This window comes from Zootermopsis nevadensis, unplaced genomic scaffold, assembly GCF_977971745.1.
Source record: "Zootermopsis nevadensis isolate Lab colony 2312 unplaced genomic scaffold, Znev_1.0 Znev_ptg000019l, whole genome shotgun sequence".
Taxonomy (NCBI): Eukaryota; Metazoa; Arthropoda; class Insecta; order Blattodea; family Termopsidae; genus Zootermopsis; species Zootermopsis nevadensis.
The window spans coordinates 2,185,341-2,257,429 of record NW_028259151.1 but is presented as its reverse complement, the minus strand read 5'-3'; the positions used below and the strand labels follow the sequence as shown (position 1 = coordinate 2,257,429).

At 38.0% G+C, this 72,089-nt stretch overlaps 1 protein-coding gene across 2 annotated transcripts; it reads left to right on the top strand.

Annotated features, from left to right (window-relative positions):
* Nucleotides 1–15,917: 15,917 nt before the first annotated feature.
* Nucleotides 15,918–41,464, top strand: LOC110831284 (gustatory and odorant receptor 24). Of its 2 annotated transcripts, XR_015535844.1 has the most exons (9): nucleotides 15,918–16,565; nucleotides 19,521–19,866; nucleotides 20,793–21,046; nucleotides 21,423–21,686; nucleotides 24,996–25,277; nucleotides 27,151–27,222; nucleotides 28,864–28,953; nucleotides 35,773–35,937; nucleotides 40,479–41,464. XR_015535844.1 is itself a non-coding variant. In XM_087351409.1 (8 exons), exons 2-8 carry the CDS (start codon nucleotides 19,632–19,634, stop codon nucleotides 35,839–35,841), a joined length of 1,266 nt encoding a protein of 421 aa, XP_087207535.1. In that variant the 5' UTR covers nucleotides 15,918–16,565; nucleotides 19,521–19,631; the 3' UTR covers nucleotides 35,842–37,013. The 2 variants fall into 2 exon arrangements, 1 of the variants encoding a protein (XP_087207535.1); XM_087351409.1 differs by lacking the exon at nucleotides 40,479–41,464 and having other exon boundaries at nucleotides 35,773–37,013.
* The last annotated feature ends 30,625 nt before the right edge of the window (nucleotides 41,465–72,089 follow it).

Here is a 72,089-nt window from a genome sequence, read left to right as displayed (position 1 = left end):
CCTATATACAGGTTAGTACAGAAACGTAATTCCTGGAGTTATCAATTCATAAGAATAATGAATACATGCAGTCACATTTTGCAAACCTGAAAGTAGCTTTGATGCGTTTAAAAACATTACATTTTTTCCCTTTTAAATGCGAGCATGCTTACTTTGGTGTAGACTATAGAGTTTGAGAAGCAAACGAGAGACATGAATAGATTACAGGGAAACACACGTTAATCGATAAATCACCATATACAAAACGAACAAGGCACAACGTACTATCACCTGCTTCTTGCACCCGTATTACATTATAATAAATAAATAAAGTTAACAATTAAGACAATTTCATAATCTCACATTGAATGTTCAGCTCCTTGACATACGTTTTGTTCCATGAATTAAATAAAGATTGAAATAACTCTTCCATTCTCTTAGGAAATGACGTAAATTAACAGTGCTGTAACACGTAGTATATAGGTTATCAAACAAATATTATCATGTGGATCTATTTCTAATTATACTTAAAAAAATTGTTTTGTGGCACGCAGTTTACATATGTTAATAGTTCCAAGACCACCCTCTTTCACCCTTCTTATGGTCTAAATATTCGTGACTTTTTTCCTGAAAGGTATTATGTACGGAGGAAAATGTATTATGCCCCTCTTTTTACGACATAGACACCAGAAACTGGCATAAATATTTGTAGCTGACATCCAGTAAAAATGTTCTTGACCTTGTATATGGTAATAAGATATAAAGCCACAGAAAATACCACACATTGAGAATAAAATATTCCTTTGGGGAATACTTAATTACATACCTAATAAACATGAAGAGCATTAGTAATTAATCTGCGTAATTTTATGCCTCATTCTTAATCGAGTTTCGCTCCTTAGCGTATTCATCAAGAAGCCTCTTGCTATCTCTTTGTTTACTTTTTGTGGTGGGGATAATTTGCCCACAACGAAGCTTGAAGCCTTCGATACTAAGCCTTCCTACGCCCACTTTACCTGAGCGTCTAGAAATTAATAATGAAGAGAAAATTTCCTAAATTTTGTAAAGTTATGGACCTAAATGATTCCAAAGCGATGATAATTTATGACGTTACCATCCCCTCAAAAATGTGTATTTTCTTACTCGCCCTGTTAGTATTCAATATAGGAATTAAAATGCCTCTCTTGCTTTAATTAAAAGCCTTTCCTCTCCACAAGTTATTAAGGTGAAGACACAAACAGAACTAGGACTACAGAATATATTTTTGTGATTTTTTGACGTGAAAACGTCTTTAAAATCGATGCCGGGTGTGGGGAGGCAATCGAGCCCAAATGAGCGACAGTTTCTGTCGAAGTAATTTCAAACTTCAATAACACGGCTACAAATAGACATAGGGCCTCCATCTTAGTCTCGTTTTAAAGAGGACGGATGCATGTTTGTGTCAGTACCGCTCCGATATTAGTGGCGGCCGGACGTCGCGAACTGCTCACGCGCAAACTGAGCCCACGATTTTCGACTTTCCGGATTCGACACGTGTCCATAAACGGGATCATATCTCAGAGACTAATTATCCGATCCGAGTGAACCAAGTGTTGTTTTGAAGAGGAGTGTATATGTCACAACTCATCCTGGCCTCTAAGTGTGTATCTCAAAAACTCAAAAAGAAACGAGGCTGTGAATTTGAAAAAGTTTGAAAATTTCCCGAAATGTCGCGATATATGATGGCAAAGTAAAACCGGAATTACAAAAATCGGGCACGAATGCGTAGAGCACAAAATTCCAAAGAGAATGACACCGAAAACGGCGGGCCTGACCCAACACCAACGAGCAGTACTGCCGCGAATATAGGCAACGTAAGCGCGCTCGGACAACTCAGGCGGCATCTGACGAGCCTGGGTCAAGTATGGATGTATACCAATTAATAAATAATCATTTATAAAAATGATTATATTTACAATATCCCTAAGTTAAACTATTAATTATTAACTAATATTTTCGTTAAGAAAAAATAATATAAAAGAACATTTATGAATTTTGTTTAATTTCAATATACTATACACGATTGATGTTTTCACGAAAATAACTGCGGCAGTGTCCGCAATGCCTATCAATTTTTTTTTTCGGAAAGAGCCAATAGAATTAGCACACCCTTGGCTTCTTAGACTCTCGAATCATCCTGAACAGTGACGTAGTATAGCACATAAAAAATGTTCGGCCGATAAATACATCTGGCGGTTTGTATCACAGAATTAAGTTATTCCTCCAATATATTATTCCTTTTTATAGTTTTATCAGCACTACTTGTCTTTAGTTTCATTTCGGAACTAAAAATTCCCCGCAATAATAATTACAAGGGCAGATTGCTAATACAGACAGCTAGTATCATATATCTGATATTGTCGTAATTAAAGTAAGCCCTATATTGACTGTGTTAAAATACTGTAATAATCTATCAGTGCTGGATTCCTGACAGCAACCGTGATGTGTTGCTCCTGTCGAAACTCTAGGTAGTTAATTATTACTTTCATTTGTTTCCATTAGAGTAAAGGCTTTGGGTTTCCATGCCACTCTTTTTTCCTAAGTTGGATTACTAGTACTTAATTATTCGGTTAAGACGTGTTAAGCCTTAGTACATTAATACTGTTACAGCGGTACTATACCTCTCTTAATTTAGTTCTGTAATTTCAGTTTCATTTTAATCCAAACATTGTTTCATGTGAAGCTGTCGAGTCACAGAAGGTGTATATGTATAGAAAACTTAAAGTTAACTACAAAATTAATTTTAACACACTTCTTTCATTAACAAGCTGCTATATTCTAAAATTTTGACGTTAAAAAACTTTGGTGAAAACAGAGATTACATTAACTCCATAATATTACTACACAGTCATCGGCGGTTGTGGTGACGACAACGAACAAGTCATCTAGAGAACGGTATTATTTTATTAAAAAGTCGCTGCTCTTATGATGAATTAGTAAAACAATTTATAGACAGGTATTCAAATAAAACAGCAAAATTGTTAAAATGCTGTACGTTTCATAATAATGAAAACAGTTATAATGATGATCATTTAAATATTTAAAATAATAAAAGTGTATAGTTAAACAGGTCTCCAGTTATACTAGGTGCGAATTGGCTGTAATACCACATATTTATTTTATTTTATATAAAAATCAACAGTAATAATTCGGTTCCGAAATACAGAATTAGGTCCTAGACATAAAAGGACAAGCCTAAGTCAGACACAAGAACAGTACAAATACTTTCACGAAAACAAATGTAGTAGGTCTATTTTTAAATAATTTAATTCAATATTAAAATTATAGCAGTTATGATAATAATTAATCCCTATTTCCTTTCGAGGAATGTAATTTCGTAAAAGATTTAAGAGCTACAGAAGCACATAAGACTTGTTTCAATCATGGTTAAATAAAAGTATCTTGCTATCTTAAAAATCAGTATCAACAGTTCTTGTTGATGAGTTTTGTATTGATTCAGCTGCTTGTAATGTCCACAGTTCTTCAAATTCATCTACCGTATGCTGTCAGTGGTTGAATATAACCTCTACAAATATTAATGAGTATAACAGCACACAATGCATATCATAAAACACATACCTCATAAACGACGGCCCAGGTTTGGATTAAATTGGAGGAGACACGGAAGACGAGTGTCGACGGAGAAATATCCCGAGGTATTTCAGGTCAAGGAAACTATGGACACAGTTGATAACCTGCAGGATGGAATGCAACCAATTTTATACAGTGTTAAAACGCCTGAAGTTAACCAATTCTACAACCAGTCATCCTACAGCTCTACGCCCAATCTGTGTTATGATACACTGAAGCCATTCGTGTTGATCATGCGAGCATTGGGGGTGTTACCTGTGTCATCCACGGCTGGAGGTAAATGTCTACTTGGTGTGGAGCTGGGCACAAGCTTGTGAAACATGAAGAAGGCTGTCTTGTGGGTGGCTGTTCTCTGTGATCTGATAGAAGTTTACCGACATTTTAGAGATGTTTACTGCCTCCACCATAAGGACGATGTGGAAGCACCTCTGAAACGTCGGTTCAATAACGCAGAAGATATCCATCTTCATATACGCCGTCGTAAGAACCTCAAATCTCACTTGTTGAAAGGGAAAGGTTATTTACATAAAATACTTAAAATGAACGTATTAATGTAGAGACAATAACTATCTGTATTTATTATCTTCAAAATTACAGAATGTATTTAGAGGAAACTGGGTGTTTTGGGAGGGGTGTATAACGAACCTACGGGTTCCATAAAAACCGGGAAAATTCTTCTCAAGAATATCTCTGCTCCAACTTCCGGGGGGAGAGAAGAGATTTTTATATATATATATATAAACTTATCAAGTTACGCAGATAATTTTAGTATTCTGCGTCTGCATGCAGACTAAAGCCAAGGAACACAAATCTTCATAAAATCTTGAGAATGAACGACTTCAGTGCAAGTAGTGCATAATTAAAAACTGTATGTCGTTCTACAGCTATGGCGTTTTCGTGGGCGTCTCTTGCGATGTTGTACTCGGCGTGTCTCTACCTGTTGCTGTGCATTGCCGTCTGGATCACCAACGAAAATCGAATGCAGGTCACCAGGAGCGCTAAGGGTCGCTTCGAAGACTCTGTTGACGCGTATATGATGTTTGCGTATCTGTTTCCGCTCGCTTACATCCCTTTGACTCACTGGATAGAAGCCTCCAAAGTTGCAAAGTACTTTAACGACTGGAACTTGTTCCAGGTTAGAATATCAGTCCTCTTGAATATGAAACTTAGTTGAAAGTTAAAATATGGTATGGTAAGATGTTGCAATTTGAGGTATTCTCTTTAAGCCTCACAGAAATGGCTAGATGTCAGAATTATAGTTTTAGAAGAGAGGTTGCCATTCGGCAATTTTTATAATTACGTCTGAAAGAGAGAACGATAAGAAACGGATAAAGGAATAGAAAGGAAGGGAAACAAGCGAGGGAGGGCCAAGAAAATACGTAAGAAATCATTTTCCGTTAAATGAAGTTACCGCCAGACAACATGAATGGTGTAGCACGTAACACAGCACAAATATCTAGCTTTTTAATTCAATCAGTTGAATATGCGGGTTTTTAAAATTAATCTTAATTTTCCTGACTTTAGAAATTCAGTATTTCATGGCCCCTACAAAATAAAAATTTGCTTTCTGTATCCCGTCAAAGTGGCTGCTGCGAAATATTTCGGAGATATCCAAAACTCTATTCATATATTTATGGAATAATGTATTGGAGAGTTATTTATATTACTAAGAATAATTGTATATTTATTTATTTGGTGAGGAAACAGGCAACAACGTTCTTCTATCTTACATCAGGTTACATTCCTAGAAAAACTGCCACGAGGCGAGACCAAAATTTTGCACAGAAACTATGATGTCACGGCAACTTAGTTTCTGACCTGGTGCCCGATATGAAACTCTCTGCAGATACAAGTGTTAAAGAAACATTTCTTAAGTTATGATCGTGGAAAACCCAAAGGGAAGATATCACTCCTAAGGTCTATGGGTAGGTGGAATGATAATATTAGAATACGCCCCGAAAAGGATTAGGGTGTGAGAGTGCCAACTGGATATATCTGGCTCAGGGCACGATTCACTGTCCGGTTTTTGTAAAAACTTAACGAGTCGTCGGGCACCATAAAATAATCTGAAGATGTATTGTGACCCATGGAACGTGTGTTGAATGTTAGCGCCTACACAGACATAAGTTGCTGTTGGGATTTCATATAGAACAATGCAAAGTCTGCTAAAAAAGTTAGTATAGTAGCAATATACATTTATTCCCTTTTTGTGCTATTTTTTTTCAGAATCGTTATCGCCAGGTTACGGGAAAGAGTTTGATGATCCCTCTCAAGTGTTGCTGCCTTACGGTCGCTCTGCTTACTGTAGGTCTGTCCCACGTCACCATCCTGGCAAGCTACAGCTTCGTTACTTTTACGGTCGACAAAATTCCAGAAGTACTACTGTACTCTTATCTCATCACTCTTAGGAACCTCATTGGTCTTTATTGGTACTTCAACTATGCTGTCTTAAGTTCCATTGCCGTCAGACTTGAGGACAGTCTATCTAAGGTATGAAAGATTTTTTAAATCAGGCCATTGTAGAAAATGCATGATTTTTCTTACCAGATAACCCTTTAGAGCACAAGTATTACTTCAGGCCAATTTACCCGATGGTTTGTCGTCTGTTGCAGACTCTGGACGGAAGCCTCGTGCAGGCTACAGTACTGGCAAATTTCAGATTGCTCTGGCTCGACCTGAGCCACTTAGCAACGCAGACAGGGACCGTCAATTGTTACACGTGTGGTTGCTACCTGGTGCACCAGTTCTTCTTGGTCGCACTTTCAGCATATGCCACATTGTCTGACGTAATTAGCGGGAATTTTGACAGCAGCATGTTGGTGGTGAATTGCACCCTATTCTCTGTCTTCATGATATTCGCCATTTGTGAGGGGGCCCACAACGTCACACTTAAAGTAAGTAGGTCTATTTTGGTACTCATTCAGGCTTTAATACCTTGCTGTATGTCGACCCCTCTTCCCGAGTGCGTTCTTAACTAGCCCAAATTGAGGTTAAAAGACTGTTCAGGAATCTATGATGTTTATTTGATTTAAGATTAAAACTTGGCATACTGTGTAGTGTATTACAATATAAAAATAAGCAAACAAACAAACGTTTAACACTATAAATGACACTAGTGCCAAACGCGTTTCGACCTCAAGAGGTCATCATCAGTGGCTAAAGAGGAATGTGTTTGTTGTATGATTGTGTTATTTATTACTATCGTGGATCTGATGGGATCTTGTCCTTTGAATGCCATGGTTTTGGTCTTCTCTGTAGACAACTTGTTGTCATATTTCGAAACCACCGTTACTAATTTATGTACCGATTTCTGTAGTGAATTGTCTGAGTAAGTTATCAGGACTTGGTCATCGGCAAAAAAAGATAGTTTTGACATCTACGAGGTGCGATCGGAAAGTTTCAAGACTGCGCATATAAAAACCCGTACACTTATCTCAGGTATTAAATTCATCCATCACCCTCGAAGTAGTTCCCCTGGGAGTGAACACAACGATCCCAGCGCCGCTGCCAAGCCTGGAAGCATCCCTGGAAATCTTTCTTTGTCAGCCTGTCAAGCACCATCTGCGATTCTGCCTGAATCTCTTCTATCGTCTCAAATCTCCTTCCCTTTAGCTGAATTTTCATCTTTGGGAAGAGGAAGAAGTCACACGGCGAATAAGGAGGGTGCGGGATGACGGCCATGTTGTTTGAGGCCAAAAACTGCCGAACTTTGAGGGCGGTGTGCGCTGGCGCGTTTTCATGATGCGTAGCATGTGGAGTTCTTCCTTTAGAATCAGCTGACAGGTCCCATAGCCTATCCCAACAATGTCGCACAAGTCGTTGATGGTACGACGTCGATCTTCGTGAATGGCCTGCCGAATCTTCGTAACATTTTCGGACGTTGTGCTCGAAGATGGTCGTCCAGAACGCTCGTCATCATCGACAGAGGTTCGGCCATTTTTAAAACGTGAATGCCACACAAAAGTTTGTGCACGACCCATTGCGGACTCCCCAAATGCTTGCTTTAGCATTTCATAGGTTTCCGTAGCCGTTTTGGCGAGTCTTTGGCAAAATTTGATGCACACTCTTTGTTCATGAAAATCCGCCATTCCGAAATCGCAGGAGGGTCGGTGTTGCACTACCAAAACGCCCGTAACTAAGAAACAAATGCTAATTCGATGATGCCGGCTGGCACACTGATTCACTATGAATGTAGGCCGCACCCCCTAGCGGCAGAAGCTCGTACTACATCCGGTTCGCCCTCTATTGACACAGTCTTTAAACTTTCCGATCGCACTTCGTATATTTTTGGAAAGTTTTAATCCATTTATGTGGTCATCATTCCACTCAGAGATAATTTTATTCATACATATGTTAAATAGTGTTGGTGAGAGAGGGCAGCCTTGTCTTACACCTCTATTTATACTCATTGATTTTGTTAATTTCGAGTTCAATTTAATTTTTATTTTCATTGTGTTCGTATATCTTATATATTGCTTGTAATAATGGGTCAGGTATATTTCTCTTACACAGAATTTCAAATAACATGGATCTATCAACTTGATAAAAAGTCTTTTATAAATACAGGAAAAGTAGGTGTGTTTCTAAATTAAATTCCCTCCTCTTTTCAATTAATAATTTTAAGCTGAACACAGCGCCTGTGCATGAACTGCCTTTCCGAAATCCACACTGGGGCTCTCCTAGAAATGTCAAGATAGCCAAATAACTATTTTGTGGAAGCAACAAGTCAAAACAGATAGAACCATTCCAAATAATAAAGCAGATATTATAATCCGAAACAAAAATCGAACTTGCCTCTTAATTGACATAGCAATACCGACTGACAGGAATGCGATTAAGAAGGAAGCGGAGAAGATTTTAAAATACAAGGACCTTCTTATTGAAAGTAATCCCAATAATTAAAGGAGCAACTGGAACTGTCTCCAGGTTACTCAGAAAATATTTGGCCAACATTCCGGGCCAACGCGACATCAGGGAACTGCATAAAACTGCCATTTTGGGATCTTCATACATCATTCGAAAGACGCTGTTGTAAAATATATAGTCATCTCTAACAATAAAACTATATAATACATGTAGCAGGTATTAAAAACAAAATGTATTTCGGAAATAGCTGCTGCACTATATACGTACCTTAGGGATAAGGTCTGTCTCGGGTACATGAAAGTAAATACCCTATAAAGTGATAAATAGATGGGATAATAATAATAATATGTAAAATATATAATGCCTCACGCGAAATCTGTTTAATTCATGTAACACGTATTAAAAAACAAAATGTTTTTTTCAGAAATAGCTGCTGCACTGTGTACCTCAGGAGCAAGGTTTGTCTCAGGTACACAGAAGTAAATATCCTGTAAAATGGTGAATAGATGGATTAAAAATAAGATTTTTTTTAAAATTACTTGATTATCCTAAAACATAGATCTTTATAATATCGTGATGACATGATCCGATATTATTAACAACAATAGTTAGTAGCATATTTGGTCTATATGCAACTGTTTATGCCGCAAACATGAGATCATCTTTTTTTGCAGGTGGAAGTTGCATTCCAGAAAATATTACTTCGGCTTCAGACGGCTTCCGACAATAAGATCACATATCAAGTGAGTAGGCCTACAACAGGAAAGCTTTAATATTCATACCATGGATCAGAGTTCTCCTTGAGAAGCTGATAGTTGTTCAGCTAGTCAAGAAATCCCTCGCTTTTTGTATGCCGTGGAAGTTTTTAACTATGTGCACAAGAGCTCGCCACTAGAACTCACCCTGAGCCATATCAAAAAATCTAGAATCTGACCCCATACTTGCCCGTACTTAAAAATCATATTAACATTGTCCTGCTATCTGCGTCTAGGTCTCCTTAATGGTCCCTTTCCTTTAGGTTTTATATTTACAAATTTATACGTGTATCCCATTTTATCCACATATTTAACTGCCTTTGGTGAATTATATGAAGCATGAACACCTCATTATGAAATTTTCCCCTGGCTCCCTTACTTCCCCATATTAGTTCAAAATCTTCTTCTCAATACACTTTTCTTATGAATCCTAATTTTATAAGATCTTAGGTTTTCACAGCGGTGAATACGTACAGCAGTAACAACTTACTACACAACATGGCGTCATAACTCAAACGACCACAATCCGCCATCAATGTTATTCCTTAAGGGTAAGAGACGTCGCCAGTTACTTAAGAACGCTTTTTGCAGGTGAACGCATTCTTGCAGACGATTACCGCGCAGCCGCCGTTCATATCGCTTGGAGGATACGTAAGAATCGACCGACAGCTGCTCATAGGGGTAAGTACACGTTTGCTAGTACTGTATTAGAATTCTGCGAATAAGAGAGGTATTCTGTAGGTGTTTCTGAATGAAACTCAGCTTTTAGTTCACTATATGGGGAAACAAAATTGTCAAAATTACACCCATCAATGCAGTAATTTTAAAGTCTGACGATGGTAGGTCAATGAACATTTTTATTTCATAAAGGAAGTGGAATTTCGTGATCAGATCAGTGATTTTAAACTTCTCAGGGATTCTTCTCAATGGAAATAGTTAAACGTAATATACTTTTCATCGAAATCTCCGCTGTGTTGTGTTTGTAACATGGTGTCTTCCTTCTGGCAGTTTGGTTCTACACTGGTGACGTACCTCATAGTGCTCCTGCAGTTGAAGTTCTCTGTGTCTGGCTCTTCACAGCAGCCCAACGTTATGCGCAGTACAACTGAGAATGCTTCTGTTGTGGACCGGAAGGAGTGATCAATGCTTAGGAGAAAACTGGTGTCAAGAAAATAAGCACTTTGGTACAAGCAAGGATAACGTTCAGCCGGTCAAAGCAACCATGCGGTTTGAGGTGTGGCCTCGGTTCGCTCAAACATTGGCATTGATTTCGAGTCCGCTCAAGACATGGCTGTTTGTCCGCGTTTTTCTTTATTGTGCTCTCGGCCTTACCAGAGATGATTTGAGGCTCTTACGGCGGTGATTACGAAGATGGATGCTTTCTGAGTTGTAGCGCAGAAGAATTTTACCAACATTTCAGAGGCCCTTGTTGCCTCCATCATCAGGACCATTATCATCGCCCTGAAGATGAAGGCAGCAGGGTCCTCAGAAATGCTGGTAAATTTCTACCTGACTACACGGCGCTACAACCCAGAAGGCAGCCATCTTCGCCTTACTGAATATTTAAATCACTTTTTAAAAAAACGCTCATATGTGAGGTGCCCAAGGTCTTTTAATATGGAAGACTGCACAGCCAAGAAGCATGTAAGGATTTTCAGCTGTGGATTTTCTAATAATTCTGACTTGGATGTTACTTGGTAGGCATTGGTATGTTTTTTCCATAACAATTATGTTTTACGTGTGAATTGCTGCCTCACTCCTTATCCCTTTGAAATACAGTTTAACGGTATGTACTAACTGTGCTAACACTCACTAACTCTGAAATTAGACTACAGAATGTATTTATGGATTTCCTATAATTCTCAGAATAAACTATTATATTCATACACAACTAGGTGACTGTAATAGAAACGCGCTACGTCTTGTTTGATATGAAATTTTGAATGAGATAAGATTCAAGCTTCGAAGAATTAAACAGATTTCAGACTCCGAGTCCAGATGTTCTAGCGGGAGCCACCATTATTATCCTCTGCTCAGAATGTAGAATTTTAGAGCTACAATTTTGTAACGCAGAATATTTTGCGGCAAAGTTTTTGAAGCTTTAAGCGCAATCTGCAGCTTGTAGTCCACTTCTTGTCGACTGCCTGTGTCTGATTTCTCGATATCGTCACATTACTTCCACACGATGTGTTCATCTCTTTTATACGCACCCAATAGCCGCGCCATACTGTGGTGGTAAGAGACGCACTTATCAACGCAAATTTGGAACAAACAGCTGAACTGTAGTTGTCTGTAATAAACGTTATATTGTCGGAAGAAAAGTAACCTAAAGCAACAGCTTTTCTCAGAGTTCAATAGGGTGTGAGTGACGTCGTTGAAACAAATACCCCATTACCATTTAAACAGTATTTTCATAAATTCATATGAACCATGAATTTATAGTAAAAAGAAACTAATTTTGCTTTAATAGTATTAATAAGGATCCGGAAGTGACTGGTTGCTTAAATTTACTAAACTCACGGTTATGACAGTTCCGAAGGTGCTGTGGCTATATTTACAGTGTCGTTCATTATGTCATAACATCATGACGATGCGACATTTATATTCGTATTTAAGTGGCATAATAAATGGGTTTTGTTTACGCTTGAACCGGTCCTGTTCTAATCATAAATGTAATGAGTTGTAAATCAAGTGGACGTCTCAGAGTTGGTAAAGCGATAGCAAAAACAAAACAACTCCTAGTCAGAGTAACTGCTTAGGACGTTGCTCAAAATCCATGGCTGTTGAAACCAGGAATACTCTAATGTTTCATGCACAAGGTCAATAATCATAACGAAGGCGGAGAGAAAACACAGGGCAAACATACAATCAGTAATTACTGTCGTGCTAGCTTACTATAAACATGCCTGCAATTATATCTAGCAGCCTCATGTTGAACAGGAATGGAGGAAATTGTTGTAGCCTAAGCGCGTAATGAAAGGCAACCGTTTTCAGCAGAAGAGCGACACACGTTCATATATTGCGATAAACAGGAATAAACAATAAAATAGCTATATTCAAGAATGAATTTTCAAGTCACAAGGCTGATCGGAGAGCGGCTAAAATACAAAAATGAGTAAGACGATCTAAAACAATGGACTGTGGGGTCCGCAGTGGCCGCGCGGTTTGAGGCGTGGGCCTTGTGCCGCTTGGTCACTGGGACCGTGGGTTCGAATCCCAATCAAGGCACGGACGTTTGTCCGCGTTTTTCTGTGTTGTGCTGTCCTGTGTACAGGTAGAGGCCTTGGGACGAGCCGATCCCTCGTCCAAGGAGCCCTATAAATCAAACTAACGAAAAAGTTGGAACTCGCAGTGCAGACCGGCTCTGGGGCCCACCCAGCCTCCTCCCGGGGGCAAAGCGCGTCCGGGGCGTGACGTCTAGTGCCGAGGTCAAGAATGAGTAGGAGCTATACACCCCCCCCCCCCCAAGCGCTGACAATGCGTACGAGGTGCGATCGACAGGTTTCCAGACTGCGCGTATAAAAACCCGTACACTTATCTCAGGTATTAAATTCATCCATCACCCTCGAAGTAGTTCCCCTGGGAGTGAACACAACGATCCCAGCGCCACTGCCAAGCCTGGAAGCATCCCTGGAAATCTTTCTTTGTCAGCCTGTCAAGCACCATCTGCGATTCTGCCTGAATCTATTCTGTCGTCTCAAATCTCCTTCCCTTTAGCTGAATTTTCATCTTTGGGAAGAGGAAGAAGTCACACGGCGAATAAGGAGGGTGCGGGATGACGGCCATGGTGTTTGAGGCCAAAACTGCCGAACTTTGAGGGCGGTGTGCGCTGGCGCGTTATCATGATGCGTCGCATGTGGAGTTCTTCCTTTAGAATCAGCTGACAGGTCCCATAGCCTATCCCAACAAAGTCGCACAAGTCGTTGATGGTATGACGTCGATCTTCGTGAATGGCCTGCCGAATCTTCGTAACATTTTCGGGCGTTGTGCTCGAAGATGGTCGTCCAGAACGCTCGTCATCATCGACAGAGGTTCGGCCATTTTTAAAACGTGTATGCCACACAAAAGTTTGTGCACGACCCATTGCGGACTCCCCAAATGCTTGCTTTAGCATTTTATAGGTTTCCGTAGACGTTTTGGCGAGTCTTTGGCAAAATTTGATGCACACGCCATTCCGAAATCGCAGGAGGGTCGGTGTAATGCACTACCAAAACGCCCGTAACTAAGAAACAAATGCTAATTCGATGATGCCGGCTGGCACACTGATTCACTATGAATGTAGGCCGCACCCCCTAGCGGCAGAAGCTCGTACTACATCCGGTTCACCCTCTATTGACACAGTCTTGAAACTTTCCGATCGCACCTCGTATAGTGGGACAGCATTACTTTATTTAGGGTCGATCCATAACTCATGTACCGTATTTAGATTATTTAAAAATGTGTATTACCTGAATAACGGCTCTCCCACAAGCATCAAACTACGCCAGTAAGTTAATAACCGCTAGTAAGTAACAAATGTTTTCGGATGAGGAAAGTGGCATGAGGCATTATGGCTATTTAAAATTAATTCTGCAACAAAAACAATTGACGGTACTTTAGCTATGATGAGGTCTACATAACACAGAAAAATGATTATATCATTGGGTAGAAATAGGAGACATCATTAAACGACATGTTCTCACACAATTGCGTGTTTGTCATTAATTGACTTGTCTTTGAGGATTATCGCACTTGTCTTAATTAATTACTTTAGGGACATACTACTGTCTATATTTTGTTACTGATAATTATGCCATACGTCGAAAATAGAATGGAAAGGAAATAGTGATAAAGATGTAAATGACTTATGGTAACAGAAGAACAAAGAATATATAGGTCAATACATTACATGCAACGCCTGGAGGTGTAGGCCTATACAAGGTGATTAAAAATTGCCTTTCATAAATTTGAGTATATTTTTATGACCATAAACAAGTAATAAACATGGATACAAATTGGTCGTAGCGAAGGGTAGGGGGTTACTCAACTATGCGAAGAATCTAAAACAAAAACAATAGTCGTTGTACATAATATGAGTCTGCAAAATGAATCACTGTTATCTGCTACAAGTAATAACTTCTACAGAATCACAACATGTTTTTGAATTTTATATCATTGTAACGTCTACATTTTATACTTGAAACCTTTGAAATTTTAAGAACATGGGGTATTGCACAAAGTAAAAGATGAAGAAAACGTAATATATTTGATATGGAAAAAAGCAAATACACATACAAACGTTCAACACCACGGCTGGTGTTTAAAGTGACGCAGTGTGTCCGGCGTTTGGGGAACATTTCAACTTCTTCGGATCATGCGTATTTCCTTCCTTGTAGTTGATAAACCTCTCAGCACCATAAATAGTAACAAACCGTGCCTGATTAGAACACTAAAACACCAAGAGGTACCATACCGAGCAAGAAATTTCCAGCCGTGATTATTTCAACATAAGCTACACATAAAACTGACGTTCCAGTGGATACCTGCCATTGGTTGGGCAATCTCGAATGTGATGTTTAACTTCAATCAGGATTTAACCAGAGCTACCATTAAAATTGTGATATAAATTACCCTGGTGATTATAATGATAATAATAATGACATAACGTAGTTTACCAGTAAGATTCAGTAGTAGGAATTCTGTTTCTTCAAAATTTAGATCTTTCCTGGTCTGCGGTCATAGTACATGTCTAATATTTTCCCAGGATACCCCTAAAGGTGAAAATGAAGTATACAGATTGTCTTACAAAATAGCCAAATTTTGAGCTGTTATTCATTGCCTTATTTTGATTGAAGAATGTAGAAACAGCATGGGTAGAAATCTCAACCGTTGCGTAGTTATGATTGATAAAAATAGAGGAAACTCAATGAAACGCGCAGATTGAACAAAATTATTTTAATTGGAGAGAATAATCTTGTACAAAGGAATAGTCCCTACTCACGTTTGAGAAGACTTTATTAATATCAAGAACTGTTTATACTAGTGATGGTGTCCACTGCAGAAACTTTTCCATATATTGTACGGGATCATACACGCATTAAATTGGCCCTAACAAACTGAAACATATGTTATTCATTGTAACATAATGTACGTACTTAGACAGGTGACTGTTCGACCAATCGAACGATTTCTATAACACCGATACTTGTACTGTGTGACTTGTAGGCCAGAATGAATGGAGCGCCTACGCGTTGCAGCTTGTGGAGGATCGTCTTAAAAAGGTTGTAGCTCTTCCTGTGGGAAGTGCAGGTTGTCATTAGCTCTTCAAAGTCCTTCAAGAACGAATGGTCCAAATAATTGGTTATCAATTTGATGTCACCACACGTGTAAGTGCACTAAAGCAATAATTCGAGAAGCAATGATAATGAAATCGATTTGTGAGAAAACTACGTAACTTGAGATTTATATATTCATGCTGAAAAAAATTTTAATTTAAAATGAGCCTTCCGTAGTAGGTAGGCGTTTTGTGGGACACACTGTATGAGACTGGAAATGATCTTATCGTCTCACGCAATTCATATGGATTCAGAAGAATTGCGTGCCTCGTTCTGTCTTTTCGTATCACAAATACATGACATACCCGGTCTTGAGATGTCTGATGTATGTTATCTGCAAAGTGTATTAATTAACAGCCGCAGAGTCCCCGAAGGAGGTCATCAATGGTAAGTCAGTGTCATCAGAACACATTATACAGCACAACATACATTTTCGCAACATACATTTTCATCTTATGTAGGCCATCATAAAAGTAGTGCGTCTTATGAACGTAAAGATTATCCACTTTTCTAAATAAACTCGTTATTATGTTATTTCACAGTATTAAATCCAAAAGTGGAAGTTTAGATATTTTGATGAGTGGCATAGTATGTCAACAGTTACGTTTGACGATACTTGGTCTCAGGGAAATTACAAGATCGGGAATAATTAATTGGTCATGTTAATTTGGATTTGATTTTTGTCCCCACAAATAATGGGCAAGTGTCTAATTTTTATACAGTTGTAGTTCATTAATATTTTTTTCACCTACGGTTATATGATAAAGTTATTTTTGGATCGAACTGTTTCACAAGTAGGGGTACCGGGGAAAGGGAAGGGCCTCGGGGCACAACAGGATACCGGATTTATTTCGTCTTCAATGGGTTGCGAGCTATCGGGACCTGGTGAAATACCATTAGCATAGAGCACAGGGACATGTGATGTCAGTCAGCACCATTTTGTGGTTACACTTTCTGAAATAATCACCCATGCTGGATTTTGCTTCTACATTTTACAAATGTTTCTCAACTTTCAGTGAAGGTAAGACCTATTCATTATTCATATCCACTTTCTTGAATGATGCATGTTACAAGGTGTTTTCTTGATAGTCTTAAATACAAATTTTTTATTAATCTTCATGACGTCATTTTTGGTGGGACAATCCTAATTTGAAAGAGAATACTCGGGGCAGGAAGGGGTAGGGCAGAATGGGGTACCCAGTTTTGCCCCGAGTGAAAGTAGAGAAGAGGATCAAGATGTCGAGGGCCAGTATTTTGGCGATGTCTATTTGCAGTCTATTGAAGGGAGGATCCGGTTTTCGCCTTGCTTGAAATGGGCCCATAACTCATGTGCATGTGTTGGTAGTCACGATGATGAAGATTTGCACATGTGTGTCGTCTGTGTTAGGCAGAAGTAGATTTCAAATGTGTAAAGTTTCGAAATTTTACATTGTATACTTTATCATTTTTATATCCTACGTCATAATTACTACATAATCTGCGTTTTCACACAACTTTTTCAAACATATATCAACCATACCCCGTCTTGCCCTGGGCACGGTGCAAAATGATGCAAGTTACATTTTTGTAAAGAAATTAATATTTAAAAAACTGTAAATCTTACAACTAAACTAATAACTCATTTTAAATTTCAAATAGACAATAAATCCACACAATATTCCACCATGTGTTTGTCTTTGTTTTTGTCCCTTCCACATGCCTCCAAAAATTAAGTTCCCCGTTCTGCCCAGGGCTCCCCTACTCATAAAACATTACAGGATTCACGTAGATATTTGTATTTTTCACTCTCGTTGTGACCAATTGATGTCGCTGTGGCTTTTTTGGTTTGTCATCAGTCTTTCGACTGGTTTCATGTGGTCCTCCATTTTCGCCTATCTTGTGCCAATCTCTTCATTTCCACATGTTTTTTGCAGCCCACATCCTCAGAAATCTGCGTCACATATTCCAATCTTTGTCTCCCCCTACAATTCTTCCCTTCAACTGTTCCTTCCATTATCAAATTAACCAATCCCGGGTGCCTCAGAATGTGTCCCAACATCCTATCTCTTCTTCTCGTAAGATTTTTCCAGAGACTTCTTCCTTCGCCTATCCTGTCTAAGACCAGTTCATTTCGTACTTTATCAGTCCACTTAATTTTCAAAATCCTTCTATAGCACCACATTTTAAATGCTTCTATCCTTCTTCTTTTTGGTTTTCCCCCTGACCATGTTTTCCTTCCGTATAGCGCTGTGCTCCAAACATATAACATCAGAAAAATCTTTCTTAATTCCAGGTCAATGTTTGACACTAGTAGACTTCTCTTTTAGAAGATGACTTTTTTTGCTTGTGTTAATCTGTTTTTAATGTCTTCCTTGCTTCGTCCATCTTTTGTGATTTTGCTTCCTAAATGACATAATACCTTCACTTATTTTACTGTGTCTTTCCCAATTTTGATATTTAATGGATCATTATTCTCATTTCTGCTGCTCCTCATACATAACATAACATGCATCCAGGAGTCATCATTTTAGGAAACAGACGACAGATAAGGCTGCACAAGTCAAAGAATTATGCCATTTTGATTAGAAAATGATTATACATAAGACTGCCCACACACAGTAAAGGCTTTGAAGAATGTAATTCTTTCGGGAAACTATTCATTTACCCCTGGTGTTTGCCATGGTACCAATAGCCCAATTCTCTCAAAACTTAAACTCATTTGGGTTTGCAATCGGAAAATAAACATGCCGTCTCCAGCTTTAGGACTGCATCTCTGAAGATGAAGGCAACGATTCCTGTACGTTGCTTGTTCTATGTATTAAAAAGAATTCGTGCTTCCACGTCCAAATAAAAATAATATTATATCAGTTTACTGATTGACCAGTTCACTTATTCTTTAGGCCTATTTGCAATTGTGATTATTTTTCGTTCTTCCATGTTTGCGCAATAATTATCACTTTCTTGGTAACAACAAATTTTAAAACAAGCATGCACCAATTGCAACATAATTTATGTACAGGTTTGAATGAGGGTAAATAAACAGATAAGTTATATTCTCAAAATATATGTTGATCAGATAATATAAAACAACAAATATATGATTTGAGGTTTTCACAGCGGTGAGTATGAAGATTTCTGTCTTCTGGGTTGTTGCGCCTCGCCGTGTAGTATGGTAGACATTCATCGCCCTGATGACGAAGGCAGTATGACCTCCGAAACGTTGGTAAACATCTACCAGATACACGGCGCAACAACCCAGAAGACAGAAATCTCCATAAAACAAGAAAGTTTAAAAAGGAAAATTCTTACAGCAATCTGTGCGGGATGAACAGAAACAACTAAACGTGTGCTATAGAACATTACGGGTCCGCAGTGGCCGCGCGGTCTGAGGCGTTGGCTTTGTGTCGCTTGGTCGCTGGGACCGTGGGTTCGAATCCCACTCAAACGTTTTTCTGTGTTGTGCTGTCCTGTGTACAGCGACGGGCCGATCCATCGTCCAAGGAATCCTACCAAATGTCTATAGATCGAGCCAACGAAAAGTTTGTACCCCCAGTGCTCAGGCACTTGAAGAACGGGTCGTTTCCAGTATCCCAGTATAGAACATGAAGTCATCAAGTTATTGTGTAATCATATGTACTGTAAAAGTAAAAGTTAAGTTTGTCCCACTATACGCCATGTAGGCGTTTGGGGTGAGTGGAGGTATAGCTCCTCCCTTTCTTGACCTCGGCACTAGATGGGGGTGAGTGGTCAGCATCACGCCCCGGCCGACTTTTCCCCCGGGAAAGTACCCCGGTACCTATTGTAGAGTAGGCTGGGTGGGCCCCAGAGCCGGTCTGGACGCAGAGGCTAGAGGAAAAATCCTCTGCCTCCGTCGGGGATCGAACCCCGGTCGTCCAGCCCGTAGCTAGTCACTATACTGACTGAGCTATCCTGGCTCATTCATATCTACTGTAGTGTATGATAAATTAAAATGAAAATATACCTTGTGTCTTTCCAGTATGGTTTCTCCAATTGTTATTACGTCTACACTGCTTGTACTTGAAGATTAAAGTGTCTGTGATCATTTTTGACCCCTGAAGTGCAAACTATATTTAAAATAAAAGGGAAAATGAATGCAGTACGAATGTTAACTAGCAACATTCCTGGTCTGTTCAAACACGAGAAGTCAATCTCGGCGGTAAGAAATCAGGAAAACAGAACGCTGCCAGGTGTCTTCACAGTTCAGGCAACCGACACCCAACGACACTTCAGAATCGAGTTAAACCCCTTCGTTGACAATCTGAAGCCCTTTATTTTTGTTATGCGTGCGATGGGCGTCTGCCCCGTACGTGTCACAAACAAAGGTAACGATATTTACAGTAGTCTTACTGTCTAACCTGAGATAATATAAATAGGACTTATCTTTATATCTTATTCTGGCGAAATGAAAACCAGTACCCTCCATGTCCCTCATCTGAGTCCTCTCGCCTGAATCAGTGACCTTCAAAATCATAGCAGTTTCCTCCCCTCTACACCATGGTCTTCCAAGTATACATCCTATAAGCAAAAGTGTGTTAACTTTATTTTCGCGTACGTCAGCGTTATCGAACTGGTCACCTGCTGGACACTTCAGATCAGGTTCTAGAAATTATTTAATGTGTTACTAATTACTATAAATTTCTTCAATTCATTTATTTGGAAGAGTTTAAAAAAGGTGGATTTTAATTTCGTCTGCCGCATTACGTGCAATTACTACATGGGCTATTGACTTTAAAACCCTACTGTAAAACGTGATTAATCCAGGTATAAAGTGTGCCAGCTGCTGGAAGAGCAAATTTAAAATGGTACGTAACACTATAGTACAATTCAATAATCCTGTATTTGAGCAAATACTGTGGTAATTAGTCATTTATGAACGAGTATTATTGAATATAACTAAAATTGGCTACTAGTATTAGACAAAAGTTAAAAGAGGTTTATTGGACCGAGGGAAGAAGGAAGTTGAACCACCATCGTCTAAATATCATGTTCTTTAATCTATGGAGCACAGTGTTTCTTGATAACGTATTCAATATGTTATCTCATAAAGAAATTTCCCGCTTTTTAAAAAAGTCGAAAACTCCACCGTGTTCGCAAGACACCAAAACCAGTACGTTTTTATATAAAATTGTGTAATGTACGCGTATCTACCTCATTTCTGAATAGTTTAGGTATGTGGGTGTATGCCAACGCATGAGTAAGATACTACACTTAATCTGTATTACCCAGCCAAGTGCCTCTTGTCTTTCAGGTATCGTGGTTTTCTCATGGCTGTCCCTTGAGATACTGTACTCGGTGTGCGTCTACTTGTTGCTGTGTTTCGCCGTCTGGTTCACCAACGACAATCGAATGCAGGCTATCAGGAAAGCTAACGGCCGTTTCGAGGATTCCGTTGACGCTTATATGTTATTTGTATATCTTGTGCCCCTCGCCTATTTACCATTCACTCACTGGAGGAAAGCTAACAGGATGGCCAATTACATGAACAACTGGATTCACTTCCAGGTTAAAACATTTAGAACATTTGTTTATTTATGATTTATTTAACGACGCTGCAAGTCGCTTAGACTTTATAGCATCGAGTCCATTGAAGGAGAAAAATTAGTAAAAGTACTTATTACATAACATTACTATGCACGCATGTCATTGAAAATAACAGAAAATTCATATTATTTACAAATGACTTATAAATATTTACTGTCCGAATTATTGAGAATTTCAAAATAAATCATATTCTTGCCGATTAAGTTCCATTTCAAGTGTTATTTTTTTTTAACATGCGTACATTAAATAATGTAGAAGAACATTCAAAAATATTTGAGCACTCGATTGAAGTACTAAGAAGCATGTAGGCAACTATTGTTCTCTTTTCTTCTTCCAGAATCTTTATCTTCAGGGTACTGGAGGAAGCTTGGTTATCCCACTGAAGTTCCATTGTCTCGTGATAGTCTTCTTTGCCGTGGCTCTGTCTCCAGTCAGCATTCTGGTTAGCTACTTCTTCACAACATCGTCAAACAACACTGTGCCTGAAGTATTCCTCTACTCGTATCTCGCTACTTTCAGTAACCTCACTGGTCTCTTCTGGTATTTCATATGCGTTGCTTTGAGATCCACTGCCATCAGACTCGAGAAAAGCCTATTTAAGGTGAGGCATAAATAATGCAACGAACATAACCTTAGTCATATTCTGGTCTAGGATGTTGGTGATAATTGGTGGGACGGAAACAAGAATTACTTAAAATAGAAGAAACTGTATTAAACGCTACGTAGTCTGGTGTGTTGGTAATTCGTCGCCAAAATGCTGGACAGTGATTACAAAAAGACCAATTATAAATACTTCAAGTGGGATTTGACATTCTCACGATGATGACAATTTTGTGGGTTATAGCGCCATGTAGTCTGGTAGAAGTTTACCACTGTTTCAGACGTTATTTCTGCCTCCATTATCAGGATGATGAACTAGACTACGCTACAACTCAGAAAACAGCAGTCTTCATAAATACTTCATAAATGTTGGGGGTTTCAAGAATTTTGTAACGACTGTGATTACAACGAAAGTTAAAAATATGTTAGAAACAGATTAAAGTTTGGCAGTACATTCTAAAATTCAGCTAAAAGTCTCTTATTTTTCAGACTCTTATTTAAAAATTAAAATATCAAAGTGACTGTCTTACAGTGCACGGCCTCTCATTCTAAGTGTTGGGCACAGTTTAAGGATTATTGAAAACAAAATGCTGAGAATAATATATAATTACAAGAGACGGAAAGTAACAGTAAAATGGAGAAATTTCAAAACAAAATTTGTAATTTTTAGTGAATAATATCAGTATGAAAATTTCACTCACTTAGACGAAAGGAAATTAAAAGAAAAATATATGTAACTGCGTACAGACTTGATTATTCTGCCTCAGAATAGGGTCAAATGGCAGGGTCTTGAAAATGTGGTAATTAACATTCATGTTAAATAAAATAAAGATAATTTCTTAAGCAGATGAGCGACTATTAGATCCTCAGCAATAATTCTGCCCTGTAGGATTTAGGGTTTTCACGGCGGTGAGTCTAAAGACGGCTGTCTTCTCGGTTATTTGCAGCATACAGTCTGGTAGAAGTTTACCGACGTTTCTGCCTCCATCAGAGGCCTGAAGAGGGAGATAGATTACAATCTCCGAAACGTTGTATTTTATTAAATATGGGACTATGGATAGTATTCAGAAATTAGTTTGCTTCAACTGGATGCAAGAATTGAAAAGTCCCCTTATCACATACTAACAAACAATTGTTACGCGTGTAAATTTGGTGATAATTCATCGGTTACACGGTAAAGTCCAAAAATTGCAAACGAAATTATTGCTACTTTATACACGTGTGAATTGTACGATCTCACACACACACATACAAATATATATATATATATGAAACAAATAAACAAAATTTGTTACAATTTTCCGAAAATTATTTTTATTTCCTGGACTGTTAGGACTTATTCCTTGTCACTGGGACTTGGCAAATTACTTGTTAATAAATGTGTCTGGCTTTAGTAAGTGTTACTGTTGTTTCTAATAATGTGTTGACTAATTCAATAACACTGCAACCGGCCAGCAGTAAGATAGTTTATTATTAGTATTAGTGTTCTGTCTGACGACAGGTCCATATATTATGAACAGGATCCTTCCATCCTCTTCAGGCTGTCAGGGACCTGTTAATACATATATACATTCTTGCCATTGCCTTCTTCTGTGTGAGTATGAGTGGAGTAATTGTTGGGATGCCACGGAGAAACCGGGGAAGCCCCGGGAGGAAAACTCCGTGATGCCTAGACCACGGCCTTGCCCAACACAAGTTATAAATCTGAACACCAACGGGAATTGAACCCGGGACCCCAGGATTACAAGGCTAGCGTTCTGACCGCTAGATAACCGTGGAAGCAGTAGTAAGCTAGTATTGATATTTAAACTGGAGCCCCTGTGTTTTCTTGTTCAGAAACGGAATTATGAGCTGTGAGGTCGATATCTTGGAATACTGAACAGCGCAAGTACCAACACATTATATTATTCTCGCACTCTAAATTCCATTGATCATTTTTGATGTCTATATGTTATAAGATGCTCTCCGTAAGCATTGTAGGTTATGTGAAGGTGAGACACTGCGATACGATGTAGGCTTGCATATTTATTTACCTCTAATGCTCATAGTGTTAACTTTTTGAAGACCGAAGATTATACGAATAATACTTAGGAATAAATTTCGTGTCTGCTAAAAGACAGCGCTTATGCATTACAAAGATTAGTTAATGCTGTTTAGGAAAACTAGAATCCTCGTGGGTGTAATGCAGAGCTAGAAATTGTTAAAACCTGTTATGCATATAGGCAACATTGGGTTTTGAAATGTTGAGGTGTGTGACAAATTCTTGATGGCAATGCTGGATTTTAGGCTGTGGTACAGTATGTATAACGTTGACATTCTAGATTTGTCGTTAAAATTCCTAAGAACAAATCAGACTCTGGACAGTACTCCGAAACAGGCAACGAAATCTGTATATTAACCCTCTGAAGCCTGAATAAAAGAGTGAGAGAAGTAAAAATAGCGACAGGCATCGCTGTTTTACCTGGGGGGGGGGATCATAAATTTTGTTTTTCTGCCGTAAAGTCCCCGGGCAGTGCCCTCTCGTCCTTCTTGTAGAGGCAGGTTTAGTAAAGGTAAGGCATTTCGAATTAGCAGGAGTGGGATGAAAAATGGAGCAATAAGAGAAGTTGAGCGGGTTCTTACTGCGTCCGAGCGCAAAATAACATTTAAAAAGTTAGTTCGTACAGCAAAGAAGACACAGCACGCCTCTATTACAAACGTCAATGATGAATTTGAATTGGATTAAGAAAATGATCATAGGACGCATATACGTAAATGCATTCTGTGGGCAAAATGCAGAGTTATTAGATTGTTAAAGAGATGGTACATATAGTTACAATTAGTCTGTGAAAGGTTAAAACATTTTTACCTTTGTGTCCGTTCAATGTGACCCAAGCATGCCCGCAACATCCAATAACTGAAAGGACAAGCAACAATTAATACGCTGTTCGGTCTCGAGAACGCGGTAAAGTTAGGCCATTAGTCACTTCAACTACGACAGAGAGGCGTTCGTTGTGAAGCCTACGTGTTTTGACAAATATGTGAATGTGGGTTGTGCTATTCAGGAAATAGATCGAACCGAAACGTTGGCAACCATCTAAAAGATTATACAGCGTCACAACCCAGAATAAGGTAAACAGTGTTTCTTCAGTATTTTAGGCAATGTAATAGAATGCAGTCCTGTCGGAAGTGGCTGGCAATGAAGCTGTTGACTTGTATATAAGTGTAGCACACTTCATGAGCACACAATTATTAAATAGCACCAACTCTTGTGTTCAGTGTAGAGCTTGCCAATGAGTGTGTTTACTAATTACATTTTCTGCGTTTTCAGACTCTGGACAAGAGTTCCACGAAAGCCGCAGTGCTGGAAACTTATAGAACGCTATGGCTCGAACTCAGTCACCTAGCCACTGACGCTGGAGTCGCCTTCTGTTATACGTACGGTTTTTATCTGCTACATCTCTTCTTTATGCTAACTCTCTCAACGTACGCCACTCTGTCAGATATCATCGTTGGGACCTTCGGGAACAATATACTGGTGGCGACCTGTGTCTTCATTTCAGGATTCATGATCTTCACCATGTGTGAGGGAGCCAATGAAGTGGTGCTTAAAGTTAGTGCAGACGTAATTTATAACAGTGTAGACTGTTTTAAATCATGTAAGAATTTAAAGTTACTTTGAAATGCAACATCCATTTCTGCATGTAGTATACTCAACATAACTAAAGAATGATTACAGTACATGTAATATGTCTGTGAATAATTGATCTTAAAATATTCGTAACTTTGTACTTAACGAAGTTGACTTTCTTTTCCACACCGCATCCAAAAGAGCCCGGGACCCACCCCTTCAACTGTATAATGGGAACTCCAAATTTTCCGGTGATAAAGCCCTCGGAGCGTGCAGCTGACAACCCAGTCCCATTTGCTACCGATCTTAAGGATGCGTGAAACTTTATCTCCACTTATTCGTGTATGTTCAGGGCTTGGTGCTTAAGCACGGAAAGAGATTTTACTTGCATAAATTATGTTAAATTTTGGGAACGTTTCTCGTTAACTTGCAGACATGTAATTTTATGCATGTAGTTGTCAAAGACACGCGTCAATTGAATTCAAGGGATAGTTTCAGTAAAATATTAAACTTTTTGTGATAATTGTCTTTGTGTTCCGTACTTTCGTTGTTCCCCAGAGATGAAAACCAGGTGAGGTTTGGTGATCTAGGTGGCCATTTATTCTTATATTACTGTCTCACCGTACACATCGATGAATAATATGGATACTAGAGATTTGTGTGTGTGTGTTAGCAGTAATGCGTTCCTGTTGGGCATAGGCATAGACCAATTCGTTCTCATTAAACTGACCAATAAACGAATACATTAATACGGATTTCCACGTTTGTAAATGTAATGATGATCGAATTCAACGAACGTGAGCAATTTATACTAAAAAGTGCGCACTTTACCTTTAGATGTATGGGGTAACATTGCCATTAATTACTGTAATGGAAATATAAAAAGTGTCTGATGATTTTCAAGATTAGTAACGGTGTTCCCCCAGATAATGCGAATTTAAAACATTTTAAATAAGATTAACTGTAATAATTTGTTTTAAACTGCTTGATAATAATAAAAAGTATGCATCAAATTTGTATCGTATTCAGGTTTACATAAGCTTCATTATACATTTTGTTGGCTTACGACGGCAGATTCCAACAAATAAACACATGATTCTTTTGTACACAAACATACACTCTCTAATTGCCATTACTGTAGATGAATCATAAAGAAATATGCTTAACCACTTTTAATTTGAAAATTTTCCTGAATTTTTATTTTGGGTATGAATATGGATCTTCTTCCTTGCTTGAAGTTCCTAATAATATTAAGTAGAAAAAATAACTTGTTTGGTTTACCAATATTTAATTTTCGCCATACCAGTTACATCCAAAGATTTCTTTAAACATGTTGTTTTATAATTGCATTTCCAACTTCCAATTTCAATTCCCCTTCTGTATAGCAAATGACCATAAGAAATAGGCCATAATTATGAATTGTGTGTACAAATTTGTGGAAACGCATTAATGCATGCCTGAAATATAAGTGTCGATTATGATCAATTCAATTATTTATTTATTTGTGTGACAACTTAACAGACCAAAGGCCAAATAATAATGACAATAATAACTGTACTTTATATATTAAAAGATTTATTATATCTATTCCTTTGAACGTTGTCCCTTTAACATTTAGTATCGTGCATATATAGGAATTGTATATGTTTATATTAAGATTTTCCTTTATGTCTGCTACAGGATGTACTCGTGTTTTACTTATGACTAATTTTTACAACACTCTTGTAACGAGAGCCAGAGAACCTAGCGTTATATACTCACTGCCCAAATGATAATGTTTCTTCCTCTTACAGAAATATATAAATCTGTTCCTTGGAAACTTATGTTTAATATATTTGTTCATTGTACTTCGCAGACACAAGTGGAGTTCCAGCAGAAGTTGCTGAGATATCAAATTGGCACAGATCACAATGATGTTCATCGCGAGGTTTGTAGAAGTTTTCAGACAATTATATCACGTAGGAAAAAATCATGCAGTGCTGCCAAAATCGACTAATAAAAGTCCATGTTGAATTTTTCTTCATTGTATTTTGAGTTATTTTACATTGTAATTTATTCCAAAACAATTTATTTCAGGCAAAAAACAGAATGACAGCCATTTTCAATTCTTTATTTTGTGTTCCATCGCAGTCATTTGGAAGTATGTCTCGTCCCGTTTGAATGGTATTCACTTATTGCATTTGGGCGAAAGGATGTCTTGCTGAACGTAAACTTCGATAACATTTTATCAAACTGAAAGAAATGTTATGTTAAATTTAAAACGACGACATGGTTAAAGATTAGGGCACTTATAAAGCTTTGAAGTATACTAGAAACAGGTATTGATTTTGAAGCAATATGCAACAAAGTAAGTACCGCTCTTTGTGTTCACACTTGTACAAGTTCAGTCTTTATAAAAATAAACGTTTCTAACTAGTTAATGAAAACTTCGGGCAACTGGCGTCAGCAGTAGCCTAGGAACCAAAGCGGCCTTGACTGTAGTAACATGGGGGAGTTTTAGTTAGTCTATCAACACGGCGGTACATTTGTTTCTGATTTAAAATTTATAACAAAGCAGTTAATTGTTGTTTCGTTGCCTTTTACATGTTATATTCTGTATATAACTTTGATTTAACTTCTGAATGTTGCGTATATTTCTTGAACTTCATAATGAATTCAGGTCATTAATAGTTTATTTTGTGTTTTACTGATTATGACAAAAATCTTAAAACGTATAAAAGTTTTTAGTGTGTATCTTGGTAAAGTTGAAGCGAAACAGATAATTAAAAAATGTCTTATTTAAATTACGGGTTTACGTTTTGAAATTTGTAAGCGAAGTAAGCACGAATTCAGACCCTTTCGAGAGCCGAGAAAAGACAGTAAAATAAAAAAGTAAGGACATACAAAATAACTACGTATAACCTTAGAAATAAAAATTATTATGAATTTTTGTAATGGTTTATATCCCTCTAGATTTTTTGCCAGAATTTTTATAACGAAATACCTCATTGCGTGTGGTCTGTGCTAGCCCTACATCATACTAGTTTCATCGCTCGAAACATTGCACAAATTGTTTGTTATAAAATAGGCCCCGAAGTCCTTAAGATATTTAGGCCCTACTAGACACAAAACGCTCATTACATTTTTTCTCCAATAAGGTGGCATGAGTACCTGATATTTAAAAATGTAATTTTGTCTGACATTATGTGCAGTAATGACAAAGTTAATGCTAATGTAGCTTGAAGTATCTCAAATTAGGATATTTGATAAATCAGAAGTGGGATTCAAACGACCGTTTAAGTGCCTCAATTAACTGCTCTAGTTTATAAAAAGAACACTACTTTTCGAAAGCTCGATTTGCTTCCATCTTCACGTTAAAAGGTGGGGAGGTGCACTTACTCAGTTGGGCCAGATAGAAAGAATTTACTTCAGTCCAGTGATTGATTTTATGTGAGATTTTACAAAAGAAAATGATTTCGAAAAGTTGCAATGAATGCAATCCATTTATTAAGTACATAAGTTAACATCTTGTAACTCTAAGCTATATCAAGGTTGCGATTGTAGATGTCACGATAAACGCTTTTTGCAGGTAAATGCCTTTCTGCAGACGATTACTGCGCAGCCGCCAATCATATCACTTGGAGGATACGTTAGGATCGACCGACAACTACTCATAGGGGTGAGTAGCAACGGCCTTTATATAACTCCATGAAGCACAGACCGTCTTGAGTAGACAAAGTTCGCTCAGACAATCGAGCACGCTAAATTTACTTGAGAAACGTTTTTAACATTATCCTCCAGTCTACGATTAGGTGTTCTAAGAGGTCTTCACTCCAAATTTTTGGAGGCTAGTATTCCGTATACATTTCGCGTGTCCCATACCACTGTCCTTGATACGATCGATATCATAATACTATTTGGCTAAGGATACAAATTAGACCCTATCACAGTGGCCGACGGGTCTAAGGCGTGGGTTTTAACTGGTCGGGACACGAATCGTGAATTCGGATGCAGCTCGAGACAGAAGCATTCCAGCGAGCTTGTTAACGATCAAGGAGTCCTAGAAAACATCTAACAGAACTGGGAAACGAGGAATTCTGGATGCTTACAAAGGTCCTCGTTAAGAAATTTTCTTCAATGTCCTCGTACATTCTGTCTTGCAGTTCCAGACAGACTTCTTCTTCTATGATTTGATGTTTTCACAGCGGTGAGTATGAAGATTTCTGTATTCTGGGTTGTTGCACTGTGTAGTCCGGTCGATGTTTACCAACGTTTCAGAGGTCATACTGCCTCCGTCATCAGGGCGATGAATATGCCAATAGGGTGGGTGGGGCTAGGTTTATAGGAGCATATTCATCTCCCTGATGACGGAGGCAGTATGACCTCTGAAACGTTGGTAAACATCGACCGGACTACACAGTGCAACAACCCAGAAGACAGAAATCTTCAGACTTCTTCTTACTACATTGCTGTTGGACATTTTCACACTTCGGTGAGAGACCAAAATCTAAATCCATACAAAACAATTAATGTAGGTAATATATTGCTAATAAATTTGGTATTTGTCTGAAATATATAAAATCATGCATACAAACAAAACTGTTTACACTTTAAAAACACTTAGTGCCAAATGTGTTTCAACCTCAATAGGTCGTCATCAGTGGAAAAACATTAATCCATTAAAAACATACAATTCATAAAACGATGATTTGTTATAAAACACTAAACATAAAATGTCGCACTTTATTAAACAATACTTCATGTAATACCACACTGAACGTTTAATTGCACATGAATTTGCGTATTATCCAAATTGAGCAACTTAGCTCAGTGTCCAGTGGCCTAAGTTTAGGTTTTCGTTGTTGGTCTACGGTGAGCCGTGGTTGCGTTGTCTGTGCCTGAATTGTGAACAGTGTAAACAGTTTTGTTTGAATGCATGACTTTATATATTTGAAATAAATATTCAACGCTGCACTGAATGCAAGATTTTAAGTTTAATAAATTTGGTGTAAACTGTGAAAACTATAGGCGTAAGAGACATGAGAATTAGCAAATTGTTTTAAGTTAGCGAGGCTATTATTATGAAGATCTTAAAAAGAGTCGGTATGATTCTGACTGGAACGTCGTTGAGCATTGTTGTCTTCTGAGAAGTTGTGTGGCGTTCTCTGATGGATATTTACCGGAAATGATCTGGTTGATATCTACCAGCGCAACATCCCACGGCACATAGGGGAGGATGGGGGAATGGTGGTCAGTGGGTAATGCCGGTCAGGCACTTTTCCGACGAACGGTACCAGATAGAAGCTTCAAGCTGATGCTAACATCCAGAGCTTGATTCAGTGACGCTCTACAGCGAATTCCGCCATTTGTTTCTGGTGCAGTTACCGAGATAGTTGCATTTGTCTGTTTTGTGCTCCTGAGATCTAATACTTTACATTGAAATATCTGAGTTTTTCTTGTGGGTGTACATAACATGTGAGAGTTGGATGTTATAACTGCGTAGATGTGCTATTTCATGGCAATGCGCCTTACGTTTGAGGTTACGCGTTTGGGGTAATGGCGGTCAAGGATCTCCATTACCTACGGTGGGTCCACGGACAAATTGCAGAAAAAGCAGAGGCAAGCAGCACTCGGAGATTCTGACAGGGACACCCAAGAAGGGTCCTTTAGAAAGCTAGGCATTAAAGAGAAATGCAAGTAAAAGTAGGCAAACATCAATATTTCCAAAGAAAATGCAAAATAAGGAAACAAGCCTCCAAGAGAGAAAGAAACGCTGCAGGAAGAATCTGAAGGAAAGGTAGACTTCACTTCATCAGAAGAGGACACCGACATAAACGATCAAAATATTCTTGACGAAAATGAAGAGGATGACATAGAAATAGATTGTGAAAAATGTTTCATTTGTGAAGAATTTGAGAAAGACGGAGAACTCTGGTGTAGATGCACAGGCTGTGGTATCTGAGCACATGCAGAATACAGTGGCTGGGAATTTACGGATGGATATCTTTGTGATCTGTGTTTGAGAAGAAGAAACAAAATTTGACAGTGGAACCATGGTTCCGGAGAATTTGACGTAAATACGGAAAGGGAGTTTATATATTAGCTTTATTCTAAATATTTCCTTTATACATGCTTTACAACTGAGTAAAGTTTGATTAAGATATTGCTTATTTAACTTGAATTAGTTACGCTTAAGATGGGTCTGTGGTAGCTGAATGTAATGTAATGAAATGTAAACACGACGTTTCCTAGGTAACCAGGTTACACTTTTTAGTTTTCCTTTTTCGTTCCCATTTTTTGCCGAATGACCCTTCCTTATAGACATATTTACGTCAAAAAGTGAAAAAGGTTATTGAAGACATCTATCTTAACATTCCGTTAGAATTTGTACGTTCAAATGATTCTGGTGTTCGTTTTATCTAGTTGTTCTCTTAACCGCCACGGTGGTCTAGCGGTTAGAACGCTGGTCCCGGGTTCGATTCCCGGCAGTGCCCCAATTTATAACTTGTGTTGGGCAAGGCCGTGGTCTAGGCTACACGGAATTTTCCTCCGGGGCTTCCCCGGTTTCTCCGTGGCATCCCAACAATTACTCCATTCACACACAGAAGAAGGGAATGGCAAACCACTTCTGTATCACCAGCCCAGTCTGAGAAAAGGATGGACGGATCCTGTTCATAATATTTCGCCAACCTCCTGTAAAGAAGACGGCGTAATAAAGAAGGAAGTAGCTTTTCTCTTAAGTGCCCACCATTTGCTCATTCTCCCCTATTAATCGATGCGTGAACCTGCAACCTTACTAGAAGTGGTGGTGATAATTACGATTATAATATTTCACACTGTCTATATATCCCCTGCATTTTCTAATAGCAGAAGTGTCTACATTCATTATATGAACGAACTTATAATGCAAACGACTGATGGACTGCGTTTGTCTTCACTGGATACAAAGTTCGCAGTGACGTTGGCGATTATTTTCTAGAGCAGAAACATTAAATTGTTACATTTAATATGTTTGGGGAAGAGGATAATTTTTGGGCGTTGCTAGGTGTTATGGGATGTTTGGGCGATGAGTACTCATCGTCCTGATGTTGGAGGCAGCATGGACCTCTGAAACGTCGGTAAACTTCTACCAGACTACAAGGCGCAACAACCCAGAAGACAGCTATCTTCACTATTATAGAGGTTTTAAAGAAGGATACCTTTTCGGAGGCCTGGAATAAGATGGACCGATCAGTTTTCAAACTCTGAACAGGCCCTGGAGAGGCTGAACCAAAGAGAATACGCGAGTAAGTTACGGCTTTGCCTAGATGGATCGGCAACTTCTTCTGTTCTGTTGTTCTGCGAAAAGTCGAATTGGTTTCCTGCAGGCGTTATGACACTAGAAGCTAGTCCATTGGAGCTACACATTTATGTAACATTAATTTAAAAACCGTTCCTTTTGCTAATTTAAAGTTTGCAGTATCAAAACTCAGTACAGAAACATATCATGGTATGTTATAAACTTTAAATGCTAACATGACATATTTATCGCATGCCTAAAATATCAAACACTGAAAAATGCTCTATTATTATTTGATCCCTCATGTCTGATGTAAGTTCGAACGTACTGAAATTTTATGCATTAATATACTATTTAGACCTAACTGCTGGATGGTGTCAATGTTCAGACCGAAACAGGCCAACCCCTGGCCTAAATTCGTGATTTGATGTTGTTGTTGATGATGATGATGAATATACTAATTCTGTTCGCTTTGCATTGATTAAAGAATTCGATGCAATGTCTTCTGGGATGTTTCGACCGACAGCTCAGAGGTTCTTGTGCCTCCATTTTCAGGGCGATGAGTCTTACAGACTACGCGGCGCAACATTCCAGAAGACAGCTACATTCATACTTTCCACCATAAGAACCTGAAGTGTCACAATTTAATGTTAGCCTTTCGTACATCGTGCTTTTTCCAGAATATCATTCACATTATCGAAATTCTGCTGAAATTAGAACATTTGAAGAAAATCAATAATCACTAATGTGTGAGGCCTTGTAGTCAACATGACAGACGCGAGTACATATCGGCTACTGTTTACCGGTTGGCAAAGAATTAAATAGCGAATTACTTATTTTTTTGTAAAGAACATCAAATAGTAAGGCGGTCAAATAGAGAAGGATGAGATGAAAAGGTCACGTAGCACACAAGTTAAGATGAGAAATTCATACGTAATTTTGGTTCGATGACATCAAGGAAAGAAAAGAGGATAACACCGAAGTCGATTGTGGAGTGAATGGGTGTGGACAGAATTCACTCATTTAAGACAGGGGCCAGTGGCGAGTTCTTGTGAGCAAGCGAAACTTTTGGTACCATAAAAAAACACGAAATTTCTTTGTTAGCTGAGCGACTCGTAGCTTCCTGCATGAATTTGGTTACATATTTACATATTTGAAGATGGTTGTCTTCTGGGCTGTAGCGCCATAATCTGGTAGAAGTTTACCAGACGACAGAGCGTTACAACCCAAAAGATAGCCCTCTTCGGTCTCACTGCCTTGAAAATCTCAAATCTCACTGTTTACAAATTTATTTACTTACTTTTATCCAAGTAAAAATCGACAGTGGAACCACGGTTCCGGCGAATCTGACGTAAATACGTCTTTGTATTCAAATTTTATTTAAGCAATAAATACAATGAAAGGAAGTTTACATATTAGCCTTATTCTAAATATTTCCTTTATACATGCTTTACAATTGAGTAAATAGTTTGATTAAGACATTGCTTATTTAATTTGAATTAGTTACGCTTAAGATGGGTCTTTGGTAGCCGAAATATGTAATAAAAGTTGTACACTTCAGAGTATCAACATTTCGTGCAAACACCATATCTATACAAGATTTTGATCTAGGAGTACTACAAACACTTCTCGCTTCCTCTGAGCCCAGTAGTGTACAGAATTAGATATGGACTTTAGAAACGATAGATTATTTCTATTGATAGGAAGGCCTTGTGGTTTAAAATGAGACGGAAGGGAGTGAGTGAGGGAATGGTGGATTGTATCAAGAGAATGTATGAGGGAATCAAATTTTGTGTAAAGTGTGGAGAAAACGAAGTGACGGACTTGGTAGAACAAAGGAGAGGTGTTAGGCAAGGATGCAGTCTGAGCCCCTATCTGTTTAATATTTTCATTGATGATATTATCGATTATATTAGGGAAGGCAACGTACATACATCTGTGATAAGGGATGAATCAATCCCGGGGTTGTTGTTTGCAGATGACCTATCATTTGGGTCGTTTCCGTGAACGGCTTGCAGAAGGGGATTGACCATGTGGTAAAGTATTATACTGCATGGAATGGAACTTGAAGAAGACGAAAGTCTTGGTGTGCAAGAGGGGAGGGAAATTGAAAAAGAATGAGAGGTGGTTCATGAATGGTGAAAGAATAGAAACAGTAAAGGAAATATGCTACATGGGTGTGACCCTAGAAATCACAGGAGGGTGGACTAAACAAAAGGCTAAGTGGCGGCAAAAGGGAAACAGGCCTTAGTGGCGATAGACAAGTGCTTAGCCAGAATGCCACATATGAGGATAAATATATTACAAAATGTATACGAAACGATATGTGAATCGAGAATGATGTAAGGGGCGGAAATATGGGGATTAGAGGAGGGATGGAAAGAAGTTGATATAATCCACGGGAGATTTTGCAAGAAGGTCCTAGGGATACCAAGGGTTGCAGCAAATGGGGTAGCCGAGGTGGAACTGAGAGACAGCAGGAGGAACAAGGTTTTAGGGTTGGTCACAAAATTTTGGTTACGGATTTTGGAAATGGACAGGGAGGATTTAGTAAGGGGATGTTACGACTGGCAGATAAGGAACTTGAAAATTGGGGGATGGGCTAAGGGGGTAAAAGAGGAATTAGATAAATTGGGGTTAGCACTACGAATGACACGGAGGTCAGGGATGTAGGGAAGTTTCTGTACAAAGTAAGATGTAAAAGACAGGTCAAAATTAGGGATTTAGAACTGCCACTGGGATAGCAGACACGGGGTAAATAAGAAATAGTTATGCAAATAGTATTAAGGAATAGGAGGAATAGTTATGTAAATAGTATTAGGGAATAAAGAATAGTTATGTAGAATAGCATTCGGGAATATTTGTAGTAAGAAAAAGTGCTAATAGTGCTACATATGTAAGGACTGAAGATTTCTGTCTTCTGGGTTGTTGCGCTGTGTAGTCTGGTCGATGTGAACCAACGTTTCAGAGGTCATACTGCCTCCGTCATCAGGGCGATGAACGATGATGTAAGGACTGTGGTCGTGAAAACCTGGTGTTAGGCGGCCACAGATCTCTGTAAATAGTTCTGAATAAAAATATATTATAATAAATGAATTGAATTGAATTATATTACTAAGAGACATGATTTGAGCTATTGACAGCGTCACTAAATTAATTAATACATTGTGTCATGAAGGTGTGCTACATCTGGTGTTTGTTTGTGCTATGCTCTTTCAGTTAGGTTCGACGCTGGTGACGTACCTCATTGTGCTTCTGCAGTTGAAGTTCACGGTGGGCACCACCTGACCTGAAGTACCAAAGCACGGCTGTGTGACATCACAACGGCAGAACTCGCGACAGTGGTCGCAAAATAAATCTGAGCTTGAGCTACATTAAATGAGGGTAAGATAGAAAGGGCAAGGGGGATCAAAACGAAAGAGTCTACCTGAGCATGAAAATGTAGCTGGAAGCATTTTTCCTCTTTGAATGTCGACAGAGCATACAATGAATCTTGCACTGCACTGTAATTTGTGAACCAAAGGAACTATAAAATAACTAGTAATACAGACACAGGCCTTTATCCGCACGCTCTATTTCCATAGTCTAAACGTAATAATTTCACATCCGATGGTACAAGGAGGGATTGAGTTATATCTGGTATGTGTCATCGCTTCGCGGTAACGGTCAACGAAGCTCAGAGGTATTTTTAAGCCAACTACATGTGCAGTGTTCCACTAGGTCGTCGAAACTCACTACTTTTCCCCCATACAAAACTTCTACGCGTTTCTGTGACACTCGATATATGATTCCATTTGTGAGGTTTGTGCCATTTTGTCGTAGGATGGTGACGACTAATGAACTATCAACGATTATGGAGGATATGACTCTTATCTACTTTAAACTACCGGTTTAAACCTGGTGGTCACTAACTACTACTGAGGAAATCCTCGAGAAAGATAAGTCGAGATTAAGTGAAATTTCAGGTTTCACGGCGGTGAACATGAAGTTAGTTTTCTGCGATGTTGCGATTTGTATTCTCGTAAAAACTGACCGACGATTCAGAAGTGTTAACTGCTCATCACCCTGATAATGGAAGTAGTAGGCACCTCTGAAACATCGGCCAATTTAATAGCAATCTTCATTGGTCGAGATAGTCAGTGCAACTAAAAAGAGAACCGCTATTCCAGCTGACAGACCCTCATTTAGTCAAAATAGTCGCCGACTTTTATGGAACCCATATCTTTAATACCGTGTGATTTCTTGTGCTAACGGCGGCGAAGATTTCAATTGTGATCTTGAGTGTTGAATCGCGTCTATCTTGAAACCTGAAACTGAGGCGATACGTTTCTCCCAAACGTTGGTCACCACCTGCACATCGTCACAACCCAACAGCTCACTAGAACACATTAGTCGCTAATTAATTATAAATGGACCCTATACTGGACCAAATGATTCATAAAAACAACTGCGTTCACTTATTTTGCATCTCATTCAAGCGCGTCCAGTCCTTTTGTTTTCTTGAAACTACTTCCATTACACATTCGATTCCTGGAGATACACAGTTCGTATTCCACTTCCGGCTATGTAAGAGGCTCTACGTCTCTTATTGTGTAGTGTCCAAACACGAACCACACCCACAGATTGTTTTGTCTCTTTTGATTCTGATCGATAACCTTCCTTTGAGTTCTAATTCTGCGCTGCAAAAAATCTGCATTTTGTACATCTTTAGGTTAATTAAATTAAATCCGTGGCGTAACAGCTCCAGAGAGCCTAAGGCGACTAACTTGACTGCTGGCCTCACGTTCACATGCCTAAGCAGAGGTGAACGATCATCCAACCAGATATAGGGTGACGTGTGGTCAGCACGACGAACCCCCAGCCATTGATAGTTTTCCTGACCGGGTTACGCTACTCATTGTAGCTCCCCAATTTCCTCACGATGCTGGGTTGGCACCGGTCGAAAGCTCATGAGAAAATTTCTTCTCCCCGAGACTCGAACCAGCGCGCATTCCGTATCGCCGGTCCGAAGCAGGAAGCCTCAGACCGCGCGGCTACGGCGCGATACATGTATTATTTATTAGGTTTCAATAATGTGTTACATGTTGCACAATCAGCTTAAAGGCTAGTTCCGCTTTAAAGTATAAGAATCTATGGATATCTGATTCAGCTGGACACGGAAATTTTGCAAAACAAGCGAGATAAGGGTACAGTACGCTACATTACGCTGGACGCGAGTCTGCGAGAGCTGAGTCACAGAGAGAAGGGATGGAATGGTGAAAAGGGAAAGGGAGGAGCGAGACGTATCGTCACGTGTGGCTTTCCCTCCCACCGCGGCCATCGGCGGGCTTATCTTCAGCGCGTGCGTTTGCAAAGGTCAACGACCCTCGGAGATATCTTATGAGTACGTGCTTAGAAAGAGGCTTACAATGAGTCATAATTACTGTTTATCAAAAACCATGTTAATTTTTTAAAGGAAGAACTATATTAATATGACCTAAATGGTATATGCTTGTTTATTTTTCTCTGTATGCCAATCGAGGCAATTTTTTTCATTTAAAAAGTGATATTGGTTGCACTGCCGAAGGTAGCGGATATAAACGTAACCCTTCTCTCATTTCCACTTACGCTGTTTGTTTTAATTTTCGGTTGAGTGACACATTTTAGAATGCTGCACAATTGACACAATGCACCAAAGAACAACAAACAATCTTTGGTCCTGGTGATCAAAGGGTGTGAAATTAAGTGAAATTTTACGAAGAATGATAGTTCAGTATTAATAAAACTATGCGAGACAGATGGAATTTTCCGAATCGGTGAAAGGATTCAGAGGAGAGTGGAAAAGTATTTACAATGAGCGTTTTGGGCGGCCATCAACTATGTATAAAATGAGTTGATATTTAAGATCAAATCCATCGCAGTATCCAGAACAACCGAAGAATTATTTTATTTGTATGTATAGAACATTGTTGATACACTTTTCCGTTATTGATCTAACGTCAGAGAATACGTGTAGTCACATGATAACAGCAGAAGCTGAACGCCTTTATATCCCATTTCATGTTTTTGTAGCCGTTTGTTACCTTCTTAAGTATCTGCTAACTAGTTCCTCTTTTCACACGGTCCGATGCTGTGCCAATAGCAGTCATTATACCACACTCCCCCTTATTATCGGTTCTTCTGTCGGTTGTGACCGACCTTGGGTGATTATTAGTGCGTAACAGAACCTATAGATGGCAGTAGCTGAGTTATTGTAGCCTGAATTTGATGTTTACGTCTTTCTTCGTTGTGAAAATGTGTGATGAATCATAAGTAACGATTCATGTTCAAACATTTTCATCTCTTACGTCACACTTCGAAATATATGACTTGATGCATTGCCATCAACTGAAGTAAATGAATAACAGCATATGAATGCATATACAAAAGTCTGTGGTTCTATAAATAGGTCTACTGCTTGACACCTAAATTGGTTTTCTGTCCTCCAAAGAGAAAGCACGTGCTTTCTTGTTATACTAAGCTGGGCAGAAAGTAGAAGGCAATGTCGTGTGATGTTTAAAGACATCGTATTATCATAGTATTTTATTTTCGTTACTACATTTCATTTGGCCGCATTAATGTTTGATTTAGATAGCAAATTATAAAACTCCTTATTCATGCCAATCGACCTGTTTAGGTCGTAGGCTAAAGAGGAATAAAGGTATAGCTCCACTTGGCACTAGATGGTAGTGGATTGCTTCACCTTCGCCGAAAGAGCTCCCCAGAGTCGATCTGCAAGCGGTAGTAAAGAGAACTATCACCTTCATTGTCGGCAGTCTAAACCCAGTCGACGAACGCGAAACCTAGCCACCACATTGACAGCTATCCCAGCGCCATTGAGAGAATAATATTTTACTCCACTATCGAAAATGACACAGCGTAAAAGCATAATAATTTACTGTAAAAAACGGGGAATACAAGGAAAGGGCTATAATGATCTGCAGTACTTACCAAATTCAGCTCTGTCCTAATAAAATACAGTGTGTAATTATTACCTTTTATCCATGTCCCAATTTCCCGTATAAATTAAGAAACTGTAATGAACTAAGATTATATGAGATTGATTTTCTTACGGTAGTGAAGATGTCGACATTGGTATTCTGGGCTGTAACGCCTAAATCGATATATTTTCGCCGTGAGAACCTTAGATCTCATATTTTAAACGTCTGTGCTGAGGCACACTGCAAGTCCCCACGACGTTACAATACAGAAGACCAACAACGTCAAGGATAACTAATTTCGTTAGACTTTTATCGAATTGACTCAATCACGTAGGCGCAAACAGAATGAAGGCAGAATATAACAAATGTTTCGCAGTTTAGGAATCGCTGCCCTCAGTATTTAATTTCATACAAACTTCTCATGTGTTAATTAAATGCGTAATAAAGTTAATGTCGAAACATCTGCGTTATGACTTCTTTGTAGACTGTTCTAGAAGTTTCTGTTGAATAATAACGTGACATTTTTAGTGCTTCTGCAGCATTTAGAGGCAGTAGCGAGAATAATTTCAACGAACGAGATGGGACACAACAACGTGTATGCATGTAAGTATATAGACCGATTTTCTTATTTTATAAGTAAATATGGGCGTATCTTAAACAGCTAATTGCAGTGTCGCGGTGCACGTAAGAACGCCCCATTGTCTGGACTGTAACATATTACAGTTGGCTGTATCGAGTTCTACATACCATGGAGAATGTTTCTGTTTAATGGTTCCACCAGTAGAGAGTGCTAAAGTGCAGAAATTTAATTCTGAACTTGCTTATCTAAAAAGCTACTGTAATCATCACAAAATAGTCCTGTCATTATTTAACTATTTTCCATCACATCACCACTATTATTTGGTTCTTTATACAGTGCTGAACAATTTTGTGTTGGATAATTTTATGTATGTAATTTTGTTTCAGATCTACGATTTTCATTACAAAGTACATCGGTTGTGTTTTACGTAAAATGGCTGGGCAACAAGGATTGCACTTGCTTTGTAAGTCTTGATCATAAAGGCTTGCATACCGCGCAGTGTATCAAAGTGTAAACAGTTTTATTTGTATGCATGATTTTATATTTGTGAGTCTTAGTCTCATGACAGTGTATGCCCCTCCAAAACAAATTTCGGAAAAATTTACGAAATTTTATGACATTTGGAACGAAAAACATGCCTTTCCACTTCAACTTCTTTGTACTTTATACAGAATGAGTCAAAAGTATGTCTGGAAAATTTAAGGGCAGGTTCTGGTAACCAAAACAATAAAAAAAGTTTCTATGAACATGGCGTCGGAAATGCTTCCTTACCTAGATATTATAACTGAATGGAGAACACACATTCCTGTTACAAAGTGTTTATTACGAAGTATCTAATTTGAGATTTTGCAAGAGGTGTTCAGAATTCGTTCTTTCCACCTCCAAACATGCCCGAGCACTACGAACAGCGGACTGAAGAACACAATCGAACACAACAGGGCTTCTTTTAACCGTGTTATAAGCAACCCACACACGTTGCTATAGCTTCTGCTGTGTGTTAAGTGGCGTTGCGTACACCAGGGATTTCAATTGACCCCATAGGTAAATACGCAAGGTGTTCAGGTCCAGTGTATGTATTTGGTTATCAACATCAGGGGAACGTTTCGTTTTCGTCTTCAGGGGAGAATTCGCTTCTACACAAAGTGGACGTTTTACCGAACGTCGTAGCCACCAAGAAGAACACACTGTGTCACAACCAACAACTTAATCCAACTTAAGCTGTAATTATAGCAAACTTATAAAATCGCAGGCTGACAACAAAGGGAATGGAGCCTATATTCTATTGGTCGTGTTTTCTGTAGAGACTCATTTTACGTCTGTGTCAAGAAATTGTATCTTCCCGTAAGGCTAAATGTGTATGTTGATGGGTAATCAATTAAAATTTTAAACTGTATAAATTTATCTGTTCTTAGCGAATTCTGTGTGTCCCGACAATCTTGCCCTCCTTGATTCAATCTCCCTACTAATATTTGGTAAAAAGTTCAAAATCGAAACTTCTTTTCCTCCTGTTTTATTTCTGTCTCTCTTAAACCCAAATAGTTTTTTTGTTAACAGTGCATAATTATTTTCCGCCGTGCGTGCTACATGTCCAATGTACGCCATCCTCCTTTATTTGTTCAACGTAATAAAAGCGTGTTTGAAGACGACTACAAATTATGTTGGTCGAAATGTTCTACAAAGTACTGATAATCATCAAATATTGTTAAAAGCACTGAGACGGAAGGCTGAAAGGATCGTTCTACAAAATCAACATGAAATGGCTTCCTCTGATAAGCATGGCTCGTAAACATTGCAGTCACCCATGCAGAGCCTCAGGTAGAGATGGAAGCCTTGGTGTACGTAACGCGAACTTCGCAGAAATGAGGTACCGCAGAGGGAGTTGTAACGAACTACACCATTCGACACCTATACTGACAGCAGTTGGGATCGAACCCATACACTTTGAATACGAAAGTGTGATTAAGTCAGTACACGACTGGTGAAAACGGCCTTCTGTCTAGGGTAAAGCTAGCTTCAGACAGAAAGTAGGTAGTATTCCAACATGTTGTGTGAATAACTGAACTGTCATATAAAGAGCCAGAGATTATAACAAATTTTAAGACCAGAGATTGTTAGTCTTTTAAGCCGTCATTTATAGGCATACAGACGAAATATGATTTTCGAAACGCAAAGGAAATAGATTTAAATTTACGTCACTAATATTACAACAGTTTCATGGGAATGGCTCTTCGGGGGGATCAATTACAACCGTGAAGTTCTACATAATTTACGCAGGTTTAATTAAACATGCGTAACAAAAATTTGTTTTGTACGCATTTCGTTGACACTTAGATGGTATACAGTATTTGGTTAGTCGCTGAGCTAGCTAAGAAATTCGCAGCTTTGTACAAAACCCGAAATTTCATTACCGTGTAAACAAAAACCCGCCCCTATATTCTGCCTGGTAGATATGAATCCAGTTCACAATCTCATACCTATTTCTGAATATCCATGTTAATATTATACTGTCATCTACGCACAAGACTCCCAAGTAGTCTGTATCATTTGAAATCGGGCTTAAAAGGTAGTTTTCAAAGATATTATTCGCAGAGCGAAACTGAGAATTTCGAAATGAACACATTGGAGTCCGAAAGAATATGGTTAAAAAATCCCCCCCAAAAAACAAAAACAGATATGTGCTATCAAAAAAAACATAATCCAGCAACGAACTTTGTTACATTTCGTGTGTGTGTGTGTGTGTGTAGTAAACTTTTGCTGGGGACACTGATGATGGCCCAACAGAGCCGAAACACGTCTTTCGTAAATAGAGTGAAACTCTTTTAAATAAGTTTGTGTTAATTTGGAGTAATAAATAATATTCTTGGGCTATCCAATTGCTCACAGACTATAGTGTTTGCTGGCTCGATCATTCTATCTCATTCGAAGTTACGTGTCCCGTGTAACAGAGCCATTATAACCTATGAAACATTCAATCAGGAACATTCATTCTGTAGAAAGCCTGTGAGACAGAACTATATCAAATACTCAAAGACAGAATTGTTAGCTGTCATGGCAACAGTAACAATCTGTCTCGGTTTCTACAAAATACCTGTTATTTTTAACCGTTATTTTGGAACAGGTTTGCTCATATCTGCTAAAAGTAACTCGGATGGTCCAGAAGTAAATACATTATCTATCTTCTTACATCTGCCGCACAGGGTTATTCGAACTTCGCGTCACGCATGTTTTTAGGCATACAGACCGACATAGCAGATGATTTTTTTTCCTTTATTTCATTTCTGTTTGCAAATAAACTTAAACACTTTAAAGTAATCTGATACTTGCATCAGTTTAGCAAATATGAGATGTGTACATTTTTCATGCTGATGAAGATGTTGGATGTCTGATTCGTAAACGTTTATTCACGTTTGAGCTAAAATTTGTATAACTTCACAAAACCTGCATCATCTGGAATAAAATAATTCCTCGTTTCACTTTTCTTCCGTTTAAGTAAATCCATTCTAGTAAAATAATGAAACAAGTGTTTGACAAGGACACCAGAGGGAAAAAAACAACAACAAATTTAACACTAATTTAATACCAGTTCATAAAGGTGCCAACGCAATGCAAATGTTAGGTGAGCAGAACTTTTTTAAAACAGCGGAACGGTTTGTAGGGGCTTTACTGAAACTGCTTAGTTGGAACTTTATCCAGTCATCGGGTCGGTGTGGAGGGGTGTCGCATTCGCGCTTAGTACTACTTTAAGAGTAGTAACGCATACTAGCTTAATACTACTTTTGCTTTACATATTTAAGCCTTCGTGGTAAACCGAAAATAATTAATTGTGATTGAGCGGTGGGTGGGGTGGTAGCACAAAGCTTCTGTAATTGATTTCATGCTGTAAGGTACTACTGCACGATAATGAGAGATACTGGAAATCCAGAACGACTACTGAGAACGAGAACGGAACAGATAACAAGGTTCAAATAGTAGACCGTTCCTGCTTCACGACAACACTAGTTACAAAGTAACGGTTACGTGGAATACTCCAAAACTATAGACGTAAAAGACAAGACTTTTCCGAAATTTAGCCGAGTGGTCCTTGAAAAAGAAACAACTTCATGCATTTGTATGAGAGAAATTTAAAGTTCGTAAATCACATATCTCGCACGGACATAGAAAGTGGTGGGAACAAAATGTGGTGTGTGTGATATCTGTGACAGAAGAGGAACTGAACAGATCCCCCCCGCTCTGCAGGTGTAATCTTTTGTTACAGGTACTTCATAAAACAAACTTTTTCCTGAACAGGAGGAACAAAATATGCGCAATTGTTTCAAAACCTGGTCTCACCTTGTGTAGACTGTTCAAGGCAGGTTCTCAACTGTCTTTTGAGTGATCGAAGTTTCATAGGAGCCTACTGCTTTCATGAACAGGTTAACGCAGTAAAATTAAAATTAGAGACAAATAACATAATTTAGATCGCGTAGTTGGTCTACTATGAAACTTTGGTTGATTTAGGAAAGAGGCCATCTTTTGCTTTGTAGTAACATGTAGTCTGCTGGTGATTATTCATTGACCTGATGATTCAGGTAGTAAGCACCTCTGAAGCGTCGTTGAGTATTACCAGTTTACACAGGAGACAGCCATCTTCATCCTCGTGGCCGCAAGAATCTAAAATCTCAAGCGTTTTAGGGAGATTTTCTCAGATACTCTATTTCCTATGCAATCAGTTTAATAATTCACGCTACCTAAATATTTTTAAGTCACCAATTCAAGAAGATGAAGTTAAACACGTTAGAGGAAACCTGCAGTCGAAAGATACTTGAATTAAAAATGAGCTGGTCTACTCGCTCCTGACTGTGAGATTCCGTAATTGTTCCAGTGTGCTGAAGCGAATTCCGGAATAGAACTTTAAAATAGATCATTACAGCATCGTTCCAAAGCTTATGTTTTTCAAAATTGATAATCGTTTTCCTATCCCATGTAATTCTATACAGCATATTTAGTTTAAATGTCATAGTTAAATATAAGAATCAGTCAATCATAAAATGACGAAATAATTTCCTGCTTCCTGTCAAAACCCAGAATTACACTTTTGAGGACTTATCGTGAGCGAACGTATGAAAAGTCTTCAGTGACTGGTCTCTGTTTTCACGGCATGTCCATACTAAGAATTACTGTGATCGTTGAACATCATCGTCGTTTATTATTCACGACTTAAACATAACTTTGACGTTTAATGAGGTTTAAATCCCATCTTACACCGTTTCGAATTTGTAAGTGTTTTCGAAAGAAGTTGAAACTATGTACAGTGGAGCAACACAACAGAAATTACTGCCACACTCTGGAACAGAAATAACTGTAATTGCGTAATTACTAATAATGACTGCATTAAGGTGTTTCCCATCTCCGTACGACTGTCCACTTGAAGGGGTGGCTAGCTGGCAAGAATGAGTGGAACTTCCCTTAACTGTGAGTGTCCAGTGTACAAAGATTTCAATATTATGCTACGTTTTAAGCAAACAATGGGCGTTTAATATGCAATTAAGTTCCTTTTAACCTTCACAGTCAAGTTGCCTCGTACGCATTGCAAAACAATGTAATAACAAATATTGTCAACTTACGGCCCAACGATTTGTTTTGTGCGTCCAGCATACAGTTTTTGTAAGTTGTGTCTTCGTGAATGACGAAAAATAGTTACCTGATAACAGAAGGCACTGTCTATTAGTGTCTTCGGTAGGCTATTTGGCACGAACTATCGCTGTTGTAAACCTCGGTAACCCCTGTTATATGTCAGGTCGCCTAAAGGAGAAAATCAAGGTGGACTTGAGTGAAATCGTCTTAGTGTAAGTTAAATTGTTTCCTGAAATTTTTTGTTACAATATCAAACATTTGGTTTTAATATAATAATCTGTAAACATACTCCTATGTGTTTGCTCTGACAGCGGGTGCAGTACGTTTTGTCTGATGTGCAAACATAATCTACATTCCCTTCAAATTAATTTGTATAATTTATTATTACTCTCTTCTCTTGTCTTCCCTTCTCTCCTAAATTCGTTCCCTTCAATTTTCTTCTCTCGAGCATATAATTTTATAATTCAGTTGTCTGACGTCAGGTCTCCGATTTTTAACACCCTAGTTAACTACAAAAACTCATTTTGCGGGATGAGTGATATAGCAGTAAGGAAACAAAGGCCCAGATAATCGGAAAAAGTTAATGCAAATTCTATTTTGAATATGGCTCTCTTCTAGGTTGCAACGCCGTGTAGTCTGGTAGCAGTTTACCAACGTTTCAAAGGTTCTCGCTGCCTCCATCATCAGGGCCCAGAAGACAGCCATCAAACTTCAAATCCTTGTCAGTTACATTTTATTAGAATTACTTTCATCCATATAAGCACAATAGGAATTTATACATATTTGTAAATGTAAACATAGGTATTCACATTATAAAACATGTGTGTATAAAACACTAAGTATTCTCTCTTAAAGTAATTTTACAAGAAATTATTGTTTGATTATTCTGTTAGCCTATTCTGTTTTACGAGTTATTAAGAAAATATGATTACATATTTGAGACCGATAATTAAGCCCTGGATAATCGGCGTTCTACTGTATTTAGCTAATTTTACATTTGAGGTTCACACGGTGGTATGTGGACTGATCGTTTGTCTTGTAGTTAGTAACCAACGTATACATATTTAAGGATGAAAGTACCTGAATGTGAAGCCAGTTCATAATCTCATACTATTTCTTCGAAACTAATTTTAATATTATCCTAGTATTTTAATGTAAATGTTAAACAAGTTGTTCCTGAGACGTATATTATCCATGTCCGTGGTTAAACATTTGGAAATTCTGTATCCGTGAAATAACTAAGGCAATGATAAAAGTTTAACTAGCAAAATAATTTAAATCTCCGGTCATAATTCGTTGTGGTGATGGTGAAGATAGACTACACTATAGGACAATAAGGAGCCTCCTGTAGACACATTTAAGACTTTTTTTTAACTTTACACCCAAAACGAATATTCAGCAAACTCCTTGGTATATGATGCGCCGGGATTTGTCTATCAACAATTTCCACTTAATGCGAAATACTGCATCAATTTAGGAAAGAAACGTACTGGCTTAATTAGGACTTGTACCTGTATTTCCCTTAACTTTAGTTGTCGTAAAAGCGGCTGGTAGAACAAACGAACCGGTAAGGGAATGCGTGAAGGCTCATAACATAGCGTGGTAAATTATCATTATCTTGTTTGTGAGTTGGCAAGTCGAGTTTGGAAACAGGTAAACAATTTAGAACTCGACTGCGAGGGGGAGGTGAGATTAAATATTAGAATGGAAAACAGAAGTAGATAGTGTATCTTAGAACAAATACTGACAAACTATTCAATGGTTCATCACCATCAGCACAACCACCACACCGCCACGCTCACCTTCAATACCCGTTTATTTTTTACTTTTTTCTTTCCAAACCCGGCAGATCGTTATTTATTAAAACTGTTGGTTCATAAAATAAGATCCAGGAAACGTGTCCAATCTAAAAGAGTGTATAGGCTGCAATGACGCCTAAAGTTTATAGCATTTAAACTTTTGCTGTGTCCGCAAATATAATTCGCAAATTTGTGACTTTAACTTCGCCGCGTTTGTTTTTTGCACGAAGCAAATTTAGAACCCTGAACGGATTTTCATGAAACTCAATACAGGTAGCCCTCGATTTACACACGGGATGCGTTCCTGGACGAACCGTCGTAAACGGAATCGGCGTAAATTGAAACTCTTTTATAATGTAAATCAATGGGAAGTCAATGACATGCGTTCCCAGCACCCAAACATTGACGAGTTATATAATGGCATTACATTTGAAGCTCTGAAATAACGTAAATAAAATAAAGGAAATTTAAAAAATATATGTTATACACATAATCGGCAATTCGTTGGTCCCCGCGATTGACTGCGATTATTTCATGTGATTGATGTGTACAGTCATCTCTGCTGTTATGCGATAGTTGCATTCATGTAAGACGCCGACCTGTAGAAAATCGCGTAGTAAAAATAACCCCGGTACCTCCACAGAGATTAAATTAGTCCTTTGAAAGTTTAAAAGCGCCAGGAATGAAATTGCATAAGAGCAAATTCGCATATGCAAAAGTTTGCAATTCACAAACAGCTTTTACCGATTCATCGATCTCATTGGAGCATATTCGCGTTAACGAAACATACGTAATTGCAGAGATGACTGTATTTATAATTTTTATTCAAAATCAGCGATATAAGAATTACGATTTAATATAAGAATCAGTACGAGATACATTGTAAAACGTTATAGATAATAGTAAAATATATTTTTTTCACTTTTTTACTTGCTGGATTCAAAATCGGCGTTATTCTGAATCGGCGCAATATGAACCGGCGCAAATCGAGGGTTACCTGTACTAGGAAAATTAAATAAAATCAGACAGCAGCTACATACACACACGTGAAAGCCCGTATTTGAGTCTGTGTCCGCTTAAGTGACTGGGTCGGAAACACATGCATGGAGAATCCCCAGTCAGTAGGGTATCCCGGGAATCCTATTTGGTGGCGTCATCATACAGCCAGACAGACGTCAGACATTCGGATCACGCAAAGGTCACTGAGTCCAAGTAACTCTGACTGCACTAGCGTCAATTACAATTACCATAAAGGTCAAATTTTAGCGGACGCTTCAAAATTATGTCATCTGTAAATGTTTTAAATTGTTACATTTTGAATAAATTGCACAAATATTCATAAATCAAATTTGTATGAGTAGCATAACGAATAGCTTTTCTTGGATTATATTTCGATTGTTTTCGCACAAGCGTTTTTAAGGGAAACACTGCAAATAAATGTCAACAGGTGTTTCCATGGGTACCTGGGTGGTCGCACTCCACCTCCTTCGAGGTAATTTAGTCTCATAACAGAGCTTTTGTTTGAGTGTATGAAATGTGATGAAGACATAATTATAGCAGTGCTTGTGACAAACAATACCATATTGGGGAGTTGTGACAAAATATGTCGACACGTTCCAGTTACAAATACTGGGAGCTTCACAGTTTTTAAATTGTTATAAATTCTGGCAAAGTACCAGTAATTTTAATGTGATTATGTTACGACAAATTTGTGCTTTCATGCTTCTTTTACAGAACGTTAATAGCAGAAAGTGCAACATTTAGTGCTCAGATTTTTGCCTCTGCGTTGGCCGCTGGTATTGTTCATGTGAAATGAAGAAACTGAATACCGATTCTCTTGCGAGCAGGAATCCATGAACGACTTTTAACACTGTTACTTCTCGTTTTCCTGCCTGAAGTAGCTTATCGTGTTGGAGGCCAGACAGAGAAAGAAAAATATATGGCCCTCTTGTGTCAAGAGATAAGTAGCGCGCAGGAAGTTGAAATGATAATGATAAGAGTACAGGTTATTTTTCACAGACGACAGGCTAATATTACTGTTTGCTAATTTTACTTTCGCCTTACAAACAGGGGCTCTGAAAAATCTTAATCTCAACGTCATAATTATTTTTTTTTAAAGATGTTGTCAAGCATTCCTATATTTCATTACTTTACCAATTTTGTTTAAAATATCAATTTATAAATTATCTTATTCCACGCTTTTTGTGTTTTAAATTGGTTTCGCTGGCCTGTTCATTTCAAACTTGTCGTCTAGAATAGTCCTTTATGTATGATCCGAATCCATCGACGGACGATAAACCACTGTCCCGGACAAGCCTAATCAGCATGCTCTTCACTGATCTAGACACTCAGAGGATTAATATAGCAGTTACACTCTTGATTCATGATCTCAAATAATGAGTCCAAATTCCGACAAGATACTGACTGATGAAGCCTGAGTAGTTTTACTCAGTTCCTCCGGCCGGATGCCGGGACAATGTCTTATGCGTCCTCTCTGTCTTCTATAGAGTTGTAAAATTGTCGATAAGAAAGAGATATTACGTACTGTTTCTAATACTAGTATATACTGTTCAAGTGACAAAGTTGGTACAGTTTACCTACTATAATACATTTTCGAAAATTCCGCTGTCAACATAATGCACTTTGAAACTCGTGTGAGGATATGGCGCGTTGTTCGTCTGAGTGCATCTTGGCGTTCGTTTATGCAGGCGATAACATCCAATAGGGAAGGACAATATTAGGCGCCAAATCCAAACTACCGTACAGTGAAATAGCTCTATCTCGGAAACCGTTTGGAATAGGACACATGTACATATACGTTTCTTGCTTAGAATGACCGATACTATGACCTCCCGGAATATTGACCTTTCCTCCTGGGACATCCCGTATATTAAAACTGTATCCTCCAACACCGGATATCGGTCGGAAAGCCGGAAAGGAAGAGACTGCTGGGGGGACCTAGACGTAGATGGGAGGATAATATCAAGTGGGATCTATGGGAGATAGGAGTTCAAGGTAACTAGATTTTGTTGGCTCAGGACAGGGACTGGCGGAGGGCTTTCATTAGTTCGGTGATGAATCTTCGGGTTCTGCAAGCCATTTAGTTAGTTAGTTAGTTACTTAGTTAGGTAGTTAATTAGTTAGTGAGTTAGTTAGTTAGTTAGTTAGTAAAATCCTGTAACACCCCTTTCGTCCTTCCGTCGTTCTGGCAGACCTTTCAGACACTTAATATAAATAGTTAACGACTGGTGTCTGGTGACTTTATCTGCATTATAATCGAATATTGTCCCCTTGTCCGTTGGTGAACAAACGTTTTTTCACACATTCTGTTAAATATGTTAGCGACAGAAATTTTTAATTAGTCCGTAAGGATTATTGGCCATTTATTTCAAAGAATTTTTCGACTTATCCTATGTTACATTTGAAATGCAGTATTTCATAACACTCTTCCTTATGCTGACATCCTTAAATTCGCGAGATACTGAAAAGTCGTAACCACATATCGCCATAACTCTAGCTCAATTTTGTTTTCGATTTATTGCGGAATATTAAAATGCATTTATTCTGAAATAATGATGCTTTCATTAATCATATTTCTAATTTTCTCACATCTCTGCATGAAGTTCATAAAACAATCACATAATGGGAGGTCGTATTTATATGTTTAATCTTTAAAAAGTACAATACTTTTATTTTCCGTCGTTTACACAAGCTTATTGTTAAAATCATATAAAATCATATAAAATTTCACATAAAATTGTTACATTTTAAAATTGACGACATGTTTCGATATACAATCTTATCATCGTCAGGTCCTGACGATGATAAGATTGTATATCGAAACATGTCGTCAATTTTAAAATGTAACAATTTTATGTGAAATTTTATATGATTTTATATGATTTTAACAATAAGCTTGTGTAAACGACGGAAAATAAAAGTATTGTATTGAAACACAAGCATGATGCAATTAAGATATAAGCTTTAAAAAGTACTAAAGGAATGCATTTCTTATAGGAAAATCACATTGAAATTCGTCAGGAAAATGTAATTTTGATCCTAAACGTTCATGAAAAAGAGCCCTTCTACAGAAGCTAACAGTTGCCCAAATGTTTAAAAAATCCCCTACTTCATGACATACATAGTTTCATCAAAGGTTTGAAAGAGCCTGCGACTGGTCTCTATCATGTGCCAGATTAATCCGTTCAAAAACACACTATTTATTTAGCCCCCTACTGTCCGTAACGCTCAGCCTATCTTGAACAATTTTGCTGGGAGTATCCAAGTTACGAATTCAAATGGACAAATTTCTATACTGAGCATTCATAATTGTGTGGGTAAGACAAAGTAATATAATTAATTGATATTTATGTGTGGTAAATGCATACGAAGACCTCAGAGGATTGCATTGTTTTCGTTCGCTTCTTCTATGATCAAGAATAATTTTATTTGTTGCACAGGTCTGTATAATGTATTTGACGCCATCATTTCGTTAAGCTCTGGGAAAGTTTTCACCAGTCTACCCAAGCTGTCAGTCGGCCAGTCAGCCAGGCGTTGTCCTGGCCGTATAGCTATAGTAAGAACCAGATTACTTGCGAGTTCTTGGCGCGGGGGTGAAGAGCAAGGTCATAAGCACTGCGCGCGCACCTCCACGTTTTTTCTATCCGTTCTACCCGGACGTTCCGTGCACCGACTAGGCCGTGCCGAGTGCAACTATCCACAGCCCTAGGGAGCTCAGCTAGCAAGTAATCTGGTGAAGATTTCTGTCTTCTGGGTTGTTGCGCTGTGTAGTAGTCTGGTCGATGTTAACCAACGTCTCAGAGGTCATACTGCCTCCGTCATCAGGGCGATGAGACCAGACTACACAGCGCAACAACCCAGAAGACAGAAATCTTCATACTCACCGCTGTGAAAACCTCAAATCTTACAAGTAATCTGGTCCCTACCGTAGCAATCCAGCATGCACGCATAGCAGGTTGGTTGCATTGCCAGGCAGGCAGTCAGCATACTTTCGTTCATTTGTTTTGGAACATTCTGTACACAATGCAATGTTGAAAGCAGTGTTATGTTTTTTTTTTGTGTTTTTTATCAGGGTACAGTAGCATGTGATATCACTTATCTCGTAACAACTCTGCAACTTTTGCGAGGGTCACGTGTAACTGGAAAGATGTGTTGGCTGATCGCACTGAAATGAGACCGGATTAACTCTCTCAAGAAGAGTGTTAATTGCATGTATTTTACCACCTGATGAAACGTTCACCAATTCTTCTTTCTGTTCACCCATTATATTTATGGGTTTCGTTTGTTTCTCAGTATAAACAAAATTTATTTCTATAGACGGCATTAAGCAATTGATATATGTGGCTGGGACACGTGTTTCCTCTGAGACAGGAAATTTATTTTAAATATTATTTAGATTAACTTTGTGCTGCAGAAATACAAGAAATTCGTTAAAATATTTTCTGGTTCAGAAATAAGTCAGGGTTATGTAAATATAAATAGAGCTTTAGCCACGATGGCTTCTCTAAAAGTCGCGTAGACTGGATTCATAGCTGAAATGTTAGAATCTTACCACACATCAATGGAAATTGTCTGAAAAATTTAGTTGCACTGTGCGAGAATTTCGGCCTGAGAGAAAGATTATCATAGCCATCATGCCCCAACAACAAACAACCTCAAGGTTGTAACTTCAAAGTAACCAAATTCGACTGTAACTTTTATAAAGACGTCTTCGGAGGATTTATTAGAGGAAGATTAAAATATACAAGACGGTAAATGTTTGGCCCAACTTTACTGACTCTCGTCAAGTACCAAACTGATTATTTTTATATTCTGTGTCTTTCAAAAGGTAGCTCAGATGTGTTATGGGGATCTGGCTTTGCCAAGGTGCTAGATGAAACGCGTGCTACTAAGATGGCGTGTTTAATGCAATACACAGCAGTTTCAGCCGATATTTGATATACACATCCACAACGCTGGAGAAATGGGTACTGAAACCCTTATATGGCTAGTAAATATTTGTAATATATGTATTCGTATACCTGATAATACTGCAAACTTCAGTGTGTGAATTTTGAAGTGTATTTTATTTAGCATAATTTTATGTTTCCGAACAAAGAGTTTACAATAGAGTCGTGTAGCCAGATGTAAAGCAGCAAAATATTTCCCACTCTTAAATGCTTCTAGGCTGTTAGTACTGCCGTTCTAATGAGCCATAACAATTCTGTCTCTCTAGAGTTAGTTGCACTTACTATACGCCTTCTATGATGTCCCGACCAATTGACGGAAGTTCATCCAGAACATCAGAGGTTAGTAATAACTTCAGTAGTACGAAAGAAGGGCATTTAGTACTGAGTTATATTTAGAGCGTTTTACTGTGAGCAATGACTATCATTTACGAGTTAAACACTGAAGTTGTCGCCGTTCTTAATCACTACACCACAAAGCTACATGATTTAGTGGTATTAAAGTTCTACGAATTTTATCCTCAGAAAGAGATGCTAGTACTTAGCTACGTCAACCATCGCACGATTAGAAACTGAAAGCTTGTCGCTAAATTTGATTAATCTATTTAGATTTCTGACAACCATGTTCCTTTAGAAGAGGATTTGATGTCGGTTGTCTATGCGTTTTATTCTTTTCTGATTTCACATATTTGAGGTAAACTTTCATGGCACTCTAATCTGATTCAAACACTTTAAATGTGCTTAATGGAAAGTAGAAATTACAAAATTTCTCGGTACATAACTCCAACATTTATTACTTCTTCAGATTCTTTTAAGCCCGGATATTCTGCACACATCAAGTAGGCCTAATTGTAGTTTAAGTGTTTCGCTCAGAGTACGAGACGAATTGTAACAACCGTACAAATGGAAGCTGCTGTTCTTGAACCGAATACACGTCTAATATGTACCGGGATAACTTTCTGGATACTGGGATACTGGGAACGACCCGTTCTTCAAGTGCCTGAGTACTGTGGGTCCCAAATTTTCGTAGGCTTGATCTATGGACATTCGGTAAGACTCCTTAGACGAGGGATCGGCCCGTCGCAAGGCCTCTGCCTGTACACAGGACAGCACAACACAGAAAAACGCGACAAACATCCATGGCTTGAGTGGGATTCGAACCCATGGTCCCAGCGACCAAGTGGCACAAGGCCCACGCCTCAGACCGCGCGGCCACTGCGGGCGGACCCCCGGGATAACTTTCACCGATGGTAAAACAGACGGAGCACAAAAGAAGAGACGACATTCAGATACGGAGAGTAGATGCGAGTATACTGAATGAGTAGTCGCGGACATTCGATAAGGGGCGGTCCCACAGCTTGGGAGGGTTAGTTATTTTGTTGATATAACAACGCGTAACACTACTAGAATTTCACGAAATGTTACATAAACGTCGTTAGTGGTAATAAATCTTCCGTTTCCATAAAACTCAAGACATTTTTGACTAAACTACTACTAAACTGTTAAGAAGGCCTTTACTAGAGTTAGTTACTTAGTTATATCGGATGATATTAATTATATTGTTTGTTTATAATATAAAGCGAATATTTTTTGGTTTGATGAAACAAATATGTTATTATGCAATGGAAACTACCCCGCTTGTTAGGCTACTTCACGTTAAAATCTCATACAACAAAAGGCAGACGATCTTGACTGGTAGCCGCGACAGAGACAAACATCAAGAAGATTTACGCTAAATCTTAAGGAACAAATAAGAAACAGTGTCTACTTGAGAAACACCGTCGCTCAGGTAGCTAATAGATACGCAGCTACTTGTAAAATCCAAATTAACAAGAGATCGTCACTTATAATCTGAGTCAGCTGAATCCAGTCCTTACTCTAAGATTAATTTTAACATTTATCATTATCCTTGCTAATATGTTTCCTTCTTTCGTTATATCAATAACATGCTAATTTGCGGAGTTTGGAAAGCTTTTTAATATCACTGAACACTCGATCCCTTCGCCCCTCGAAGAAAAGGAAAACGTCAGCTCATTAACTCACGGAAATGGATTCCAATGTTATTTAAAGACATAATGTTATTTAACTTCAGCTTGGTGGAAGGCAATTAACTGGGATGTGAGAGACTGGGAAGAATTCAGGGTAATTTCTTGGTATTTGCCTGGGAAAAGTGAGGACAACCACAGCAGACTCATCTGAACAGCCATTGCTGAGACAGATGTTAGAATCGCTTACTTTTTGTACACTAGTAAAACGCGCTATTCCTTAATCTGATTCGGTCGGTGCCATAACTAATCTAATCTACAAGAACATATTATTATAGGTACAGTTTTCCCTGTGCCTCACCCTCACAAAACGAAGTCGCATACGTGGCGTTGATACAAACTCCACTTATAATTAACACAGCAATACATGGAGTTAAACTGGTATTCAAGATACGGTCACGTTATGCTGATTGGTTAGGAGGCAAGATGGCTCCGAGTATAATTTTGGATGTGATGGTGAACGGCGAAAACCTGGTTCCTGACGGGGATGGAACCCCGACTATTTAAGCCGAAGGTAATTTCTCAGCTGCATTCTGTTTAATCAAAGAGGTCTGATACGTTATTTTCTGTGTACTTGTTTTCCAACGTTGTACTATCAAAATGGTGTTTGTGTTCTTTGGGTTGTGACGCTGTGAAGCTTTGTAGGTGGTTACCGATGTTTCAGTAGAGACGATAATTTTGTCTGCGACACTGGTAAACACCCGCAAGGCTATAAGTCGTCAACACCCAAAGACCATGTCTGAAACATTTACTGTTGTGAGGACCTCAAATGTTAGATTGTAATATCAAAAGTCATATATCTGAAAAGTCTGTATAATATTTATGGGTTCTTCTGACTTCGCTTGTTTCAATAGTTTTGTTTCTAATAACTAAAGTCTGGGATCACAAAAATCAACGCCAATTAGTTGCCTATTCAGATGAATTTTCATCAATAATAATTTCCTATTTTCTCACCGACCTGTGCATGTTTGCTACCGCAATTAAACGGTAATAATCGACACCAATATCGTAACTAAACAACCGTATTTGCATCATCTTGTTTCAGTAAATGCAAATTCGTATCTAAGAAAAAACACTGTAATTAATCGTTTGCCTTAATTGAGTTAAAATGAAGATAAATTATCCTAAGCATATATAAAGAGTAAAGAAAACGTTAGGAGAATGTGAAACCTCACTTTCTCTTAGTCTCGACTATGAATGGAGGTAAGCGGTTCAACTTCACGTTCTGGTCTTCTTCAGTTGGAGAAAGAAATCAGACTCCGAGATTAAAATAGGACTTCGCTTTATCTGTCCGTCTGTAAGTATATCACTTCTCGCGAGCGGCTACACAGATTTCTACGGCATTTTTAGGAAAGTCATGCCACTGGAGGCTTTATTAAAATCATACTTCTTTAGACTTACTTTTGTTAATACCAACGTGACGGTTGTTAAAACTTGTGAGGTTCCAAAGATTCACAGCGATGACCTCATTTCTCATGACTACTCCAGTTGACGCCATCGACGATAGCTTATTCTTAAAGTAATAAAAAATAAACACTATCACTCTTGAGAGATTTAAGATTTTCACTGCAATGAGGGTGACATTGTTCTTCTGGGTTTTGCACCGTATAGATTCTTCAACCTTGAAGATGGATACAGTATATTTCTCAGACCGACGAATGTACACAGCGCCAAAACCGAGAACAACAACGAAATGATAATCGCTATTATTTGTCTTCCATTGTTGTGAAGCTATAAACAATGTTCTTTCTCTTATATCTGACAAAAAAAACAAGGTGAACGCGTATTAATGTCACGTTATGCGACGTTTATTCGCTTCTTTAATTTGCGTTTAGCGATTTTAAACTTGTAGAACTTACGACTGTTAATGTGTCTAGGGCCCATACTGGTAACAACATGCAGAATTTTGCTCGAAACGAGACACATTCCCTTCGTCTGCAGAACTTATGGTTGCAGCGAACTATTCCCACAGTTTATACGCAACTTCCTAATGACAGGTAATAGAAAATGGAGGCACTGAATGGATCACACGTTTAGGAACATGTTGTTAACTGCCTCTTCGTGAGTAGCCTGTTTACCCCAACAATTAGCATAGACTGCTGCCTGCATGGCCTACCTGCATGCTCTGAGAGTAAACTGGGACAGTACAATCTAGGAAAGCAGTCTTCACTTACGTGGATCGCAAGGCTTCAAACAGCTCCACTGCCCGAATCTGGGTTTGATGCTTCTAAACAACGAGCTAAGAATTTGTTCGAATTACTGGCACCTCAGAAATTGACACGTATAACTTTTGTAATTCAAACTGGGCGTAATTGCCAAGTGACTAACATAAATTATTCATCGGAAAGCCAAGTGTTCAAATCTCAGTCCGCAGACCAGTCATCCTGACCGAAATTTTAGTTGTCCTCAATAATTGCGGAAAAATAGGTCATGACCACTTCTCACCACATATTTTCTAATTAATTACTCATTGTTCATTTTCTTGCTGTTTAATTTGAGCATTTGACAGCATCGTCACATGAACCACAAATAAATACATCATACTGAAGTATTCAGATACCAGACCCAGAGAAATAAAAATTGATATTCCCACTAAACTACAACCTCGGAGTGTTTATATTAGTGCAAAACGTTTGGATTACATGCTGGGGGTAAAATAAATATGTATATATTTATAACTTGGAGTACTAACCCTGTAGTAATATTCGTATGTCACTTTCGTCGCCCCCAATAAATCTAAGCATGCAATTTTATTCTTTTGACCATTATTCAATGTGTGTAAATACATTTTCAAATTGCAAATCAAGACATTGATATCACACTAATTTCATGCAGCAAAATTATTTCTTAAGAAGCTGATAGTAACTGAATCGATACAAAATATCAAATATTATGGAACTTGAAATTCCATTACCTCGTACAAAAGACAACCACTATTTAGTTTGAGGTGGGAACGCATTGGCGTGGTTAAATCTGATAAATTTTCGTATGCGAAGTGTACATATTTTTATGGTAAAGGTGGTTTAATTTAAAAATTAATTACACTGCAGGACTGGAAAACACATTGGTTTGTACGAAGTTTTCATAAGCCACCCATGTGTAAAAATTAACGTTACAGCCCCTAGCCATGTAATGAAAGTGGTTATATCAGTGAATATTAGGAGGATCATTAAATAATTCTTCATAGAATAATTTATAATATACACGTTTCTAAAGACCACACGAGATATTAAATTAAACTAATATAAATTAAAACACACAGATCAAATATCTGAATAAAATGGAAAAGATTTTTCATTTAATATTACGATACTATGACCAGTTGGTTTGACCTTTTATGGGTTTACGAAAGTAATAAATTTACATTCCAAAGCTTGTATAATATCAATAAAAATTAACAGGTAGATGAGTGTTCAATCATTCGAAAAACACTTTTGGCTTTGAGACAAAAACATGGTGACCGACGTGTTTGGCGTGGTTGTTGTAAATTAACATCTCTCCATCAATGTGGGTTACAACTCCTCCACAAAACCAATTATGTTAGCAGGAAGTCACGCCTGCCCTTTTTCAGGTACATTCTCAGTCCTGCACAGCGCCCTTAAAAATCGCAACGTCTGTCCGTTGAATTGAAACTATTTGAGAATGCATAAACCGAATTTGATGTAATTTTACATTGAAAATTTTAAGAAAGACCGTCAGGCCATTTCAGTTTGTATTTATTCTGGATGATTTTGACGACTGCTATAAATAAGGGACTAAAGACTTTCATGAACTTGCCTAATAAAAACGTGTTTAAATTGTTTCAGCACCAAATACAAAATTAAAAAATGTCATTCAATAGGATGAAAATTAAAAAATATTAAACTCGCAGTAAAAAGTAAAGCATTGACGAAGATGAAATTTGTTGAAATCAGTATCACATCAGTTTCTTAATCCAGTTTTCTATTAAAATACGACTTTAAAACATATGACCTATATTCAACAAGTTATAAATAAGTAATTTATCGTGGGTAATTACTGAATGTGAAGCCTCCGTATGGATTATTTAAAGCTTTGGCTCCTTGACACTTTGAATAAAATATTTAATATCTACATGTAAATATAATGTTTTTTTTTCTATAAGGGAAATGTTTATTTTAATCAAAATTATTCAGTTTAGTGAACATCTTTGCTTCCACGGATCACAACAAAGTGAAGAATATGTGCGTAACTTTAGTTCTGTTAATGCAGTTATAATAATAAATGAAACATTTTTAAGATTGTTCACGATAGAGTGAGGCTGTAAACAATGGTTCCTTCTGCTATAAGTAAGTGAGCTTAATGCAGTGAAGGTTTGCTCCTGTTTCATTAGTTATTCTCTTCTTAGGCCTATATTTTACGTAAGCCTCCTTTATTTTTCTAAAATAAGGTACCTCGAGAATCACGCCTCATTCTGACATTGATAATTTCTTTTCTTATGAAAATTTTGAACCATGGATGTTAGCACGTCATTTATAATTCATCATAGCAAATAAGCCTTTTAAAAATATAGTACACTGTGCACTTTCAGAATATTGATTTCTTTCTAAAGGAAACAGCTGTCTGTTCTGGAATCATATAGATCACGTCAAAGTCCCGTGGTGGGAATTTATGAGCATTGTAATAACTCTTCTGTTTCGGTTTCTCCGAAAATATGGTGTCTTTCAACATAGGCTATATTAGAACCGACATTTTCATCGCCTTGAGAACTTCAAACCGCGTATAATATGCAGATCCCAGGCTGCTTGCGTTCGCAGCAGACAAGATAAAACACGTACAGACAGAGAAACAGATGATTATTCAGACATTGGTATTTTACTTTTGGCCATTTGCCGAAATATCAAGCCGTTATTTACGTTTATGTAAACATTGCTTGGAAATCTTTTACACATATACTGTGGAGTGTGAAAACGGCAACAATGTCTACATGTTCGATGGTTTTATGTTATTATGAAGAGTTTTTGCTGCTAATACTTTATTATGAATATGTTGCAGTGTACACTCTATGCAATAAAAATGAAGTTTATTAGATGTTCTGAGGCTTTCTGTTGGCGTCATAATTCCAGTCATTATTATCTATTTGTATTTATCAGTGTGGGGTCCGCAGCGGCCGCGCGGTCTGAGGCGTGGGCCTTGTGGTCGCTGAGACCGTGGGTTCGAATCCCACCCAAGGCATGGATGTCTGTCCGTGTTTTTCTGTGTTGTGCTGTCCTGTGTACAGGTAGAGGCCTTGCGACGGGCCGATCCCTCGTCCAAGGAGTCCTACCGAATGTCTATAGATCAAGCCAACGAAAAGTTGGGACCCGCAGTGCTCAGGCACTTGCAGAACGGGTCGTTCCCAGTATCACAGTATTTGTCAGTGTATGGTTGTCTTATATTAATTAGAATTATAAGTGCCAGAAACACATTAAAACACCAATATCTGTACCTAATTTTAAAAAACTCGAATTAATGTTAATGACGTCTCCGATGAGTGGATGTATGTGCCACTATAAAACGAACGTCTGTGTTCACTGGTAGGAAGTTTGCTAAGGTAGAAGACACATCGATTTGAAGCTCACGTTTGCCAGATCGAGACCTACTGCCGGTATTTTAATGCATACATTGTATTTGCACGAATATCTATGTAAATTGTGCAACTGCATATAAATCAATATATCCTTGTGGAACTCACAACAAGACCAACTGGAAATTGATATTGAATATGTGAATTGTGATATTCAAAAGAACGATGTGTTGACTGTTTTTCCGTAAGGCTCATGCAGTCCTGTTAACGAGCAAAAAGTAATTGCCGGTATTATCATTCGTATTATCACTGTATTATTTGTGCTTAATTGGCGAGGATAGAAGTGTGAAGGAAGCAGATATTTATTTTGCTTTCTGTGATTTATTTTAATCGTTATTGTGATATAAGGTTATATGTTCGAATCTCACTGTAGGCAAACCATTTTTTTGGGAAAATTTAGAAGCGTTTCTGTTTCTTAAAATACACTAATTACTTACACATCATATGAATTAATATGTTGGTTCTTAAAATGGTTGTTTTAAGACTTGTTATCTTTGATGATATGTCCAGAATCCCTGAGTCCATGCCGAGACAGAAGCTCGGGGCTGTAATGGGAAGCATTTGATTATTTTAAGCACGGCAAACTTTACTGACTTTCGAAAACATTGTAAATGTAATGTTAATATTTACTTGCATTCAGACCCATTGCAGTTAACATAAACTAATCAGCGTTTCCTCTTCAGTTATCAGCTCTTGAACCTATATTATTCGTGTTTTGTTGTCTTCGAACTGTTTTCGTCTGCACCGGAAGTATTTTTGCCATTATTTCGGAAGTGACATTTACACTCTTGCTGCAAATGCTTGGTATATATCCAGGAACAAATGACTGCTGGGCAGTGCGCGGTATCAATGTGGGAAAATTACCTGAAGTTGACACAAAGGTAACGAAGTATAGCGAAGCTTGAAATACCATTACCTGTCTGTGTACGTATCTCGTGACATCGATAACGTGCTACGACACAAATGGCCTGACCCTTGCTGTAGAAGACGATAACTTTTGCAACAATTTCCGGCTGTCTTCCTGTTGATAAGTGTAACAGTCTTCAACGCTGGTGTTAACGAATTTTAATGGTGTTAAACAACGCATATAAGAACATAATGTTCAGGTACGAGCATAGTTCTTCTAATTATAAAGTCTTCAAATAACAATTTTGCCAGTATAGTAGCTAAGTCAAATCTCCCATAATAAGGGGTCCTAATTTCCTTTCTCGGTGGTAAATCTGCTGGGCAGTGAAGCTAGCAACTAACCCCCATCCAGAGCCGATGTTAAAAATGCGTGAAGCATTGTCTTCACTCCCCCTATGTCTGCATGGAATGGAGTTTAGTACCAGATAAAAGGGACAATTTTACCTTATGAAAATGGCTACCTTCTGATTTTGTTGTGCCGTAAAGTATCGTTGAATAGAGATCGTTACTGCCTTCATCATCAGATAAATGATCACTTTAACGACAGGCGCAACAAACATCACTGAAACGTCGGAAACTTTCTAACAGACTACAAGATACAACAGTCCAGAACTTAGCAATCTTCGTACTCGCCGCCGTGAGAGGCTGAAATCTCAGGTTTACCCAACTTTTACATTCTTAATTAGTAACATTGATATCATACTGTTCCGAAATATTAATTTTACATGATCGTATTTTTATGTGAGTGAAAATATCTGTCGCTCTTGCAGGACTGCATTCTGTGAAAGGATGTATGATACATCACGTGATGCATGGAAAGAGGCCCCTTGAGGCGCAGTTCCACAGAAACAAAATCTCATATAGTCTACTCTCCTAGGTCAAAATATCCTCCTCAACACCCTATTCTCAAACAACTGCAATCTGTGTTCCTCCCTCTGAGTGAGAGACCATGTTTCGCACCCATACAAAACAACAGGCAAGATTATTGTTTTGTATACTTTAATTTTCAGGTTCTTAGAAATCAGACGGGAAGACAAAATATTTTTAAATGAGTAGTAGTAAGCATTTCCGGAATTTAATCTCCTCCTAACTTCTTCATGAGCATCATTTTGATTTGTTATTGTTGTCACCGAATATTTGAACTCTGTCACACTTTCAAGGGATTTATTAGCATTCTCAACACCATGAGAAATTAAAATCTCATTCTTAAGACTAATCGTATTAACACCTTAAAGCCTAATGGTAACTATTTCAGCTGCTATATAACAACAACTATTCATTTTTTACTCGTGGATTTCGAATGATTCTCACAGTAAACAGAGATTATTTCCTTAAACACCGTTAACCGTTCGATCATTGTAATGGTAAAGCGTTTTTTTAGATGGGAAGAGCCAAACTGAGAAACTTCTCAGTATAGCCTGCAGCTTTCTCCATTTTCCTGCTATTTTCTGTCTGTAGTCAATATTCTTTCCAGCAGAGGTGGAGTGTTCACGTTAATCGTGTTAACTTGGCTAACATTTTGAAAAACAAAAATAAACATTCTTCCTTTCGTGGTAGCCAACCAATTGGATCAGTTAAAATGCATCGTTACGCTGTCCATCACAGGCTTCATTAGCCAACTCGTTTACGCTTACGCTAGGCTGTCTGTTGGCGCAAATGCAATTAGAAGAGACACGATATATTGTACACTTGAGGGGAAAAGGACTGCATGTCTTTACATGCAAATATGTTAGCCAAACCTGGACTGCTAACACGTTAGTTGATTGCGTGCTGGCCGTTGACAAAGAGCGTTGTGTCGCATTTATCATTTCGATTACGTAACAGTTGCAGTACGCTTTGTGCTGAGTGTACGTATTGTGACTTGTGGTTGTGCGTCATGGAAGATTAATAGCGACGTATGTTCTCAATTGCCAAAAATTGTAGTCCTTCGCCTCCTCTCTCCTCTGTATATGGCTGAAACTTTTCAAAAAATTAACCTCCGCCACTCAGTTATCGAAATGTCCTCAGTCAACCTAAGCCAATGATCTTCCCAGAGGACAACCATATTTCATAATCAATAAAATCTTCTCGGGCAATCAGCCGCGTTAACTGGTTACCGTAGTAAACCGACGTTTCGGGAACTAACTATGTCCCCGAAACGTAGGTTTACTACGGTAACCAGTTAACATGGCTGATTGCCCGAGAAGATTTTATTAATTGTACTCGCCGCGAAAGTCTCAAATCCTATATATTTCATGTTGTTATTAAGTTCCTTACATTTTAATCTTTAAGTATATGAATGCTATACGGAAACACAAGTTTCAGAATTGAACTTATCTTGCCACCAGCTGTTCGCTTCAAATATTTGAGCGAATATGAGCACACGAGCGCTGTTGCACACAAGCGACCGGTATTATTTCTAATCTGGGTACACAAAGACCTTAATTGCGCTGGTGACATTGAGCAGAAAGAGAACAAACAGCGCGTCTTAGAACCTGCCTGTTGTAAATATCGCGATGATAACGAGTGGTGCCACGTGAAATCGCGTACACAAGACGCAGACCGTTCTCTTGCGTCATGTACTGCAGGAGTCATCCCGCGATGGTCATGCGATTTATGCCACAGGCGGAACAAAACGGAAACACATCACCCACGTTCTGTTACACACAAAATATTTGATAGTTTTTCCTCATGCGAAAATTCTATAAACTAAAATAAATTTACCATCAATCTGAACAAAATAAGAGGCCATACCTGGTAAATAATGGATAAAAACATCCATTGTATATGTTCTTGGAAGGCTCATCTGCGCAAGCGTCAAAAGTTCACGGCCGACCTACTATATGAGTGAATTTTTGCGGTCTCACGTCTGTATGCATCTGTGTTAACGTTCAGAGGTTAATGTTGCAATTAAATTGTATTTGATTAGTAAATAATAACACGAAAGGTTATATAACATTTGAGTATATATTCCGTTGAATTTTCAAAGGGCATTACACGAACGCGTATATAAATAACAGAAAGAGCATGTTAATCTATAGCTCAGTATGTATATAACGACGATGTCACGTATTCCTGCCACTTAGAAGCCATGATGGACGACAATATATTTTTAGAAAAAGCCTGCAAAAATGGCTTATGTTGTATGGTTAAGGCTGTATCCATGTATACGGTTTGGCGTCTTATCTTTGTAGTTAAAGGCCATTGCACTTACCACCCAGCGGAGAGAAGGTTATTAAAATTTCTAAAGCCGTTAAAATTTGTTAATTGAGCTTTTTCAAATCACGGGACCTTCTTGACTTAGAGATTGGACTATATAAAACTGCAGAATCTGTGAAGCCATAAATAATTCATTAATCTGGCCCTGATAATGGAGGCAAACAGGACTTGTGAGATGTTGGTAAGCTTCTACCAGAGTATATTGCACTACAACCCAGAAGACATCCATCTTCGTTGAACTGGCTGCTGGTTTTCAATCGCTTGATGAGACTTGGAAGACACGGCCTAGAGACTGGCTATGACAGATTTTTCTTGATTTTCCTTTAGTCACTCCAAAAATTGAGACGGTGTAGCTCAATCGGCATTCTGTTAACTACAGATTGGAAGACCGGGTTCCATCACTGGAAGGGAAAAATTGATTTTTCTTCTACTCATTGCATCAATACTGGCTGTGAGTGTTACCCAGATTCCTATCCAATGAGCACCGGGGATCTTTTCCCCGGGGGTAACTCACGTCCGGGATGTCACGTTGACGAGTCACCACCATCTAGTTTCGAGATCAAGAATTAGTAGGAGTGATACAGCTCTCTGCATAAGCGCCGCCATGGCTTTAATTTAATTTACTCCGGGAACATGCCAGCATAGCTCCTAAAGTTTAGTTATGTCTATTTCCTTCCATATATTTTCCAGTCGCGTCTTCTTCTTCTTCTTTCCAACCCATCATTCAACGCTGTGCTATTGAGAATATCGTTGAATAAAAAAGTGATCTTTGCGATTTCATACATCAGTCTCAGAGATGCTACTAGCTGGTAAATATTATAACTGTTAAAAGCAGACATATTTTGTAAAAGTATCAAAATGATTTTGGTTCGAATAAATTCTTTTTCTTTCAGAACTTATGTTCTTACAAAAATACCCAATTCAATCAATATGAATTACATTTCACCATCTCATTGTGGGCAGCAAGCTTTTCAGTTAAAAAAGTAAGGATCTAAACTCTTCATGGCCGAGTTAGCACTCCAGTTACAAGCCACTGTAAATCGTTTAATGACCGATTGTGTACACTTACGATGTACCTGTAAATGCTTTTCTGAAGGTCAATTTCATTTCTACACTCCCCATTCGGTTTCAGCAGAAACACAATCTCCAATAACTGCGCCATTGCGCCAGAGAATGAAATTCCTATATTTAACAGCTCATACATTTTTGCGACTTTTCTACAGCTTCCAAGAAGCCTCATTTATAAAGGGATAAACATATTCAGCGTCAAATGATTATGGTTTATAATATATTATTACTACTACATAGTCCTTCAGTCAGGTTCGTCATCGCTGCAAATAACGTATGTAAATCTTTGGACGTATTTAGCATAAAAATTGTCTCCCTTGAGGGCACGTTCTCAATAAGGTAAATGATCTAAATAGGTTGTCTTGATAGATGATCTAGCTTGGTTATCTGTTTTTTTGTATTTCTTTAACGTTTTACAATTATATTAGTGTTCCCTAGGTGGATTATTTGTTTTTATTTATATTTCTTCATTTATTTTGCTCTGTCTTAATATTGTTTCTATTTTGGGTTGCCTGTACTTGGCAGTTATATTTAATACTGTACATGTATAAGTTTAGTTAATCTGTTTGTGTAATATTTTTCATTATTATTTCATTATTATTTTATGTATTATCAGTGTTTGCATGTTATTGGCAAACACTTAAATAAATTAATTTAATTATTATTACGGTCGTGACCTTTCGGGCTTAAAAAACTGTGAATATCTTGACAGGTTTGGGGGATATCGGATTCTTAACAATGACTCTATCCCGTGGATGCGATTAGAAAGAATAAGAAAGAAGCTAGATTAAATTATAACCAAATTTTTTTATTTAAATATTAACAGTGTTTAACTTTCACAGCAGTATGAATGTCTTTCCTTGAATATGAATCTATGAATTCCTTTCTATGAAAAAGCTCAGAACACCCCGAAGAAAATAACGCAAGAATAAACGCGTATTTTAAAATAATAAAATGTTCAAAATAAATCACTAAATTTAAGCCCTGGTTGCGGGGGAGGGGAAATCTTGTACAGGTGAACGTCTGTAGGTGTGAAAAATCCCCATTTGTGTTCGCCGGACTAACGAAATCTTTCTCCTGTTCGTATCTCAGGGCACAGTACACTAGCTCGTAGCACAAGTCTGTGGCTTCGTTGTTCATAACAAATACAAATAGGACATTCGGTCCACGTACTAAAGGTGTCATTCAGCTACCGAGCGAGAAGCAATGGAGATTTCTGTTGTGAATATTCATGTCGTCACACAGCAGCTGCTGGCCATGTCAACATTCCAGTATTCATAACGAACTTCAACCGTCACTCAACGACCGTCGTTAACAGACATTCACAACGCTCCACGACCGTGTCGACTGACGCAACGCAACGCAACGCAACGGTACGATGAGTCCAACTATCGAGAAAACTTTAAGTTTTGCAGCATTTGTTCAGCACAGTAATTTGTCAGTCACTGGTTTAACTAACTAACCAAGTATGCAGCAGAAAATTTATTTAGAATCTAGTAGTTGCTCTAGTGGTCTTTTATTGTTACCGAATTCACAATAAGCCGTCATTTTTTCACTGTTCTGAATCAAATTAATCCAGTCTTTACTCATACACCTGTAACCAATTCCACATGCAGTGTCCGTGATAAGTTGACAGTATTTTAAATGGTCAGGAAATTCACCGTCTTTTATTGTGCATGAAGGTTTATTGCTGTGTTCACAAGAGCCCGCCACTAGCCTCATCCTGAAATAGATGAATGAAGTTTATATCCTCCCACCTTACATCTTTGACTAATACTAACTAAATAACTAATTTACCAACTGAATGTGATCCTAGAGGACTAACAAGCGTTCATATAATCAAGAAATTCGCCGCTTATAGAAATCGAAGTTTTATCACCGTGTGAACAAGAGGACGCCACTGGCCCCTGACCGCAGTCGCATGAAAATCCAGTTCACACCCTCCAGAGTCTGTGAACCGAGCTTAAAACTGTTTCTGTCAAAGCGATAGTCTTTTGTCCCGTAACTGAGCTAAAATTCCCCCTATCACACCCACAATCGTGGTTACAATTCTTATAGAATCTACATAGAAGTGTCAGGTAGTATTACGCTGTAATCGCATAGACTTTTTAATTAATAATAAGGTTCTGAATTAAAGTGATCTGCATTGAAGATTTCCGAAATTTCCATCAATAAAACTATTTCGGTTTTTTCGAAGTCTGTAGACAAAGCACTAGTCCATATATAGAGTAAGTAACATACCATGTCTCGCAGGAAAAATACATAATGTAGGGATAACTAATACATCCTTCGGATATGCTGAGGCATCGATATTTGCAAACAAATAAAAATTGCATTCCTTAAGAAAATACGAGAAAACCAAATTTCCGAAATGCTTACTGATAAACACTTCAGAATTTTTTGCATTCCTGCCTGTTATCTAAAAAGTAAAGATTAAAATATGCCAAATTATAATGTTATATATACTTACAAAACGTGGTATGTCACATTAAGATCAAGACACGGGTTGAGGGGTTTTCAGAACAAGGCGTTAAAGAGAATACTTAAGTGTAAGAGGAATGAAGATCAGGAGACAACTGCACGGTGAGGAGCTCCATAGTTTTGACTGTTAACCAGTTGTTATTACGATATTCAAACAAAGAAGAAGGACATTGATGAAGCATATAGTATGGATGGGGAATGATAAATTCTGGGGGGCTTGAAGGGAAGAATGAGCTCGGAATAATTAGACGTACATTTGCGGATAATACTGAAATGGATCTGAAACTTGATGATAGTGTGAACATAAAAATATATTTGACGAAAATATCTGTTGTTAGATTTGGGTACAGTCCACATTTGGAAGCTTCTCTTTAAAAATTATAATCACAATGGCAAATTAGAAAGTTGTGGAACTTTCTAATGTTTGTCCTTTACTTTAGTTCGGGAGATATGTTTGTTAAAGCATATGTGCACGCACGTGAGTAAGCGTTTTAGTTCTAGTTAACTGTTACTTAACTTGTTATTTTCCTGGTATCTCATTTTTAAAGTTACTGTCATTAGAGAAAAAGACACAGTTAAAAAGATTGGACAATTTTTGTGAGCGAACGTAAAATTATGACATTCTCTGGCGTCCAATTCCCGCCACAGAGTGAGGTTCACTCATTTAACACTCAACGTCACAGTCTAGTGGTTAGCATTCCTGCTTCGCTTTCGAGATGTCCTAAGCTCGAATCTTGGAACGGAGGCCGGCTACACCGACCGATAATTTTTCGTAATTTTCCTAGGTCCTTCCAAGCAAATGCCAGAGTAGTATCTTAAATTAGACCACTACAGCTTCCATCCACATCCTTTCTAATTCATTATTTACTATTAGTCATTACCTCATTCGGCGCTATTTAGTATGAGCTGCTGAAAACGTCGATAAACAAACTACAGTTGAAATTTACAGCAGACTATAACAGATTTGAGGGACTAAAAAGTGTTTCTTGCTCTCCAGTGAGTAAAACTCGTGTCCCCACTTTTTTAACCGTAAAACCAAAATTCCGCTGCTGCTAGACGTTGCTGGTTCTCACCACCCTGAAGTCTTCATTTGTGATCTCCTCCCTCCACAAAACAAAGTCTCTCGTTTCTTTGCATGATTCTCCTCTTTACTATGTACCCTTTTACTCTCGTTACCCACTAATATTTTCCCGCATGTTCGTCCGAAACATTGAAAACCATTCCATTACCACACGGCGTCAGTATTCAGAACAGACGTAATGGTTCACTAAAGAAGTTCAAAATATTATATGATTATTATTTATTTCATCATTTTGTAAGACGGCGGGAGTACGTATGTGGGCCGGAGATGTATCTTGAATCCTCAGAACCCTAGATAAATATTAAGTGTTGTTCTCTAAATTAATTTAATTAAATTATGTAATGACATTACGCCTGTCTTTTTGTATTAAAACTACTTTTACCAGTACAATAGTTATTATTATTATTATTATTATTATTATTATTATTGTTTAGTTCTTACAATTATTATTACCATAATTATAATCATCTTATTTCGAAGTAAAGAATATTTATGTTTCAAGGAGTTAAGTAGATCGAACCTACTTCTCTTAACCTCGTTTTGTTAACTATTAAATAAACGACTTTAACATACGTGGACAGGTGAAATAAGCACTGCATACATGCATATTTTCGTTAAAATACTGAACGAGATATTTATCTTGCATAGTAAGATTATATATAAAACTTTGGACCAAATAGATGGAATTCATTGCAAGAATTTTGTGGAGGCGTTTAATTGGATGATAGCCGAAATTAACGCCATGTGTTATTCGGCGTTTATTGTAAGAGTGAAATAGTTAACAGTGTCAAGTCACACAGTGTCACAGGTTTGTAAAGTGCTCGTTTTAAAGACTTAGGCAAAATGTTTACACCACTTAAACAATGTTCTTTCCTACTGTAAAAGCCTAAGTTTCATACCCATACAAAATAACAGGCAATATTATAGTAAAGAGAAAATGAATCATAAAAATATTTATCCACACATTTGCAGCACATATTTCGACACAAATGTGTATTCAAGATAAATATTAAGATCACATCACACTCCCAAGTTACGTAAGAAAATTTTACCTATTCGTTTAGGGGTAGGTAATTTAACAGAGAGAGCTTGGTACGATAAAAATACAACTTTCTTAGGCAAATCTGTATTATTGAGGCACAGTTTTGTTTGTAATTTGGCTTGCGCCATAAACATTATACGCAGCCTACTTCTTTGGCCTTCTGTGAGGTTCAGTTTGTTCTATTTAAGACAAGGCTAACGTCACTACAGCTTTACTCTTACATGATATGAACTTGAGGATTCAACATACAGTACACCACGTTGTAAAAGTTATCTATAATTACATGCTTAAATCTTCCTCAAACGTGATCATAATTGTACTGAATATAAACTTAACAAATAATTATAAGTCTCCGTATATTTATCACACTCATATATTGTGGAATTTAGGTTACAGAATCTAGGAAGCGATAAATCGTTTTTTGTAACAATCAATAACATACTCTCAAACACCAGCGGGGATCACCGTCGTTTCTTATACTGGACGATTCCTAATCGAAACCTCTTCGTACGTTCATAAAAGTTTATATTTCGTTACAATAAAACGGACCAATTCGCTTTAATACTAATTTTTATATCAGATGTGGAATTGGAAGTAGTGGACCTGAAACACAGCTATCTAAGATGTTAAGAACAGCAAGCCAGCTGTCGGGTAAACGTCTCCATTATTTCTCATTAACATTTCAGAGCCATTTACAGCAGAATCGTACACCATTGCATTACAAATATCGGAGCCTAGGCGAATGAAGACAGCTCAAAACTCGTAGCGTAGCAAAGCTAGCACTGTTTGCTATGATTTATAGCAACGCGGTAAATGGAGTAAACTCCGTCTGTGGTTTTGAGGTAAGTAATTTCGGGACTGGTACAATAATTAAATTATAACTTCACAAATGTTATATAAAATATAATCGGTCATTCTCTATCCTTAATGTAGGCTGCATGACGAGGAAATTATTCACAGTCCAATAAACAGAAAATCCTCGCAGAATTTTAGGAAAGAGTCATGTAGGGAATAAAAAAGAGCTTTAGTTCTGTAATCCCTACATTTCTGTATCCAACGAAACTAAACTGGCAAGCAAGATTAAAGTGTTCAAAAAATAAATGAGATCTCTCTAGAGTTGAAAAATTTAAGAGTAGAAGGAAATATTTCAGTTACGTGTTTAACTATGTGTTATAAATCTTTCGAGAAACCTGCTATACTGTTTTAAAAAGTGT

Coding starts and splice junctions, on each gene's coding strand:
- LOC110831284 (XM_087351409.1), top strand. CDS start 19,632: ATGAATGCAGTACGAATGTTAACTAGCAACATTCCTGGTCTGTTCAAA. Junction 19,867..20,792: donor CGTACGTGTCACAAACAAAG/GTAACGATATTT, acceptor CTTGTCTTTCAG/GTATCGTGGTTTTCTCATGG. Junction 21,687..24,995: donor TCGAGAAAAGCCTATTTAAG/GTGAGGCATAAA, acceptor CTGCGTTTTCAG/ACTCTGGACAAGAGTTCCAC.